At 40.5% G+C, this 60,948-nt stretch overlaps 1 protein-coding gene across 1 annotated transcript; it reads right to left on the bottom strand.

The window, feature by feature from the left end:
- Positions 1-614: 614 nt before the first annotated feature.
- Positions 615-39,074, bottom strand: dlg4a (discs, large homolog 4a (Drosophila)). Its single transcript, XM_029520266.1, has 21 exons — positions 38,973-39,074; positions 29,420-29,578; positions 16,203-16,256; positions 15,271-15,321; positions 15,007-15,131; positions 12,991-13,160; positions 12,723-12,859; positions 11,515-11,659; positions 10,947-11,082; positions 10,619-10,775; positions 10,392-10,494; positions 9,840-9,993; positions 6,891-7,067; positions 6,695-6,737; positions 6,576-6,606; positions 5,958-6,005; positions 5,748-5,849; positions 5,412-5,584; positions 5,090-5,199; positions 4,894-4,985; positions 615-4,097 (listed from the first exon to the last, which is right to left on the bottom strand). Exons 1-21 carry the CDS (start codon positions 39,072-39,074, stop codon positions 3,991-3,993), a joined length of 2,376 nt encoding a protein of 791 aa, XP_029376126.1. The 3' UTR covers positions 615-3,990.
- Positions 39,075-60,948: the final 21,874 nt, after the last annotated feature.

Genomic DNA, 60,948 nt, shown 5'->3' with positions numbered 1-60,948 from the left:
AACAGACTGTACAATAGCTAGTGAAATTCAAAATTGGATGCATCGATTTCTGGGCATCAAGCAGCAAGTCGGAGTTTCTGTTTCTGTCGTTGGAGTCCTTTTTTAGTTGGAATCAGAGACTGTGCCTTTACAAACTGTAGAGATGATTCAAATATGCCTGAAGTCTCAGGCAAGGCTCAGCGTACAGGATCATAGCAGCCATACACACAGTTACTGTCTTAACGCTCACACACACACACACACACACACACACTATAGCATAACACAAAATCAAATGAAAGGAACCTGCTTGTGTGCTTTTCTAAAGAGAAAATGGCTCCCCTGATGGGAGGGGGGGAAGTAGGGGTGTGACCAGCAACCAGAGCAAGTATGTGCAAATGCAACTCAGAGGAGCTTGTATCAGCAGCTGAGAACAGAAGAGAGTGAGCGCCCCCTCCTGGTTGTTCTGGCTACAGTCACCTGTGGAACTGGAGGGCATGAAATCACCAACAAGAGAAACAAACAAACAAGGCTGCTGAGTCAATTATCAGAAAGCATTTTTAAATTCATTTTATTATTTTATAGCTAATTTACAACAAGCGCTTCACTGAACTGGAACATTTTATTTTGCTTGATATTGTCAATGTTAAATATATTTTTCTGCATCAGTCGACTTTGTTGTAAGTTTGTAATCAGTCTTTTCTGTAAAAATTCATATACTTTATAAGGAATATCACACTATGATACGGATGGCTGAGAGCGATATTAAGAAATACATTGAACCCTCAAATAAAGAAATTGAAAACATATTATTCCATTCATGGTTGTGTTGCCATGTGTTGTTGTTTCTGAGATTCTCTCAACGTGTAAATGTAAATGGGAGTGCTGATATCTTTGTGTGTGTGTGTTTTGTATGTGTGTGCAGAAGTTGTTTCTGTGTTTGAACGGTTAAACTGGGCTGTGGCTCTGATGGATTCGAATCAGCAGTGTGCACGGCTAAATCTAAAGCCAACATGGCACGCCAACATCTGTATTATATTTACAACATTTCTGGCCAAACCCCAAAAGCTCTTTCAATGTGAAAAAAAAAACAAACCCCAAAAAGAAAAAATATACAGACTTGAAATTAAAACCAGTGACAGTTCTAAATAAATAATAAAATTTAAACAAAAACAGAAATCGATACTTGTCATTCACGGGCTTCAGCCGTTCCACCAGAGAAAAGCAAGTGAGCAAAAATAATCAAACAATAAATATGTATGGTCACTTCCAGCAATGCTTCCACCTTAACTCTTATAATTACTCTTATAATTCAGGACAAATTATAAGTAAATACAAACACATGCTCATAAAACCTTTGAATTGTTTTGCTTTTGCTCACCATCTCTTTCCTGCTGATACCTGAAGCATATAATGCCATCAGTGCAAACTTTATAAATACTCTTTTTTAAAATGTTAGACACATGTAAAACCTTCTTCATTGCATAAAATCAAATCAGTATTGCACTACATCTTCACGTGCGTGTCTCACTTGCTCACGTTGGCACACACACACACATACACACACGCAGATGCATTAGACACACACACACGCACACCACGCACACTATACCATTTATGTTTATATATTATAACCACCAGTAGTGTTATAAAGAATAGATGTTCTCACAATGTATTTTTAAGACACACTTTCTAGTCACCCGCACACACAAGCAGTAAACACACAAATGCACGCGTACAGTCACACACACACACACACGCACACAGCTGCATTGTACATGTGTCTCAATTCTTATACAAGAACAAGTCAAATCAGTCAGTTCAAAGCTCTAGTGTGAGGTCTGCTTTACATCAAATGGAACGGTTCAGTTATTCTTTTTGCTGCGTCTTACAACAATAAAATGGGAGTGTGAGTAAATTCAACAACCAAACAGCAATATTACCCAAAGAAGTCAATGGAATATTGTTTGCAGATGTTGATTTTTACAGACTTAGTCCCGTTAGAAATTGTCATAAAAAAGATATATATATATATGTATATATATTTATTTATTTATATTTATACTTATATATAGGCCATTTATCTGTTAAACATGACTTAGATTTAATTTGTGTGGACACAAATGGGAGAAAGAAGCAGAGAAAAAGTGGAAGAGAGAGAATAAAAGAAGACCTATTCCTCCCACAAAGAGGAGTTTCCACACGTGGATGTGCACAAAAGCGCACACACAGAGACACGCACGCACATACACACGCACACACAAGCTCACACAGACACACACACACAAATGCCATGGCTTTTACTAAGGCCACTGCAAACAGTGTGTACGTCTGTGGCTGAGGGATTCTTTTGGAAGAGTGATGGGTGAGTTGGCTGTGGTGTGATGAAGCTAACAGCTCTGCTGTTTGTGCCTAGAGAGATAACATTCATCCTGGATTCTGACTAACAGGCCAGAATAGCCAGTCCCTCTGTAGAGGAGTGTGCTAGGTTACAGCTGAGGTTACTCTACATGTGTGTGTGCGTGCGTGTGTGTTTGTGTGTGTGTGTGTGTGTGTGTGTGTGTGTGTGTGTGTGTGTGTGTGTGTGTGTGTGTGTGTGTGAAGGGGCTGTATAAGAGAGTAGAGGCTAAACTGGATGTCCAAGCATCTACTGTGCTCAAGACTTCAGGACTGGCCTCTCACGACCATGATGCCTCATGACCTTGTCTCTTCTGTTCTTCTTTCATGAGACATGCTAAAAAACTCCTCCAAATTAAGGAGTTTGCAAAGGATAACACACCCTACTTACTCACCTTTCTTTTTTTTGTTACATATTTTTCTTTTAGTATTGTATTTTTTTTTGTCAGATTTTACCATTGTTTTTGTCCCCTGTATCCATTGTTTTTGAGAATGCATGCACAAATTCAGCATATGAGTTTTATCTTTATAATTATTTGAACTGCCTTTAAATAATGCCTCACAATATTCAACATGGGTGATAGAACACATGTCAGTCTTGGTCACTGAGGTGTAATTCTGAGTTCACACCCAGAACCAAGAAAAGATTCACAAAAAAAGGACTCTTTACTATGAAAGAACTCCTGGTCAAGAGGGACTCAGCAGGATCTGGGCCCCCTGTTCTCAGTCTCCCCCCTTTCCTGCCTTTAACAAGGCAGAGCTGACAGCAGGAGGAGGAGGAGGCGAGAAAGCCAGGAGGCGGTATAAAAAAAGGGGGGGTCAGTGTCTTTTTGAGCACCTCCATCTCAGAAATAGGCGCATGAAGGTGTTCAGTGGGCGCAGGACACTTCCGAGGGATGGAGCGGATGAGGTTGTCTTAATACTACTTTGGGGTCCATCCCTGCTGGGTCACCCTCTACTCTCCTTTAAGCCCTGCCAATATATCCACACCGTGTCTACCTGAATGACATAGACTGTAGTTCACACCTGGCATCAAAATGCATCAGAAATTGCTTGAGTAATCCCTTATGATTAGATTTCGCCTCACATTTGAGTTTCTTTGTTCAACTGTTGGGAAGCTGCAACTGCATCTAAAGAGAAGAAACACACATAATGCACTAAGTTGTTTGGCATCGCTATCAGCTGTGTTTAGACGTTTATATCCCCAGTTTTGGGTGCAGTCACAGCTGGATTTAGAGCTGTCTACTTGTGGCCAAGATGCATTTTAATATTAAGTGTTGATTAGGGCTTCAATACTCAGTCCTGCGTCATTAAAGAGGAATACTGAAGTCTTTTCTCTCAAACTCTTTCTGTCTAATTACTTATCACTGTGTTCACATCAGTCTCAGAGTCTCTTTTTTGGTATCAATCTTTGTCTCGCTGTGTCACTTCCTGTGTTTGTCTGTTTCTGTGTTTGTCTTAGTATGCATTCGTCTCTCTGTGTCATTCTCAGTGATTGCCTAAGCACTGACTTTGCTGGAGGACAGACACGCAGGCGAGGCTGGCTTGACTGTGAGGGTGAAGGGTGGTGTTGGATGGTGGCTGTGAGGGAGGGGCGATTGGGTAGGTGCAGCATCACAGCCTCTCTCGAGTGGGGATCCAGATGTAAGGCCCTGATTGCTCCTCGATCACTGTCTTTACTTTGTGATAGACCTCTTCAAAGCTGTCCCCTTCCACGACAGCTAAAGCAGGACACAGCATGTGTGAGGAAAGGAGAGAAAACAGTGAGGGACAGAGAAAGAAATGGCACAAGCGGTGCCATGCCACAACAAAGAAGAACAATGGCCAGCAGGAAAAATGTAAATGTTTTGCAAGATGTGAGACACAACCCATTAATATAGATCATGACTAGTTTGATAATCCGTGTGTATCAATACTGTCACTCAAAACAAACAATGGCATATTTACATGATGTACGCATGTCTACAAAGCTCCCAAATGCTCATTCAGCCTCACACATATTCTCTCAGTAGTTCTCAGAATGTCACATATGACAGCTGTACATGATTTTTTATAAATTGCAGACAGCAGTGGTCTTGTCATGAAATCCAACATTCATATTCTGCCAACTGCTGGGATTTGCCCCAAATGTGTCTCTTAAATCTCAAATGTTAAAAATCCCCGAGTCCTCCAAAGGAGCATTCAATTTCTTGTAAGTCATTCAATAATGCCAATTTAAACACAGATATCTTAACCCCCTCAGTGCACATGAACGCCAGCACTGAGCTGAAAATATGCACAGCCTGGCGTTTATGACAACAAAACATTTTATTATGATCACTGCTTCCATCAAGTGGCTTATGGGTAAGCATACACTGGAGAGTAAACACAGGTGTATCATCTCATGTTGACTATCTGCTGCCATATTCCAAATCCAAATCCACTGGTATGTAGCATATGGCGATACCAGTTTTCTAGTTAGAAATCCCAGGCTCTGTGTTGTTACTGTGTGTGTATTTAATTTCTGTTCACGCTTACCTGAAAAACACTCTAGGAAGTCTTGTTCTAGTTTGAGGGCTCGGTCCATTCCTTTCCTGGCCTGCTCCTCTGTCAGGCGAGTGTTGATCTCTCTGTAAATATCACATGCAATTTATTCTAACATGCGGTCTTGATGTATAGAGCATTGTACAAGCTTCTGCCAACAAAAACACCCGAAAAGTTTGCATTTACATACAGGACATTCTCCAGTGACTTTGGCCGGACAAAGATGGCGATAGGATGAAGCTGGGCTGCTTGTAGTCTGCGCACGGCATTGGCTGATACATCCAGAATGCAGTGTTTCCCCTGCTGCTTGAACACGTGTGGGGAGGAGAGGTGACATATTAGTCAAAGATGTGTTAATTTTGAATATTTTGATCACCGGTAAATTAATTGGATTTTCAAATACCCCTGTTGTGCCTGACCTTCTGCTATGAATCATTATCTATCAACAATTGAAAAAGTGAAAATTTTATAATCACTTATTCTGTTTTACAGCACAACATCTGGCTTCTCACCTGCTCTGCCACCTCACGCACACTCTGGACGCTGGTGCCATACAGGTGACTGTTATACTGGCCAGCTTCGATGAACCGATGACTTTGGATGTCCTTCTCCATCTGTTCCCGTGATGACACAAAGTGATAGTCCCGTCCGTCCACCTCATATTCCCTTTTGGGCCGTGTGGTGTCTGTCAGACAAAAACAAAACAATCAAAACAGTGCAAACAAGCGGGACACTTATGAGAATCTCAAAATCAAAGCACTGTATTCTTCAGATGGGATGCATGATCCAGACATCTTTATAAAATGTCTGTAAGTCAAGTTTTTATGACTGACAGTATAATTACTTACGGGGTACACAAGAGCCAAACTTATCAGGGAACTCAGACAACAGGTCGTCATTTATCCTGTCCTTCACAGGGCCCAGGATGATGATGGGTCTTGCGTAATGAACTTAGCATGAGGAGAAAGAGAGTAAAAGCATCCATAAAGGGAGCTCAAGGCAGAAATGCAGTTTTACATGAAGGGCTTAAAAATTGACTTTCTTCTTTATGACCTCACCTTCTACTTGGGTGACTGTCTCATAACTGTGTGATGGTTTATCCCTCCCTGGAGACGGAGCAAAAAAGTATTCAGCCATTTTTATTATTTTTATTTTTTTTTACCTTTATAAAATGACATATAAGTTTATGATAATGCGCGCACGTTTGTTTCTGTACTTGTGTGTAATGAAAGTGATGTATTTTCAAATGCAAGAGCTAAAACATCAGATGTCATTATTGTCAAGCGCAGTTGTGGTGGAGGTGGAGAAGCTTTGGATCAAAGTCTGAAGGAAAATGTGAAGACTGCTTGGGTTTATATTTAGCAGTCTGGGTAATTTCAACAAACACACATTGGGCATTTAAAGATGCCAGCAATGCCAAAGAGTAGGGTGAAGACAGGGGAAGGCTGCTCTGAGCCTCCAGTTAGTGATCGCTTACACATTTATATAACACACTGCTACTTCCAGCTTCAATTAAGATACAGCAAACTATATCCTACACTGTGTGAACATGCATGTTAACTGTGAGCAAAAACTAAACAAAATGAAAAAACGCTGCAGTTGATCCTCCCTGCTTCAATAGTGTTAAATGTAATTCGAAAAAAAATCCATAACACTATAAACTTTATACTAATTACCTTGAGTGCCCAAGGTGTCTCGACCATGGTCCTGCATAAGAAAAGAGAACAGAAAGTTACACGGGGAGAGAGTCAGAGAAAAGCTGTGCCTGTCAAACATCTCTGGTGAATGTACTTACCCTCTCTTTGGTGTTAACACGAGACCACTCTTTTCTCTCCACCCTTTATAGAAGAGGATGAACAATGAAAAGATTGCATTTTGGCAATACAGAGTAGAAAAAGAAAAAGTTGTTGGGTTTATTGAAGGTGTTTGCTAACTGCTGTGGCATCATTAACAATCAGTCACTCTCATACACTCGCCTTGACGTGTCTGACCTGTGCTTGCTGGGGATGAAGCCGACCTCTTCCGCCTCATTTTGGAGGCTGACTTTACGGGCCTGCCACCACTCCTCATCTCCGCAGTCCAACACATGCAGGACATCTCCAAACCTGAAGCCGAGTGCCTGACTGAGGAAGCCACAGTCTGCAGTCTTGTCATAGTCAAACAGAGCCCTGAGTGATAAAACAATTTCAATCAGTTACTAAAAGCTCTTCTTTTTAACCTGCACTCCAATACTGTGATGTTTTGTATTTCAAGTAACTTGACTACATTTTGCCACAGATTGAAGATTAAAGCCAACGCATGCTTCGTATATTGTGATGACTTTTTAGCAAATATCCAAATTCTGTATGTAATTTTGCGAAGCCTGCACCAAAATGATAATGTTTTGCTGACATGCACACACGGCTTAAACTGTGAGCAAACAGTAGCTCAGTGTGAATGAAAAGCAACTGAAAATATCACTGTAAGAAACAGTAGAATCATCTAGACAAAAATTTACCTCAAATGAACAACAGAAAGAATTCAAAAATACAACAATTTGCTTTGTTGCAGTGAAATAAAAGCACTCTATTGGCTGATTTAGATAAAAAAAATAAAAAAGAATCGTGCTTTAACCTTGTTGAAAAGTTAACTTGCCCTTTCGTCTTTAAAAAAGATAAATCTATTTTAATGGCATTAACTTTGACTCAGACATCCTGGACAAGTCAACGTAATATATATATTACAGTGAAACAAAACAAAGGAAAATGTATCCCGGAACCAAATTGCGAAAACAATGATTAACGTCGGCAGGTTAATTGCAGCGGACCAATAAACAAACTTTCACCCGGACGGGCGGTAGGATGGTTTGGACTATAACAGCACAAAATGGGAGCACTTTGTGACACAAACCACAAAAGCTGGCGACAGATAGAACATGATGTTACTCGATGTCGATACATTAAATCTGAAAATTTGAAGCCAGGCCTCTCTCATTAACATCTGCCCCGCCTGCCTCCACCCAAGGAAGCAGGTGGGGCTCCTTTCGCACAAAGAGGGGCATGACTGAAACAGCCTGAGAATCGTTATATCATAACCTAACCACAGACAACAGGCTCTGAAGCAGTCTCCCGGACAATATCCAGAAGAAATGACCCAGAGCAGACTCCTGGAGCCAGGAGTCAGACCTGGACCAGGTGAGGACCACAGCAAACCAAGAATGAAGTTCATCTGCAGGTAAGACTTACAGCTCCTGTGCTCTGAGCGCTGTTTTCTGGTTGCAGAGTTCGTTATGAAGATGATTCATATTGTACTTTAGTCTTTCTGTTGTTGTTGTGTTGATGTTGATGTTGTTTTGTGGTGCTGGTTGGTCATTCGGCTTGATGTGATTGCTCTTTGAGGGCAGATGTGATGGAGGGATGTCCACGGTGCAGAAACAGTGGCGAGCTCTTGTCTCAGTTGTGTTTACACGTCTGATCTATGCAGCTCAATTTGCAGTGACTTGGCATATGGATATATGAAGTCTGAATTTGTGGAGACAGGGATACTAAGAGGTCAAGTAGATATTTTTTTCTATTATTTAAAAGTGGGTTTTAACGAAATTCCTATTCTCAAAGCAAATATTAAAATCTACACAGTAATGCATTTGTGTTTAATTGATAGGTTCACAGTATTTAGGGTGGGCAGTAAATAAACGATCAATGAAAGCCAAAGTTCAGTATATATAGTTCTATTGTACTGTGGTACAAGGTGTGTGTTAAAGTCTTTGGTGGTCTGTGTAGGATTTCCCTCTAAAATAAAGCTTAGTATACAATATTTCTTAACATGCATTTAATGCGGATGTTTTGTTAATTCAGGGATTGGAGAAGAGTTTATTCTAACTTGACTTTGTAAAAAAAAGAAAGTGAGTGAGTGATTTTGCCTTATTTCTGTTTGTGGACATTTTAGGAAAATCCAGATAATAAAATACATTAAGTGGTGGATCGAAGCAGTCTAAGTTAAGACTTGAACCATGTCCTAATCTTGTTTTGAAAAATAAAACAATAAAAGAGACCAAATATAAAAAAACTGTACTTACTGGCTCTTACTAAGGAGGAAACTGCTCAACTCATAAAACATTTAGCATATATTGGAGCCCTTCTCCTCACAGTTGCTACAACTCAGCCAATATTTACAATCTTACTGTATGTGTCGCTGTAGGTTGTAGGTTGTGTAGTATTTTGTGCTTTTTTTTAATCTGTCTCTTGAATTATTTATAATAACCATCACTCCAAATTAGGACTGCACAATTAATCTAATATAATCAAAAACTTTATGCAACCAAGTACCAGCACAAGTCAAAATATGCACAACATTGTTGTGCATTGTTAGTGCTGTAAGTGTTGTAGTGCTGCAGGGATGCTCAGACCTATAAATCATATTTTCCAGGTCTAAAGGAAGATTCTACGTAGTTTGGTACAAAAACACAAAAATTAATTCATTAAAAAATAAATAAATAGAATAAAATAAGATAAAGTTCTCTGAATATGAAATGTAAACACCATGATTCCAACTGAAACTACAACTCATAATAATTGATGATGTGTTTAGTTTTGTTTTTTTTACATATCATACCCCCCCCGTTATAAATGGAAAGAATCTAGAAAGAAATAATATAAAAATAAAGAAATTATACTGCTTATTGTTGCATTTATATTGCACATTTAGTTGTAATTTTGTTCTCAGTAGTTTTGTTGCCCATTTTTATCTTCATATTTATTTATTTTTTTATAGGTACAGCTGAACATATTTCTTTTTCACTAGTCTCTGGAGGAGCAACGCTGATGTAACTGTGATATTAAGATTACTGTCGCTCAAATGCTGTGAACCTCGGCGAATGGTGTATTAACCCAAAACTCTTGTCCCGTGGCCCCTTTTTCACTTGAGTCATATTGCACCCAAGGCATTACAAGTGTGGTATCTACCTGATATAGAAGCCTCTCTTTGGGTTGCTCCTTAGCGTTGTGGTCCCAGAGCCCATGCTGCTGTTCATTAGCTGTTCCCTCAAGTCATGGATTTTAGCCTCAAAACGGCTATACTCTGAAACAGAGAATACACAGGGCTGCATGGAAACTTGGCCTCCTAAATAAAAAGGACCATTTTTTTCTTTAATTTGAATATTTGTTAAATTGCGTATATGCGATGGCGTCAGGCCACACTTAACAAATGTAATTGATCATAAACTTCATTTTGTTCCCCAGATTATTTAAAATATTAATTACCCTCTATCCACTCACTGCCTGCATTTCTGTCTTTTTTGTAATCTGCCTGCTAACAACGAAACAAGCTCACAGTCTCTTTGCCAGAGCCAAAAAGAAAAAGCAGGTACATCACCCTATTGAATGACTTTCAGTGGGAAAAAAAAGCATGAAACAAGTAGAGCTGGGATTGTAACTTGTGAGTTGATTAAATAACTTGAAAATCAATACAAAGGTTTTTGTATGAAGGTATGATTTTGTGTATGGTGGCTGAAGTACCATCAGGTCGGTACTGAGCAATGATGGTCACTGTCTGGCCAGCATTCTTCAACGCCGCAGCTGCCTGTTCATGTGTGGCCATGCGCAGGTCCACGCCATTAACCTGGGATGGACACAGAATGACTATCTTAAGTGCTAAAACCAGAAAACATCAAAGTGCCTTTTATTGAATGAAGGAATGTGCATGACGGGTTAAAAATACGTCAAAATGAGTGCCATGTCTTTACACTGAGGATCTGATCGCCCTTGTGCAACTCTCCACTGAGGTCAGCTGGCCCGCCTGCTAAGATGAATGAGATAAATATTCCCTCTCCGTCCTCTCCTCCAACAATGTTGAATCCCAGGCCCGTGGAGCCTCGGTGGATCAAAACTCTGCGAGGCTCCCTGAAAAACAGACAGGAGATTAAATTACCGTAATATTTAACACAATGCAAACCCAAAGTAATATAACAATACTAGTGACATTAATACTGCTACTTGCACCACAGCTGCTAATACTACTACCATTAACAAATCAATATGCGGGAACTGTACAGCCGCAGGATCATTCCTCACCTTGGGATGTCATCATCTCCCATCATGCTGTGCAGAACAGGAGAAAACCTACTAGGTGAGGTGGGAGTGAGGGCTTGTGGGTAATCTGACCCAAGATAGTTGGGGTGGCTGAGTTCAGTATCCATATGGGAATATGCTGAAAAAAATACACGCACACAGCAAAAACAAAAGAGGTATAGTAAACCAGATGGGGAAAGCGCAGAGATGCAGCTTGAGGTGAAATAACAGCTCATACATATGGCGTTTGGAAAGCATTTGCAAGATGTGATATTTTGATTTGATGGGTAGCATGGGGAAAAAAAAAAGCTGTTATCATCTTGTGAAAGCCTATTGAAGACTTTAACCAAAAGGTCAATTGGTCAAAGGAAATGTTTCCCTTTGGGGGGGAAAAAAAAAAGAAGCAAAAAACAATCTTCACAACAGCTTTTCAATTTTTCCAGAAGTCCCACAGTCACCTCTAGTGGTATTGAAATAATGCAATGGAGGAAAAAAAAAAAAAAATCTATTCAAATGCAGGTAATGTGGTGACAGTTTTGTGGCTGGATGGCTGGCCACCAGAGGAGCTTACTGCTGGTGAGGTCTGGAGGGTTGTACGAATTGGTCAGGAACAGGTTGTTGGGCTTGGCCACCCTGAGGTACACCGTCTCGCCTGTGTTCTTCAGAGTCCCCACCGCATCCTCATGCATTACATCCTCCAGGCACACGCTGTTCACCTGATTGTTCACAACAAGCAGGGAAACACAGGATCACCAACAGCAAACTGCAGCTGTACAGAGTTGTGTGTGAAACAGAGCTTTCTAGCAGATGTGGCAGCTAAGATGAGAGAAGACACTGAATCCCATTCTGACACTTTTATATTTACATTTATGACAGTTGCTCTTGACAAGAGCAATCAGATTATTGCAGCAATGAACAGACTGTTCAGGAGGCACAATAATATGTTAATTCTTTTTTCTTTAAATCCTTTAGAACTTCACTTTAAGTGCTACACAAATTTGAATACTCTAAATTATGTATTACAGTTCCTTACTATACAAATTGTAAAAGAAATTGAAAACCGTTAAATAGATTAGACAGATGTCACAATTACAGTGAGAGCCCCAATTACCATTTAACACTGCTGGTATGGTGCTGGTGGCTTCTCGTAAGCAAAAAGTAAAGTGAAAAATATGTTATTGGTACCGCTATTGTCCTTCCCTCTCTGAAACCCATCTGTGTTGGAGAGCGCTATCAGTAATAGAAAACCACCCTTCACCAGCTCTGAATGTTAAGGCTGCAAAAAAAGCATCTTGGCTGATTAAAAAAAAAAATAGTTTGTTTTGCAATTACATATTTAATGAGGCTTAATGAGGTTCATAATGCACAGAATGTTGCCATATCCCATTCAGTGGTAAAGGATGAACTCAGACACCATTTAGCAAAAGCCAAGCACCATTTTGGAGTCAGCTGCTATGTCCCAGTCTCCCTGCCGTCCAGCAGATGGCAGTAATGCTACTTGTGTGTCACTGTGGCAGCATGACTGTCAAACATTTGTTACACACATCTACACATCTAGTCATATATTAATGAAAACAAATTCAGGCCATGAACATAATGCTACAATTTATTCAGGCTCTTGATACTTTAATGCTGCTAGTATAAAAAACATTGTGAATGTACATATGTGTACATATTTCCTTGTGGCTTAAAGACTTAGGATCTGGGGCTGTTAGTGATGTGTATCTGTGTGGGCATTTATCTCTGCCTGCTAGTAGTCATTATGAATGGGTGACTGACCGCTAAGATTTTGTCCCCAATCTGCAGCCGCCCATCTTTATGAGCTGCACCGCCCTCTATGATCTTGGTGACGTAGATACTGTTATCTCCTGGTATGTGCTGGTTTCCCACCCCTCCAGCAATGCTGAAACCCAATCCTGGGGAAAGGAAGCAAGAAGCAAAGGGTTAACCTTGCTAAATCCAGACGGCACTGCTTAGCCGCGTATAAAGCATCTTAAAGCCCACACAAAAGGATTGATGCCGTGCAGCAGTACACACTTCCACATACCTTTAGGCCCCTTGTTGAGTTTGATTTCAGTGACTTTCTCAGCTGCCGGTTTTCTGCGGAGAACGTAGAGACGGACGATAGCACCTGCCTCCTTAAGAGCCTCCACAGCTTGGCTGTGCGTCACCTCCCTCACATCAACATCATTCACAAATAAGATGCAGTCATTCACACTAAAAAATAGATAAAGGAAAAGATGGAGAGACAGTGGCAGAGAGAATGAAAATTCAATGAGTTTTTGTTTACAAAGTAATCATCTGTAATCCTCCATTAGACCAGTTCAGGAGCAGTTGGTCTCCACCTCTAACTTCTGGGTTGTTCACCAGGGTGGTTTGATCCTCGACTCTTCCAGGCCAAAGTGTCCCCTGGCAAGATTGCAAAACCGCTAATTGCCTTTATATAAGTGTGTATGATTATGAAAAAAGGCCTTCCTCAGTCCTCAGCATCTCATGTTAAAGAGAGTGAGAGCTCTTTTATTATTGACGTGTACAAGGGCTAGCTACAGTGTAGCTCTCTTTGTGTTCACCACTCGAAATGTATGAGTTCATACGTGATGTGAAGTGGCAGAAGTTTAAGTGCAGAAAAAAAGAGGCTGAATATTTTGATATAATACGCTGTTTTCAGAAGTACACATTCGTTCTGCTGGAATTTGAAACTCTAAATCGGGGTTTATGGGTATGCAAATTGCATTGTGAATAATTTTGTTTTATTGAAATTATTTGTGCAAGAGGTTCACTAAAGTCAAGTACTAAAATATTTTCAAAGCTGCAAACAATCAGAGAGCAACATGATAGGATAAAAAAAAAAACAACCCACATTCAGGCTAATATAAGCATTATCCTCAGGGCTGTTTAAACACTGAATCCATTCCAGATGAGCATTTATAGGTCAACTGTAAAAAGGAGGATGACAAGGATGCCTCTGTACATGGCTTCTTTATTGCAGAATAAAAAGAGATGTGGCTCACAAAATTTAGTTTTTTTTTTTTATCCAGAAAGGCCAATTCTACACTACATTTACTGATAAAAGTAAGAAAACAAATGATTTTGTTACATCTTTGTGTAATGGGCAACTTTTTAGAATGAGCCGTTTGCTACAGTTTATCAGTAACAACACTGCTTTAATGCAACACCACTTTTGAAGATTGCTCATGTCAGCATGTAAAAGTCGTGAAAGACATTCATTAAGTTGAGGTGTTAAGATATTGAACTAAAGAGGCAGCTCCGCTCTAATTTTGTGACAGTCAATACTGTGCTATGGTAAAATATTTGACAGAAATGTAGCAACAATGATAGAAATGATCACTGGAGGTAGGCTGAGGATAAGAGTGGCCATCCTTCCTCGTCTGTCTCTGCACTACTCCCTAATGCGTTTCCAGGCTGGTAGTGCTGCCCTGAACAGGTGTGACTCTTTGCTAAAGGTGTTTGTGTTGTACTGCAGGGAGGCTGATCAAGTGCGCTTCTTGGTATTTTGTAGTGGTAAGTGTCCCCTCTCTCTGTGTGACAGTCAGTTGCTAATGACGGCGGTCCCAGGTAAATCCTGATAGCTGCACAGGTTTAAAGCCCTGTTTCTCTTCTTCTGTGTGGTTGTGTGCGCGTGACTGTCACATGTGCATGGATGATTTATATTTTTGTTGACATTCTCCTCTCCTCATTAGCTCTTGTCCCACTAGCAGGCTGCAGTTTCTGATTAGGTTCTTCTTTGCCCCTTTCCTGTATAAATTGTGTTTTGTGTTTTTTAAAAGAACATAATTTTTTGTATTAAAGTATACACATTTTCCAACTGGGACTCAGTTTTCCTCCTGCGTATGAAGTATACAAACCTGTGTGGCTTACAAAAGGCAAACAATTGTTTGGGAAAAATTCCCAGGCAACTTGATAGGCTATTGCAGCTGTAATACCCACCTAACCTTAGGTGTGTATGTATGCGTGACAGCGCAGCGAAAGAGGAGTTGAGATTTTTCTTTCTTTTTTCTGGTCTGCCCATGGGCTTTGCATAAGGTAACCTGCAAAGGTTTACCTCAGCCGTCCGTCCTGAGCTGCAGCGCCACCGGGTATGATTTTGGTGATGAAGATGCTGGGGTCATCGCCCACGTGGGGATTGTCCGTTCCCCCTGCAATGCTGAAGCCCAGGCCTGAGTTACCCTGCAGGACCAAATACAAACACATATACATGCAGTCACTATTAATGACATGAGGCCTATTTGCTTGAGAATGTCCTTGCTTCTATCAAGCTGTAAATATGTCTCAGGTTAAATTTAGAAGATATTTCTCTCAGACTCACTCTTTCCAATGTGATCTCTTCATATTCGATTTCCCCTTCTGTCCCATTCACCTGTAAGAAAGGAATCATAGTTCTTAGTGTCAAATAGAGGCAATTATTTCAATTCATTTTGTTTGATTATTTAAACTATAATACTCATTTAGCAATTGAGGAAATGAAGAATAAGCAAAGCTAAGAGTCCAAATTCTAAAGTCAGCATATGTTGGTTCAGCAGTTGCCCTGTGGGCTTCATTTGTTGCTATTCATGAACTGACGCGGAAGTCCTGAATGAGGGATTTTACCATTAGCAGCATCATCATCAAAATTTAATTAAAGCATCCCTTGACCAGATGTTCTGTCCACTAAGTTTTACCAAGATCGCTGCTCCTCAAAGAGGTGTATGTGTGGACCAGCGTGTAGGATAGTAGCATATCTGTTCCCTCAGTCTAATTTACCTTCTGGCTGAAAAACTCAGCCACACCTCAGCTTTACCCCTGCAATTAAGGAAGTCCCTGAGGAAGAGTGAAGTTACTTCACACTTGGATGTTTTGATGCCTGACCTAGAAAACAACTTTTCTTAGCCATGTAACTGTGCAGGAATACTGTGATGGCAGACTTTTCACTGAGAGGCATTGCACTCTAATCCCTTCCAACTCATCACAATATGTTCACTGTTTTCATTCTCCAAACAGCTTCAGTAAAGAACTTTGAATCAAGTGAAGTAATATTTCTCCTCTGTCAAATCTGTATCAAACACAGAGACCTACTTACGTTAATTAAAAGGATTCAAATTAATTACTGTTATGATTTGGATTGAAACAATGAGCAAAACCTACCTGGATGCTGGGGAAGGAATGGCATTACTGATAATATAGACTGAAGGCAATGAGTCAGTGATGAGGTTGAGACTAACATAACATTACAATAAGGGGGAAATTAAATAAAATCCTTACATATGGGGAGCCGTCGAGTGTGTCAGTGTTCACAACCACCGGAGGAGTATTTCCCTGGAGGCAGAGATTGAAGAAACATCATTAAGAAATAATGACAGAAACTCAAAGATGACGAAGCTCCTGGAAGAGTTCTCAATATATCCTGAAACATACAGTCACAGCCAAGACTGATAGCCATTTTAGCTCTTAGTTGTGATAACACCACTCTCACTCTGCTATGGTTGTCACTCTGCTAAATGATAGAGAGTACTGCTCAAAAGCCATTTGTTACTACCCACCCATGATAGACACCCCATGTGTTTTTTCCAAACTCCTGTTCTTGGGTTTGTCTTAGCTCCTGGTTGAATTACAGTATATCTTGTATTACTGATGCGGTAAATGGCTATCAAGTATATACTCTGGACACAGACATCCGCCTCCCACCCACAAGTCTTTTCAAAAACAGACCACTCAGTCATTCATGTGCAGTTGTGGTGACAGCACATGGTGGCAATCTCCTAGCTCACATGGCAAATGATGGAAAAACAGTAACTTGTGGTAACAAGGCAGTGACAGACATCGCAGACAGTCCAATTATTCTCAATCAGTATAAAGCTGGCTGGCTCGAGAGTCGGTTATCTCATCAAAACTTTGTCCAGAACAGCACTGCACCCATTCCTGTCTGCTTAAAGTGTAAAGCTACACCAGAGCCTCAACCTTTCAGCAAGTTATGCATCAGGAACAAAGTGATACAGGAAAAGACAGCCAGTCAATGAAAGGAGAGGATTCTTTTGGCCTTGATGTGTTTTTGCTTTATCTATTTGAACTCGTCTGAAGTGTGAAAGTTTCTCTCTATGCACTATCCTTAGTCCTCCTCTTTCAATCCTGTCCCATTCACTCTCTCTTACTGTTTCTTTACATGAGTTATTCTCATCATCCAAGTATTTGATGTAATTGTATCATCATGAGCAGTACTCTGGAGAACACAGTCTGTCTCTGTGTCTGAGCTTCTGTATTTCATTGTATTTGTCTTTGTCCGGTACGATCCTTATTAGCATGGGAAAGACAGCGTGCATCTAAAGTTCTTACAGAACAGCAAACGGCAGCATAAAATCAGCTTGCTGACCTTCACAGACCTGACAGCTCTGACACACACAAACAACCACACAGCCTAACAGTTTCTCAGTTTTTAGGAAAAACCTTTGCACTGAGCTTACCCACTGATCTTTATGATACGAGAGAAAGTTATTTTTTCAGTTGTAATGGGAACTTCAGGAGCTGCTAACTGTGTTTAGCACAAGTGCATCAAAGTGTATAATTAGAGTTTATTTTCTTCCAAAACTTCAGAAGTGGATTCTATGCACTTAGCTACACATATACAAACTAATCCAACACACCAGCTCTGCCATAAAGTCACTTTTATAAGACCAGTAATTTTCAGCGCCCGTTTCAGTCAGTGTCCCAGCCAACATACAAAATAAAATTGATGTAATTGGCTTTAATAATAAGATCTGTGGTTTTTCTGTTGGCCCATAAGTGCTGTAGAGAACCATCTGATGCTCCAAGCACTTTCTCTCACTAGAAATCATCATTATCATTGTTGAATAATACAGATTATACCTCCCATCCTATAGAGGAAAAGCCTATAAGGTTGAGAAGTACAGGTTTCTCTGAGCCCTCCCCAAAATTCCAGAGCTCAGCTTTAGCTGAACGCTCTTCAATCCTAACATTCTCCGATGCAGAGCTTCATCATGTAGCTGTGTCCAACAGGCCGTGCTGCTGAACATTACGTCAAATTCATCCTTATCTAGAGACAGAAATAATGAGTATAGCCAGCAGAAATCTAAGCCCAGTGCAGGCAGTTTCCCTGCAGGGATTTCGACAGAGCCCCTCTCTCCCTCTCTTTGCTCTGTCAAGCCTTCCGACATCAGGGTTGTTAGGATTTACAGTGTTTGGCTGCTCTTGCCCACGTATATTTTAGCACAACGTCTTCAGTTAACCTGTCCTCTGCCATGTCTGAACAGGCAGCACCAAAAATATTCACCCACAGCCCAACCTTAAACCAATGGTGAGTTCATTTCCAGCAAGGGAGCTGCACGAAAATGCCAATTCAAAGACAAATTAAATGGAAAAGCATTCCAGGCATATAAAGTATTTTGTGCCACATGGTAATTTAATTTCTCAAGCAAAAGAATATATATCAATGTTTCATCACTCCCTGTACTGAAGCGAGAAAAAGAGCTGAAAAAGAGTGAAGATGTTTGTTTTGTTCAATTTTCTTTTCTCCATTATGAGTCGAATAAGTAGTTAGTTGGCAGTTTAACAGAGAATCCATAACTTTCATGCTACATTAAGACTTTAGCTGCATGTATGCTGTACTGTTGATGTTCCCTCCTGCTGTGATCACAAGACGTTCACATAATCTGATCAGTCTCTGCTGCTCTGTGCATGTGTACCTGAAAACGACGCATTATGTGCACACCCTCTACTTCCTTTCAGTCAAGTGGAAATTTTTGGTCAGAGGAGGTCAGATTAAGACTATGATGATTATGAGTATTTGTGATATTTGCTTTTCGTGGTGTGAATAATTTGAGAACCAGTAGCGGTGATGATGTCACGTGTGACTGGGTTCGGGACAAAAAGCAAAGGTTGCATTAGAGAGGCACTAATGCCGCATGTGCTGCACCTTGCCGCAGCTGGGAAGCCTTTAACAGGTAAAACCATCTAGTCAATAAGCAAGACATCGTCCTTTGCTGAAATACGCAATGTCAAACTATGAATTACAATTGTGTCTCTGAAAAAAAAGGCTGTGGTTGACAGAGACAATTAAGCTGCCAAGCATAATGGGTATTGCACAGCTTTAGTGTGTCTCTAAACTTATGATCCTCAGTTAAAAAAAAGAAAACTGCACAGACAGACAACAGCACCATACTGACCCTTACCTTAAGGCTGTGAAGGGCTGTTAATGAAATGGAAATGAGAAGACAAAACTTCTGTGAAATATTGTGTACAGTAATATGTAGCTGTTGTGTGGCAGGCTGGATAGCAGGTGTCTCTCCTCCTTCTGTGCTTGTGTGTGGGTATTGTTCAGGATGGGATGGGGGTTTGTTGTTGTGGTTCATTGTTAAATCTCACATACATGTGTGGTTTGAAGGAAAATGTGGCTGCGTGTGTGTGTTTGTGTGTGTTGTGGAGTTGGATTTGATTAGTGTACTACTAATCAAATCCAACTTTTGATTTGATTGCACAAGCCTACTGATTTAAAATATGTCAAGTGCAGTCACAGCCTTGATATGTACAGCTATTACAACACAATGCCTTGGAAAATAATAATAATGAGAACAGCATGTAATTGTGAGGGACCTTGCATTCAAGAAAAATAAATGGATAGTGTTTCACAATACAGAAACAACATGCACCAAGTACGAATAACATAATTAGTATTAATCTACATGCAGCACTTCTGTAAGCACAGTGGCATTTTTTGAAAGATTTCACAAGTACATTTTATCCAGAATCATAGCAAGAAAAAAAGGTCTCAACATGTTCAAAACATGCCTACCATCTTGCGATGTTGATGTTTCTTGGCTTTCCGCACATTGTTGAGGAATCGGCAGCCCATCTTTTTGGCGTACCACACGGACATAAACATCCTGCTTAGGTTGTCAAAATCAAAGTTGCTTTTGACACTGGCGAGTAAACCCTGCTCACATCCCACAATGACATGCACACCCACTGAGAGCGTCACTGGAAGGCTAAACTCTAGAACTGCCTACTCTCCACAAATGCATTGTTGAAAAAGTGAGTCATTAGGTTGAGGCCCTTCCATAGCAGTTGGTCAGATTGCCTCTGTTAAAACATTTATATATTTTAACTTTTGCATGCCCTCTGAGCTTTGCTTTTCACTCAGTCTAAATAAGACACAATTCTAAAGATAGCATGCTGTAAACACAGGGTACACCTTTATACTATTTCAAATCCAGTATCACAGAAATAGCACATCCCAATAAGCATCTTCCTCTTGCTGAGTAGGTGCAGGAGATTTAATTTGAGGAAGCCCAATATAGTCCACCAGAACGAGAATTCGATAAATTACTCATCACTGTTAAAGCATGTTATCATCTGAGAAGCGCTCATCCGATCTTCGGAAATCACCCATCCAAAGTAAAAAAATAAGCATCTACGAGCGGATCCTTCCATTCTCCGTCATCTGTGGCAGTGGACTGCGATAGCGGTGCCTCCCTGCCACTGGTCTGTGCTTGGCGAGAATGCAGTTCATATTTCCTGCTGCTACTGTACTGTACCCCTCCCATCCCCGCTGCTGAGGGAAAGACGAGCGAGCAGGAAAGTTTGATGGCAATTACTTAGCTGTCTCTCTGTATAATGTCGACGCTGGTGATGTGAGAGGGGGAGGAATTACACTTTGGCTGGACGTAGAAGGACAAGCCGCTCAAGCTGGCCTGCCTCATCAAAGGGAGCACTTGAAACCAGCCTCAGTGCTTCAGTCAGTTACTCAGATTAGTGACACCTTAACACGATGCTGATAACAATAGTGGAAGAATATAGTCTGAGATCAGATCATTTTAGTACATCACTTAATACTCATTTTGCTTACAGTATATATTTTTTCATTACTTGGAGGAAAACAACAAGGATTTACTGTGAAGGCCATAGAAATGTTTTCTTTTTTTAACATTTCCCTCAATGTTTATGAATGACAGATGGATGACAAGTGTGTTTTTATATATAAATATATACTGTGTATATATGCACGCAAACACACACACGCATGCACGCTAAAATGACTTACGTAAGGACGTGGTGAAGGACAAGCTGTTGGCTGACGTTCTCATTTTGTTAAATAAAATCCCTCCGTCTACCTATCTAATTTTCTCTCACCCTTCTAAATGAAAGGCCCTCTCTATCTGTCTTATTCCACCATTCAACATGAGCTGCTCTCTTCTTTCTCTCTACATGCATTTTTTTCTCCCTGCCTTGCTTCCTTCTCCTTCCCATAGGACCTGAGCTGCTACTGCACAGTAATTACACTGAAGCTGCAGGGACATATTTAAAGATTTATTAAAGAAAACTAAGGAGGACAGAGGGAATGAAGATAGAAGCCAGATACCAACCAGACAAGAGTTCAGAGCAGAAAGTGGAGGCTATAATGGCGAGCTCTTGGGGAAACACTACGGAAACAGCCACTGAGCTCTACATTTAGGTTGACTTGGTTTGTGTGAAAAGTATTGTATATAAGAACAGTTTTGTGTTGGGAGGAGAAAGCGCAATGTATTGTTACTCATTCAGAGAGATTGACTAACATAAACTGGGTGATGGGTGGTCTGTGCCTGCAGTTCTCCCTCCCAGCTCTTCATGTGAAAGCTAAATGGATAAATGGTGTGTAATGTTTTCATCCTGAGAACTTCAGTCTGTCCAGATAAATGGGCCATATGCACTGTTAAATAAAAAACAGCGACAGAGCTCTGTCTGTGACTGAAGTCTGAAATGTGAAGGCTACAGTGCCACCAGGGCACTTCAACTTATAGAAAAATGTTCAGGCTTTCCAATTCCAATGCTAGTATTGCAAAGGCCTCCCATTTTTGTAGTATGCAGATTCAACGCACACATCTGATACCATGTATTTGTAATTGTTGACATTTTGGTAACTGCTGAAGCTACACTTTTTATTGAAAACCATGAGAAATTACTGCCACTTTGAACAGCAAAGAGTTGTTTTCCAGTAAATAATGTAATCTTACTTTTTAAGGGAAGGTGCCACTGTGCCATTTTTAACAGCAGCATTTGTATATAGCTTTTGAAGACATAATTGGATAAAGCCCACGAAGATAGTAACACACTTTAAGTTTATACACAAGCTATTTATTCATGGGTTTATTTGCTTTGCAGTTGCAGCACTGCGTTATATTGTAATTACACTTTTAAAGTAACTCATTTCAAGTTAATCTTGCAGTTTAGGTTTCAGATGGATTGCTGTTTATCCTTTGTTTTATTATTATTATTGTTACTAGTATTATAATGCTAATCATTAAAATCAGCATTGGTATCGGAAAGGAATATGTTATTGCTGAAACCGACAATAAATACATGTCTATAGAACTGACTGCAGAGATAGAAATAGAATTCCTGCAACATTAAAAGTAAGATTTAATTTTGAAAAAACAACCCTTTACTCAAGTTTCGCTCTAATAATGAATATGCCTAATTCTCTAAAAGTTAGGTCAAATTGTCATGGCACAGCAGACATACCGGGTTACTGTATAAGCAGCAGGAAGATTCATTTATATGAGACCAGATTAGTATCAGAAGTTCTTTCAGTGTGAAATTTCTAATTACATTATGTCCTAAGTTAAAAAAGAAAAAAAGAAAAAGATAATTTGAAACTAGAGCACCTTTACGCTAAATCATGTTCATAACCCAGGGACCTCCTCTTACTTTGCCTAGCCATTGCAGTGCTTCCAGAGACAATCCTACCCATAAATCACTGGGTCCTGGAGTGGTACTGGCAAACCTCACACCATTAAAGCAATAAAGAGAGAGACTGACGACACCACCTACACATCAATGACAACCACACGGGCACTACACCAGCTGCAAAGACATCCACGCACACAGGCGTTACTGCAGTGCATCTTGGAGATAGCATGTACAAACTGAACTTTTTGCATGTACTTAGGCATGTCTGTCTATCTGTCTATCTGTCTGTCTGTATGACGTATGTATGTATGTCTATAAATACACTGAAACACTTCAGTGTTTTTGTGAGTTAATGTATCCAAACACATTTTCATTCCGATAATGCTCAAGGCTATAAAAGAAAGTCTGGTTAAATGGTTTAATATATGCAGACACAATTAAAGACAGGGTGTGTTCAAGGTCAATGCAAGCAGAAAAAGACAAGAAATGATGACAGAGGTAACTACTTGTTCACAACAGAGAGAGAGAGGGGCTGAAAACCAGATTTAAAAATCATATCCCTCCAATGATCCTGTATTGCCCTTTTTGAAGTAATTTAATTCATGTAAACCTAACACTAGCTAATGCTGCCATATATAACATTTTAATGTTATGAATTTATGTTTATAAATTAAAACTGACTTTCCCTATTTTTAGGAGGCAACTAATAACAATTGAGTATGTTTTTTTTTTTTAACTTGGTAGACAGACAAATTCATGTGAGCCATTCATGGCACATAGGGCTAATCCAACCTGTCTGATCATAAAAATGTTTTATTGAGAAAGCAGCAGAGCCATCTTTTCAAGGTTATGAAAGTCACTGCACAGTCTCACACTGACACCTGCAGGTTCCAGCCTGTCCTGCAGAAAGATCTCATGCATCTGACATTGGAAGCCTGCTACCTGCTCGTTTCATTGTTTTCCTTTGATACACATATTTCAGAATTGATTATTATGTGTGCAAAATCCAGCTCTGAGAGACTGATTCTGGAGTAATGTGCTTTCAAAGCCACTTCTTTGTCCCAAATCAGGATCTATGACCCTTATATTGCTTTGCTTTAGGTGAAGGAATGAGATAGTATCACTCTTTGATGTAGAACATAGACAGTAACAGGAATGAAACACAGATATATTATAGTGTGATGTAAGTACAACATATAAAAACTTTGCAGTGGCATGTGATTTAAAGCAACCCCCAAAATAGATAAAATAGGCATTCAATGCAAGTGGAAAAAATCTATCAGGCAAAGGCGATTTGAACAACAATGAGTGTAGACACACTGATATCATCAGAAAAAGACAGATGACCTTGTTCTCTTTGGCAGTTTGGATAAAGTGGTATCGAAGCTGCTGTGTGTCTTTAATCACAAAACCAAATGTTGAGTGACACCAAAACCAGCGAAGGCAAGAAATGAGGATACAAATCACATTGATGTTGGTGACTGATGATGATACTGGTAACTTTGGGGGGTGACGGAGCGGCACGGATCACTGTGCTCTTACCAGTGTGGAAACAGCAGAGGTGTACATTGGAGTGTGTCCCGTAGACATCAACACAGGCTGCAAAACAACAGAAGGGAGAGGGTAATTGTGCAGGGCAGTGGGGTAATGGACACAGGGGAGGGACAGTGGGCGCTGCTTTGTTCTCCTCTTTCTTTATTTATGCTGACAAGTACGTCTATGAGACACTAGGACCACGTTTACTTGGTTACTAGCACTGAAAGAAGTGACCAAGATTTTCTTAGATAAAAATTTAAACTGAAATATAGGACTTGTGAAATTTATACTCAGCTCCATTTTATTGGCTTTGCATATGATAGATATGAATATGAATTATACCATAATGTTCAATCAATAATAAAGCAGCAATGTACTGCAACGGAAGCATTGCAAATGCTGATTGTACTTACAGGCATTTTAAAAATTTTATCACATCATGACATGTCATCATATTATATTTAATAGCTCATATGTGTGTATTTATTAATGTGATCACATTGTGCACTGACACAGACCGAGAAAAGACATGACTTGAATTTTGATCGAGTATAAATTTCTCCCCTGCTAATCACTGATATTGACAAGTGACTAGCAGTTAATTCAGTAAAGGACAGTGGGATCATTATGCCTTTCCAAGTAGAATGGATTTTTTTTTCTGCACAGCTACTCAAAACAATACACCGTGTACCTATGAATTTTACAAATAGCAGCAGTGCAGCATTTTCACGTCAGGAGATGCTTTCTCTTCCCTCCCACTGGGAAGGTTTTACATCGCAGCAAAGCTCAAATATGGAAGTTGAGACAGCTTTCTGTATTGACCAAGTGGGAATGCCTGTTCATGCTGATCCTGATATTTTCACCGACTGTCTGAGCACCTCTCAGTCAAATACAGTCATGGCCTTTTATCAGCGCACTGCTCAGTGGCACATCAGCAGTACTTGCCATAGTTGTGGAGTAGTAGACCAAGTCATTTTCTCACACTACCCCCACCAAGACTTTACTAGCGGGTGAAGAGATTCAAACAGGCAACATTGTTCTTGCATGTCAACTTTCTTAACCTTCCTACTGCCAGCAGGGAGCAGGAAGGTCACAAGCAGGGAGAGAGATGCAGAACGGGGACTGTGTAACGTGAAGATAGGAAAATGAAAGTAAAGCAGGGGAAAATTTAAGGTCAAGTACATTACCTCATAACTTCAGTGTAACAAAAACCAAAAGGTCAAAACTGAACTGAACATGCGGTTATTATGCTCCTGTGAGGAAACAATAGTGGAAGGGGTTAACACTAAGAGCAGATAAATCAGCCACCATCATCATCATCATCATCATCATCACCATTATCATCACGGCCATCAGGATCATTGTCAGTTGCGCTCTTGTTGGCAACAGTCATCATCGTTGTTCATGATTAGTGCCTTGGAATTTGTCAGGCTTAAAATGTTAATATTTGCATATATTTTATGGCATAGTAGAATGAAACAGAATACACTATGGTCATGATCACTGACAGTGGGTAAAAAAATTGGTCCAGTCTTTGTCCTCAGTCATCAACGATCTGAATTTTATTTACATATAATTCCATTACTTCAAAAATGTTGACTGCTGGCATAAAATAATGTAAAATATTCACTTTGAACTAAGTGAGCCCAGACCTTTGTACTCCATAGTGTGTTCAGCTCCCCCTTAAGAGAAGCACATGACTTCATAAATAATGGCAGCATTCCAGAAATAGAAATAGGGCCAATCCTGATTCCCAAAACATAGTACAACAACATTAACATGCTGCTTTTTGTGAGATAGGAAAAAAATATCCTTAAAATGGAATTTTGCTGCAGTGTATCTGTCTTGACAACACTGGTATAGTTGCAGTAATTTTAACTTAACTTGCTTTTCCCCAACATTAGAGTTTTGCATTTCAAGTTTTAATTCAGTGAGCAGACTTTGGGGAAGGATAGGACATCCTCTCTCTCAGCTCCAAATTAAGATTTACACTAATGAAATTGGTGTACTATTTACTGTATGGTACATCAAGTACCATACAGTGCATATTACATGGTGTACTAAAAACTCTTGGCTGCCACAGTGCAGTAAATAAACACATCAATTATTCAACTGCATAGTTTAAGTTCTAAATATGGTTGTCATATTTTATTTGTTTTATTTCACATTATCTTATTCATTTTTAATGTCAACTATTATTGACAAGTTTGTAAATCAACACGTACACCCACAAAAGCCTGTCAGAAAACCATATGAATAATACTGAGCTTTATATGACAGAAAAGTGCGTCACACAAACACCCTCATTTATGATGAGGTGTCAAAAAGTCACTGTCACACTTTTCCAACTTTAGCAGCTTTAGTTCTTCTCTTTACCAAAGAATGGAAGAACTGGAATGAAAGCAGCAATCTAGTAGAGAAATCTTCTACTTGACTTAAGGGCGGACTTATAATACACGTATGAAGACTACCAGAGCATACTAGCAAACTGACCAATAAGAATTAGGCTCCAGATAGAACAATTGGACTCAAGTTGTTCAGATTTTGGTGGTTAAAGGTCAGAGTCACTCCACAAAATACATTTTTATCTTAACATTTTCTCTTGATTAATAGATCTTTAATTTCTTGTTCTAAAAAAAAAAAAAAAAACTCACATAAACCAAGACTGACAACTTTAATATTATTTCTAATGATATTTTTTGAAATCCCCTGTCCTATAAGCACTACGTTTTAAGAAGCATCACTTGACCAGATGTAAAATGTAGATTTGCCAGATATTTCTTTAGTTGCTGATTAATACGCATCGTTACACTGATTAGTATTTATTGCGGCTGGATAATTTAAAGTGGATTGACAGTGAATGACAATAAATTGCAGCACCCATAATCATGACAATCAAGAGGCATGATACAAGAGTGCAATGGTGTAGCTTACTTGTGCGTTTTTAATAGTAACAGGAGAAGTAGACTGTTGCAGAGAAGAGAAAGCTAACTCTAATTCTTGCTACAGACCATCCTTGCTGTTAGATAGGCCACATACATTGTGGTTGTTCATTGTTGCTTACTGTTTGATAATTGAACATGAAATGGTATTTACTGTGTGAGACCTTACAGATACTGGCTGAGTAATCAGTCGGAATTTCTGAGACCACGAGCCTCTGAGAAATGACTGAGTCAGTCACATAATAGATTTGAAATACCGGAGGGCACACACCACATTTTACATTTTCTCTGAAAGAAACTTTAATGACTCCATAACGGTGTATTTTAAGGGTAGAAGTAAGTCTCCCGTCACATCACCGTTGTAAATGGAGCACCGATCATCTGTGAATAATTACTAATCCCCTGGTATGTGCTGGTTAACAAATTCCACTGGGACAAAAGGAATTAATCAAACCAGCAAGAAAGGTCAGAGAGGGGCAGCAAATTGTCTGAGCAGTTTCATGTTCTTACACAGACTTATCTGCATCACTCTAAAGATATTCACAAAAAAGCGTAACCATTAGGGCTGAACCAACAAATGGCACGTTTCTGTTGTCACACTCCTCTGACTGAATCAGCTGCTGGACTGGCACTCTTGACTTGACAAAGCAGCTAACTGACAGTTTGATCGTTCAGAGACGTATGCCCAGCGACAGACAAAACAACCAAGTTTTGACCCAGCTTGGTTCTTTCTGTGTTTTTTGATATTGTGTGTGAAGTTCACCCAAAATCACCACAACAAATGTCATATTACTGAATTAATGCTCCATCCTGCATTTATAACGTAACCTCTGGGAGACTTGCTTAACCTGTAGGTGGCTTGGTTCTTGTTTTAAAGCAGATGACCAATGGCCACCCTCTAAGCAGCACCAGGGAAAATTTCTCCACAGCCATTGTAGCTCATGCTGAGAGGACTCCACATGTTTTAAATAGCAGCTGTAAAGCCCTATAACTCAGCCTCTCCTTTCTGCTCTTTAAAAGAAAGCGTTTTAGTGGACATATCTGTTCCCATCAGACTTCTCTTCAGTCCCATGTTGGAAATAGAAAGGCGCTTCCCCCTCAAGGCAAATAAATACAGGAACTCTTGTTTTAATGCTGTAGCAAGTGATGCTAACAAATAATGCATGGGCATGTGAGATGGATTATTATTAAATGAGTACTATAGCTTACACCTGCTTGGATTTGTATTTAAGTGTATAATCACTGTGCTCATGTTACCTACATTGGCTGTATATTTTAACAATGTGACCAGTAGCTCTTTTCAAAAGGAGCTCTTGTACAGATTAAAGTCTACATCTTTATGGCACTAGACTAGATACCGGTGTTAAACAGCGTCTCTGCTTAGAGCTGCTATGACCGTGTTTTGCATCAGCGCCCCCAAAGTTCTACATTATTCTTTATACTTAAAAATGTAATGTAATATGTTTTCAATGTCAAAATTTCTTTCAGTGAATGGAACACAATTTGTTTCATTGAATTGCAAAATGGATAATTTTAATTTCTCTCCAAATGAAAGAATACCACGTTAGTCAGATCAGATTTCTTCACCTGCAGACAGGCTAATTTGTCTCGGCAAAACTAATCATGGGAAATTGTATTTCAAGTTACATTGTTACTGTTACTGATATTACACATCAACATTTGTTTGGATAAAGTGATATCTGACCACGTTCTTTAACAGTAAAGGTGATCGTGTTACTCAGGCCTGGATACATCTCCTGTCCACCAACCTTTGGCTTTCATGCTTTTGAGCTATAGTATCAAATTCCCCAATATGCATCACGTAGGTGTAATGTTGATCTGACAGTAAAGGATGCCAAGGGCCAGATGTCTTCATAAATGTATCATATTCTACTTAAATGATCTGTGTTGAAGACACGCACCACTTATGTACAGAGGTATAAAAGATTATTGATCCTCGGATGATTCTACGAATGATGCTTAACAAGCTTCAAGCAGGTGATGCTTCTGAAATAACCGACATCACTGTGACTGTAAATGTGTTTGGTGATTGAATTTAGGATGTTCCAGCTAACTGTGTATATTATTCACAATGTAAGTAGTTCGGGTTATACTTTTAATGTTTTACTTAACTTTATTTTTAAATGTGTTGCCTTTATTGCTTTAAACTACACACTACCCAAACAGCAATATTTTCACTTGAGTGCTCAAATGAACAATGTCCCAATTCATGAAAAAATCCTGTACTCTGGGAGTACATTGTGTTGTTCTATTAGTGTTAAATTTAATGAGCAGGGGACATAAAGTTGTGGGTGTGTGACCTACCTTGACAGGAGAGATATGTGTGTGTGGGGTGTAGCCATGTATGGCCTCCATGGCGGCGAGGTTCTTGTCACTCATATGAAGCATCTCGGCACTTTTCCCTGGAGCCAGATGTGCTGGACTGTGCTCCAAGGGGGGCGTCTCCTCATCCTGGTACCTGTACTTCTACAGACACACACACAGATACAGACGAGTCTCTTAGTCCAAGCAGGTCTCACGCAAACCAAGCTGATGTGATTGTATTTTACTGAAAACAAATAACAGTCATCGTGTCAAAGGTTGATTATGTTTAAATCACAAACAGACTCTGTCAGCCTCATCACTGTACCCTCTCGCTGATGTCTCATCTCCTTTAAACATAATACCACAACAACAAATTCACAAAGCACACAGAGCCATGGATCCATCACAGATGGTTCCTCAGCCAAATCTGGACGATCTATTCATAGCTGGTATGTCACATGGGTGACACCTACAAGTGCAAAATGAGGGCATGACAGAAGCATGGGCTCAAAATGTTGCCATTGTGCATTGAGCAAAGTGATCGTCCTCCACAACCACATGGAGTAACTTGAGCCATGACTCATAGCTGCTCTACAGGAGCAGATCATGCAGCTTCTTCCTAGTAATCTTACTCCCCTACCGATATCCCACACCTGGGCATCGTGCCAGCAGCCCACTGTGTCAGCCACACATGGTAGGCTTCATTCTAGGCGTGATGACACAAACTCTGTACACAGCATTTTCCATCACAAACACATCAGAAGGTGGGCAGCATCACAGTGGAGACGTGCCACTCTGTCCTGTGGGTTAGTGCTCGAGTTCTTTGCTACAAATCTGTACTCCGCTGAAGCTCCTCAAGCTCACAGTTTGCCCTGCTGCACTGCAGATGTGAAACAGTCCATTCTGAAAATGGAGAAATTCAGTGGGATCATCTGAATTTTGGCGGATGGCCGGATGCCACTCTTGCTCTGCCAGTCTTGCCTCTCTTTATGCTTTTTGGAGGCAGACGGAGAGGGGGGTGCATCGCCGAGCCCAGTCTCAGACAGGCTGCCTAGCAACCAGAGCAGAGCAGAGATTGCAGTGCCACAGTTGGGGCTGCCAGCATCGGTCCTGGATCACATTACACTGAGACAGCAAGAAAGAGAAGGGGTGAAATAGAGAAGAAGACAGAGGAGAAAGTCAGGGGGGTGACTAAAAATGAAAAAGTGAGAGCATCAAAAAAAGGAAGCAGAGAACAGAAGCACTGAGGAAACTAGAGTGAGAGTGAATAATTCTTGGTAGTGAACTGGTTCATTCTTCTTCTTGGCCATTTCTACATCAATAAACTCTCCAAAGTAAAACTTTTATTAAATAACAGGATGCATTAGCTCAAAATGAGTAAATATCATGAATCACTGCTCAAAGTGGCCTGAGCTTTTTGGTTTTACCCCATCGCTCCACAACCAACATTCATACGGCTGTGCTGCCTTCTGTCCCAGTGGAGGGACATGTGGTAGTGTGTCTTTAGCAACATTTCCTCTCACCAGTACGTCATATGATTGTTGTCAGTAGTCAAAACCCCGACGTTCAAACGTACTGACATCTTTAAAGAGTGATATATTCTGTGTTGTGTAAAAAGCTGCTTTTTGAACTGTTTGATATGATGAGCTGAATCCTAACAAATGCAAATACTGGATTAATGTGATGTAGAAGAACTTTTTACACTGAGAGTTTAATTCTGGTCAGATATTACAGGGACACTGAGCAACACAGCGTTCATTTCCCAGCAGTCATTACTGCCTTCAGCTGGGTTGTGTCCGAGATCATGCTTTCATTCACTTCTCACTATCTAAATAGGGGTATGTAGAGGCTTAAACTGTGAGCTCAGCAGTAAAACAAAAAACACTTTCAGACACTACTAGTTTTTCTACTAGTTCTTAGTATAATTCATGCCTGCTTTGTTAGGGAGCATCAGTTGTTGCGTGACGACACGCTCTATGATACCATGAGTTCATTATATTAGGTATCTTAGTTCTTGCTATACATTCAGCCAACAGTGCAAAATTGTTGCTATATAAAGCCTATTATATAATAAGCTATGTAAAGAGCATGGGGGAATTTTAGACACATCTGTGGTGTTCCAGTTGTCTCTGATTCTGTGGCAATGATGAGGAGGAGGAGAAGCTCTGAGCTGTACGACTCAAAGCAGTGGATGTCTGATGGTCCCATTCATGGTATGCCTGTCAGAAACTCCTGCCCCACACTGTTTGATTTTGTATTTTTTTTTTCCTTTCCCATGTCTACTCACTCTAATGGCTGGCTTTTCCCTCTGCCACTGAGCATGAACCTGTAACAGTTCTTTTTCTGGTGATGTATTTTTCCTGTCAATACATTTTTACAGAGCTTCATACTAGTCTAAGGAGGAGACCGATAATATCCAATAATAATTATTATTTCTTACCAAAATGTTCCATTGTCTTAATACATTTTACACACTTATTCACGCTTCCTGTTACCATGGTCACAAATATATTAACATATGTCTGGGTAAATACATGCAAAACTGACATAATATCATATCATCTGTTTGATAAACATCATTGGACATTAGTCCAATTGGACATTTGTTTTCTAGGGATCCTTTTCTCACCAGCAGGAGGCTTGTACAAGCCTAGAGCTATTCAAATCTGCTTGTAACTGTACAAACAGCCTCCTAAATGATCTCTGCAGCAAAATACCTCAGGGTTTCATGGGAATGTCAGGCATTCATGGTGGAGGGCAACTGGTACATCTTTAAGGCCCTACTCTGTTGTAAATGTCAGTGGAGGGGTTTCTTCACAGTCATGTTGTTATTCAGTACTGTAGGAAGAACTAGACACGGTGTGGCTCAATAAGCTTTTCCTTTCATGGTTAAATGAGGTAACTTAATGTAGAGCAAATGTCAAATGCTACACACCGTCATCTCAGTTTGTATTTCAAGGACCAACCTTAAGCTTTTAAATTAAGGTGCATTAAGCAAAGGAATGAAAGCTAACCTCACCGCTCAGGCATATCATTTCAGAGATATTTTGCCTGCAAATGCACTTGACGTGCTCCGTGTTACATGAACCATGAGAAGCTCTTCAGGTGCAAATTAAAGGTGGCAAATCCCCACTTCATCTTCAGAGAATTTAAGCTTTTTCAGGTTCATTTATTTGCATTTCCTGTAATGATAACGAGTTTTTTTTCTGTATTTGGATTAATTTTAAGATTTCCTGCTCATTTGAACTCAGGGGGATTTTCGTCTGGTCGCTAAGTCTGTGTGACGTGTCACAGTGTGGTAAAAATGAACTACATGCTGGAATTTAGTTTAATATAGCACAGTACATTTCAGTTCTAAGTATATCTGGAAGTAAATGTGTATCATAAAATCTTTAAATGATGTGTTTCAATTTAACTCTGCCAAAGACTATCCATATTTTTTCTATCTACAGGAAACTATAAATGGAGGTACATTGTGTGAAACGATTCTTTGATTCTACATCTTGCTTTTAGTTTAATATATTAGTCGTTTGCATATCTCACTGCAGATTTTAAATGTACAGTTACTCTTCTGTCACCCGGCTTTGAGCTTTGGTTCAACTACCATAGAAATGAATGCAAGAACACCTGCAGGGTGGTGGCAGACCAACCATTCCCACTTACAGTATCAACCTGCAAACTGGCAACTCAAAGGCAGAAGCCATTTAGTATTGTAGTGTATTTTTGAGGTCATGAGGTTTGAGTTGGGATAGGAGCTGGTCTCTGCTCGGCGTGAAGCTCTATCTAAACATCCATACCTTTGCTCTTTTAAGGAAAGTAACGTATAGCCTGCCTTATTCAGTCCACCCTAATCGGGCAGTTGATATAAATATTGTATAGCTTTTGCCCGGTAAGGAAGAGAAGTTAGCAGCCAATGCCTGTGTTTCACATTCTTAGAGCAATAGCAGCTGAGCTGATGCTCTATATGGGAAATAGGGTCAGCTGACAGCTTAACATACAAAGATGCCTCAACACACGGACCCTCTTTGAATTCCTCCCTGGACACCTCGCTATATGGTTCCTCTTTTTCTAAGCTGGAGTCTTTGTTTGAGACAAGGGAATTCCAGAAAGTGACTGTACTGCAGATTTGTATTTTCTTGTGATGGGCTGTGATGTGATTTTAGCAACATATCACCGGCATCCTGAAACTCTTCTCCCACACCTCAAAATATACATTAGTATCTTTAAAACATCACTGCCAAAAAGGAAAATGACACATCCGTCGCACAGCAGATAGTCATTGTTGCTTCATTATGAGAGAGAAATGTTTGTCTCTCATGGTCATATGAACTTCTCTATTGCAATCCATCAAAATACAGTCATTGTTGCCATCTCAGTTGATTTTCACTGTTGTGTGCCAAACCCCAAACACAGCTCATTTGCATCATCACAATTGCTGCTGCCAGCCAACACCTACTGTACCATTGCAACTGTTTTTTTTTTTTTTTTTCCTCTCATGTATATAAGCCTCAGAAAACAGGAAATTAACTTATCTCCTGCCAGTGATAGCTTAGGCCTTTTCACAACAAAACTGACACAAGTGTTTGTGTCCCGGTGCTGTGAATACTACAACTACAACAGACTTTACATTTACCATGGGGCGTAATGCTTCAAGCTGCACCAAGGAAGCCTTTAAAGGCAAGAATCCATCCAGTCTAGATCAAAAAGTGGAGAAGCGTCTTATCCCCCTGTGGAGGTGTTCCAAATTCACCCTCTTCACCTAAATTTTAGACTGCTTTTAGTTTTCTCACTTGAATCTGTTTGTAATGCTGGAATGGCTGTTGAAATATAAAGCTTATACCAGGAAATATATTTATACATCAGTGAATTTTGATTTATTTATTAATTGAGCTGCATTTTTACCTCTGTTTGTGATAAGAAGGTGCAGAATAGTCTTGTGTATGTGGGCTGAAGGTATTTCATACTGAGTAGCACCTAGACTCGGCTGCTTCAGTAGGTACATTGTCCCACAGGGAGATATTCTAGGTACTCAAGCAGCACTATTTAGACCATCCAACCAAACCTTTGACCAAACGTAAAAAAATTTCTTCTCATGCATTTTTCGAGGCTCATTACTGGCGAAGACTTTCTGTAAAATGTAAAAATATAATCCCTAAAGTGCTGTTGGGCTTTCTTCACCACCAGAAGGCTTATGTTACTAGAAGAAACAGGAAAAGTCATAAAAAATAAATAAAGAAAACGTCTTTTTTTTTTCCTCTTACTCCTGAGATATGTGCTCACTACTGTTTCAGAAACTCAGTTGTTAATTCGTCCTTTACATTTCAGCCTGTTGTACTAATTTATGTTCATCTAACCCAAATTAATAAGATTCTGAGTATAAATTTCAAGGAATGAATCATCATTGATAAGACCCACATAAATGTAAAATCCTGAAATTTAATCATCAGATTCAAGCCACAGATACAGTAAATTGTGCCACAGTGTGTGCTTGGCTGTCGTCCTTCTGGTGAGGGTTGTGTGTGGGGTGGGGGTGGCTGCCATCTTGTCGATCTTTTTTCACAGAAACTTTATGCTTATTCCCGTAAGAAACAGTATTTATATCACGTGTAAAGAAAACATGCATATTATGAAGTTCTAATATTATATATGTTTAACTAGATTAAAGCATCTTAACCTGAACATGCAAAATTATTTATTTGGACTTAGAATTAGCAAAACTGACCAAAGACGTAACTGTTGTATTAAAAAAATCTATGAATAATTTTTTGTTTATAGCTCAGGTGCAGCCTAGTCTGCTAACACAGAGTTGAGTTGTCGTGATTATTTCTTGCCCTCCCCCTCTGTCCACGCGAGCATGCACAGACCATTTTTATGCTGAGTACATACATTTTTATGAATGTTGCACTTGTAATGGGGGATCGCAGCATTAACCATCCCCCAGCCTAGTGTTTGGTCCTCAAGCAGGCAAGTGGACGCCATTTAAACACAGCACCGAACTGCTAATGGTATCACTAGAAACAAACATGCAATAATAGCACCAGTGGGTATTTCCTTTTATCCTATGATCATCAACATTGCTAGAAAAAATAGGTCTAACACAGCTCTTTGATGCAGTATTGTCCTCAGAGCTGTTAGCAAACATATTAAAAGACAAAAGTGTTTTTTTTTTAATTGGGTATCAATGTAGAGGTGCATTTATCTCTTATCTTACAAAATACAGATGCAGGCCATTCATTATCCAAATTTAAGATAAAAACACAACCACAACTGGCAAAAAAAGATTTGAGATTTCATGAACAAGTTTAAGAAATGTTTTCTGTTGGCTGTGATATTAGGGGTTATTTTATGCTTTTGGGGAGAAATGTGGTCTTTGAGGTTGTCTATGAGGTTTGTTTTCTATGAAAGCTCATGACCTTAAGGGGAAGTTGTTTTGATCCCGTCTGTGCAATACACTGAGACTGAATTTCATTTTAAAGGTCGATAATGCATATCTGTACCAGATGGTTACTGAAATTGTGTTTTTTACACATATAGTCTATTTTTGTCCGCCCAGCGTCTGACAAATTAAAATGATCTGTGATGTTCGCTGCCAGTTCTTATCACTGGCTATAAAACAGGCCTCTGTTGCCTATTTAAGAGGTCATCAACCATTTCTGCAGGTCTAATGTCTCTCACCTCCTAGTGTTCAGTTGCGAACCGCGTAACATTGCATCGTATCTTACGAGTTTGGTTTCCTTGTGTGTATTTTCTTGTGTGGCTTTTGTAGATGCAATGGGTCTATTTCTGTAAAGTGGTAGTTTTTTACACTGGGAGTGTGCTACTTACTGCAGCCTACATGTTCATTGCTCATACAACACCAGCTGCACTATTTGATAACAGATAAGATGAGAGGAGCAAGTTAGCAAGGTAGGAATGAAGCGGCAGCAAATGGCTCAATTGTTGTCCTGTACAGAGCATTAGTAAATATCTGCCACTGCACATTATTGCTGCAGCATTTCTTTGAGCAGGTAAAATAGGCCAGATCCATAGGAAGGGACATATGTTAGCAAAGCTGTAAAAACAGTAAGGATGTTTTATATCAAGTGGTGCGACCAGTATTTTGACATTACCAAAGAAAGCCACATTCTGATATTTTATAAATCATTACTCTCTGTCATTTGATCAGCAAACAGGTAATGAGTGACAGCAGGTTGTTTCCAGTAAAGATGTCTTAGAATCGATTCTCAGGGTGAGGTAATCATTGATCCTGATATTGAGATGAGGGCACACTGACTCCTAAGAAGTAAATCATTTATTACCTTAATACCCCTTCTACCATTTGTGTTCAATCCTTTGGTTAGTTTATATTGATCGGCCATGAATGCACGCACTGTCACAAAATATGAAAGTTCAAACTCCAGCGACAGTCTTTCCTGATTAAATGTGAGACCATCAATGAGCAGTCAGCATAAAAAAACACATTCAAGCACTGTTGAAAGTTTCCAGTGAAGGCTCCTAATTAAGGCCCTGAAATTAAGATGACAAATAGCCTCTGTGTTGGGCTTTATTTAAGCTAACAAATGACCTTGGAAATGAGCAGTCATGTGGCAGCTATTGTAACACAGATGATTAGAAAACATATGGTGGTCCTGGAGAATACAGGATATAAACCCAAGACCAAAGGATGGAAATATAGGACCAAGAGAGTTAAAAAACAAAAAACAAAACATATTCCTGCAATATACTGTGCATCCTCAAAAGATCTGGCCAAAAGAAAAAAAAAAAAAACACCATGCGACTGCTGCAACAGACTGAACACAAGCTGTTTATGGGCTTCTCAACCTGCAGGACATATGTGAACAGACAGACTATTTGGGAATTACAGAACAACGCAGAGGTTAATCTTGAGTCTCAGGGATGATAAACATGTTTCAGTAGGCTGCACGCACTGGACAGAGTTAACCGTGGCACAATAGAGGCACACGCTGAAGAAGTAAGGCATCTACTTGCAATGTGTGCTTGAAATGAGCTGAGCCCCAGTGTTACGAGATAGATGTGTTTTTAAACGCATTACACACAGAAAAACAAGCAAAATTCATTTTAATTTAGTTTTTAATCCCATTTTGAAATCTGCTCCTATTGCAGAGTAAATGTGTACTGTGGAGCTACATTTCTCTGGTTGGTCATGGTGTCTGTAGAGGCAAGTCTGTGGGAGGAGAGTTTTAATATGTTTTCCACAAGGAAGGCACAGTGTCTCAGATGGAGATGGAGAGATAGGAGGCAGGAGGGAACCCGGCGAAGGGACACTTGGGATCATCTGTGATACTTGTAACATTCAAAAACGAGCACAGAGCACAGCAGGGCCACCAATTCAGAAACTCACAAAGGAAACACCCTCATTAATTTTACCAGCAGCATATTTCAAATATTGAAATTAATCCCATCAAGCAAAAGTCTAAAAGTAAAAGATTATTAACGAAATGTAACAAGACCCTCCTCCTAATTAGCATTGGATAATCAGTAACTAATTAAATGCACAAAGTGGAACAGACATCGACCAAAACGTCAGAGCTGAATCCACAAACAAATTATTTGCAGCTTTGTACACATGTACACATCATTTTTGGCAAGTGTCGGTACAAATCCTGGCTTGGGTGGACCAGCGTAGTCGGATTTGGCTTTGTAAGGGTAACAGACGAGGGCCATGTGGAGGGGAACTCTGAGCTGGCTGCCACACTGGAAACACCTGAAGCCTGGAGGGAGGGAGGGCAATGTGGGACGTGATGGACAATGAATGAATGGATGACCAGGCTCCCTCTTTGGATCACACATTTGCATCGTGACACACAATAGCCAAAACCATACTGCAAACACAGCTAAACACAATTGTTTTTTGTTTGTTTGTTTGTTTTTTCGCTGTTAATAAGGAGCAGAGACAAACTGCCTGGTTGTGATTCATCTTAGGAAACAGCAGGGCCACTGTTACCTGGTTTTCGAGCAGGAATTCAGGTGCTCTTGCAGTGCACTGTTTCTTCGGAGCGGGATTTAAATGGCCCTGAGCAATAAAATGCATTCCCCAAGGTCAAAAGCATGCCATGCCGTTTGCTTTGCTGTGGTGAAAAGCAAACAGTGAACCCACCAGCGTGTTGGATCATATGGTTAAAACCCCAACATGGCCTCCCTCACGGATGAGGAGGAAACATCTGATCCGTGTTTCGTTCATTCCATTTAAACGCTGAGAATAAAGGGTGACTCCACCAAAAACATCCAGGCCATCTACACATGAATCCCGCGGTGATGTGTAGGTATTATGGGCTGCTGTGAATAAGCCCGTACCTGGAGTGGAAGCCGTGGGTGAGTGTGATCCCTCTGGCGGCTGTTGCAATAGGGAAAGACGTTTCTGTTGTGGCAGCGGGCAACAAACACGATGAAGGCGCTGCGATCACAACATAAACGCGCTTTTCTTTCCACGGGCCTCCACTTCTTTTTCCTCCCCCCCCCCCCCCCCCCCACACACACCTTTGCACAGAATCACACCGTCCACCCTCAGCTTGTAGAGGAGCCCGAGGCTTACCTTGCAGCCGAACATGAGGGAGAGGGTCCGGTTGCTGCAGATGACCTTACACTGGCACATGACCGGCGAGAGACACTTTAAATTCCTGACAGGCAGAGACATCAGTCCACAGACAGACAGACAGACAGACAGCACACAGCAGCCAGAGCCCGTCAGTCCGCCGACACTCACTCTGAGCCACGGTACGATCAGACCAGATCCGAGGGAGCTGAGAGGGGAGGGGGTGGTTGGGGTGGTTGGGGTGGGTAAGGAGTTCGGTGGGGGGCGGTGATGCCGGCTAATAGGCGGGCTACCCGACGAAGCGCCGCTCCGGTACAGTAAACGGGGTTTTCTATAACTTCAGATCAGGCATGTTTGTCACGTCTCCGTCGCCGTTCATTGCCATGTTGTGTAAATGTTCAACACTGGCAGCACCGCTCATCATTTCATACCTCTCTGTCTCTCTCGCCTTCTCTTTCTCCCTCTCTGTCTTTGATTGACCGTAAAGTTTGCATTCAGTGCGCAGCTGGACTCACGAGGCAGAGCAAGTGAGAGGGTTAGGGTCATCACCGATTGCCTAAGACTGCATAGAAATATTATTATTTTTGTTATTTGTGTTTTGAATGAAAGGCAGCAGCGGAGCCAACAGGCTTCAGTGTCTTCACTGCGCCTCCTGTTGGCCCGACAGGGAAACACCGCAGGAGCTGTCCGCCGTGCTGAAAGCACCGACTCGGAGCGCAGCAGATGAAGGATCCAACATGTTCCTCATGCGTCTGCCTTCCTGCTTGAGCCAAAACAAAGTGTCATTTGTCAGCACCAGCACACGGGGGTTTGTCTCTGTTAACTTGCAGCATTTTAACAACAAGTCCAAATATCACGAGTGCCACATGTTTTTATTTCATTCATGCAGAACTCATTTACAACAACAAACTGGGATGACAGTAAGTGATCCGCAAGTGTCTCCATGCGAAGCGATCAAATTAAGTAAATAATGCGAAAATAAAGAGTTATTTGTGGGACCACTTATCATATTGGAAATAGTTGAAATTGAGAATGTACAGTGAGTAAAGTTTACATTTTCATTACATTGCAGCCGTTTGCTAAAATCATTTAAGTTCATTTTCTTTCCTCAATGTACACACAGCACCCCATATTGACAAAAAACAAAACACAAAATGAAAGACATTATACAAACTTATTAACAAAAACTGAAATTTCACACGGCCGTGAGTTTTCAGACGATTTGCTCAGTATTGAGTAGAAGCACCCTTTTGAGCTAACCCAGCCACGAGTCTTCTTGGGAATGATGCAACATGTTTTTCACACATGGATTTGGGGATCCCCTGCCATTCCTCCTTCTCCAGATCTGTCAGGTTGGATGGTGAATGTAGGTGGACAGCAATTTTCAGGTCTCTCCAGAGATGCTCAGTGGACGTTAAGTCAGGACTCTGGCTGGGTCATTCAGTAACAGTCACAGACTTGTTCCGAAGCCACTCCTTTGTTATTTTTGCTGTGTGCTTAGCCTTGTTGGAAGGTGAACCTTTGGCCCAGTCTGAAGTCCAGAGCACTCTGGAAAAGGTTTTCGTTCAGGATAGCTTGCTACTTTGCTGCTTTTATCTTTCCTTCAGTTGCAATCAGTGGTCCTGTCCCTGCAGCTGTAAACACCCCCACAGCATGATGCTGCAACCACCATGCTTCACTGTTGGGATTGTATTGACAGGTGATGACCAGTGCCTGGTTTTCTCTGTGAGGCCAAAAAGTTCAATCTTGGCCTCATCAGACCAGAGAATTTTATTTCTCATAGTCTGGGAATCCTTCATGTGTGCTGGCCCGCTGTAGGAAGAGTTCTGGCCATCCCAAACGTCTTCCATTTAAGGATTATGGAGGCCACTGTGCTCTTAGTGCAGCAGAAATTCTTTTGTAACCTTGGCCAGACCTAACCCTAACCCTGTGCCAATGAAGGTGTAGAACCATCTCAAGGAGGATCAGTTAAATATGAGTGTCACAAAAAAGGGCCTGAATACTTATGGCCATGTGATATTTCAGTTTTTGGTTCTTAAGAAATGTCTACATTTCTGTGTTTTTCTGTCAAAATGGGGTTCTGTGTGTACATTAAATACTTAAGAAAATACTTTCTGTACCCACTGTATGGTTAAAATGAATTAAAATGTGATTTAGTTTTCAGAAATTATAGAATTACAATTCAGAAAAGTCACCATATTGATATTAGATATAAGAAAATCAAAAATAAAAAAAATCAAGATGATTACTGATTTGTAAAATATATTTGGTTTAAGAGAATTCATAATTGAAAACAATAGTGTTGGTTACAGAACTGCACCTAGCTGCATAAAAGCTCCCTCCCATATTATATTATCTAATGTATGTAAAAACAGTTAGTTTATAAAGCAGTGATTTTAAAGGAAAGTACCCAAGGTAGCCAGCTCTGTCTCCAACAGTTTTTCTTTTCTTTCCATGTCATTATTATTATTCAGTATTATTGTGATTATTGTGTCTGAACAGACCTTTTTGTCTTTTCCAAGATTAACGTCTCATGTAGTTTTCGTTTGTTTCTTGTTTATTCTCCACTCCTGTGTGTGATTGTGCTGACATGGAGAGCCCACAGGGTGGAGTGAGAGAACCAGGTAGGTTAGATTTAAATATTGTGCATTCATCTCAGGACTGACTGCGGCGCAGGGCTCAACGCTCCCGGGTGACGTCAGCGTTAAATCGAACACATAGACCATTCCACACACACACACACACACACACACACACCAGTGTGCAGCTGATAGGAGCTCTCTCTTTTTTATTCCCCTTTTAAACCTTATCACTTTCTCAGTGAGCTGGGGATAACCTGGGAAATCTGCAATGTGCTAAAAACTTCAGCAATGAGAGAGGTCATGAATTCCAAAACAGTGAGAAGTAGACTTCTGCCACTTTCTTTGGAAAAGCTGTCTTTGCATTTACCTCAGTCTTTAAGCTGAGTGCTCGATCATATAATAGTTTAGATATTTTGTATGTGAGTCTGTGAGTGTATGCTTCAATGTGTGGGCAAAGCCTACACACTGTTTTCTTTGTACTCTCGATGTGTGACATGCTTAATCACCGTCGGTCTAACTTAATACTTTGACGCTCATCTCTGATCACATAACACTGAGCAGACTTTTCCAACCCACAATAGTTTCTATGGATATTACTTCTGGAAAAAGAAAGCTCTGTCTTTCATTGCAGCACTGAATGGAATTTAATATTGCACTTGAGTCTATACTGATCAAGGTTTCAATGGTGAGTAACAGACATGAATAGGCCACCTCTTCTGCTTTCCCTTAAAATAACTGAACAAGGAAAACCTTTTCGTTGCTCACTCCACCAAGCTGTGACGTGTAGGAATGGTAGGACGGAAGTTGTGCTACCTCATGCCTGGACGGACCCATAGTCATTTAAAGGCCCTTTATGTAGAACCAATCTGCATTAAAGAAAGCAGCACACTAGAAGAATCTATACAAATCAGATTTTACATGTTTCAGCTGAAACCTCATTTTCCTCTGGCTCCGACAAAGATAAGAGATGTGACTAACTATTTAATCACCATAGGTACAGTATAATTTCTATGTTGATTATATACTGTAAGTGGCTTCCCTCTTCCACTACGGCATTATGTAAGTGTGGGAGTCACATGGAAACCTGAACTGTGGTGTCCCAGTATTGAGTATAGCATTAACCACCTTAATGCTGCATTGTGTGAAACACAGAGAGAGAGAGAGAGAGAGAGAGAGAGAGAGACCCAAAAGAAGGTGTTTCCATGACAACATCTGCAGGGGGTGGCAGATCCCTAACAAATAGTCCACTTGCCAGCAGCGCTTTAGCCACCACATGTATACGTTGTTTTTGCTGTTACATGTGAATGGGTACGTAAAAGCATGTCAGGCTACTACTGCATGTGACACTAGTAAGACACATGCCAGTTATTATTTTTTTTCCAAACACACAGAGAATATAAAGAAGCAGCACTACAAGAGTAGGTTGCTAGTGTTGGCATTGTTCACCACTGGCTGTTACAGCAGCTTATCCAGCCTGCAAGTGCCTGAAATTGTGCTAAGCTTAATGCACTGTAGGTGTAGATGTGTCATGCTTAACATTTCTCATCTTTCCTATTTTTGTCTCATCTTACCATGATCAGTTCTTTCGGAAAGGACATTAATAGTTCATCTCCATCTGAGCACTCTCTCTCTCACTCACTCACTCATCTTCTACCGTTTATCCAATTTTCGGGTTGTGGGGGGGTGCTGGAGCCAATCCCAGCTCACACTGGGTGAGGGCGGGGTCACCTTGGACAGGTCACCAGTCCATCACAGAGACAGACAGAGACAGACAGAGACCAACAACCACTCACACTCACACTCGGATCTACAGACAATTTAGAGTCACCAGTTAACCCAAACATGATGTCTTTGGAAGTTGGGGGAAACCCACGAAGACACGGGGAGAACATGCAAACTCTGCACAGAAAGGCCACAGCCCTGGGAGCCAAACCCACAACCTTCTTGTTGTGGGGCTGTGCTGCCCCAGTGCCTCAACAGACCAAAACAAATATATCAGCAGGGATAGACTCATCTCAAACATCCCATCACATACACCAAACTTAATGTAGATATCCCTTAATGTCCTGTTCGAAATGTTGCTGTGCTTCCTTTTTCTTTTTTTCTTTTTTTCTTTTTTTAATTTGATTGATTATTACAAAGCGCATGTTTTTCCAAAGCTTCATTGAGTGATTCATTCCAATTCTGTGATAATAAATAAAGCAGAAGAGTTTATTTCAGCTCACTGGATGACAACATTTGTTTGTTCTCTCTGACTCTAACCAATCAATGAACAATCATGACTGTGACGTTACCACTGAGTTTCCACCATATAATCGGTTTCATGTGCAGCACATTCAACCCTCCCTCAGAAAAATCATCCTTAGTTCTAGTTTCCTGTGCCCTTCAGCCATATTCAGGTAAGCCCACACTGCTTTGATAGAAAGTAAAATCCTGAAGTGACTACGTTCACCGGCATTCATAACTTCTGTCACATAAAGACAGTGAAGACTCTATAACCCAAATTGGGAGGGGAAAAATGTGGATCACAACAAGCCTCAAGTCTTCAGCCCTCTATAATCTCCAGCACTCAGCAGCTTTGACAATGAAACAGTCTAACTAAAGTGCAAACACAACCTGGAATCTCCCGAGGCTCTGCCTCAGCGCTACTGACTAGGAAAATACCCAAGGTTTGAATTATAGTATTTACACCTACACAGACCCTGTTGTATCCAATTTCTCCACGCTTGCATATCTGATTTCCCCAGTTCTTGGAACAAAATCATTTTGTGTCAAACAGGCAACGGTTGGCTGAAACAGTTAGATGTAAAATAGAGGGGGCAAAATAAAATGCATCTCAACAAAGTAATGCATCCTCAGAAATGTCATGGAAGATAGCTTGGGCCAGCCTAACTGGTCCCTCTTTACAGCCCCTTCCTCATTCATCCCAGACTGCTCACTGAGTAAAATGTGAGCACCTTTGATCCTGTATGTAGCCTAGAGGACAGATCAGCTTTAGGTCCGACAGCAGCACTTAAACATGACTCTGTTTAACGGTAATGTTTCTGTTCTGTCTTGTTCGAAACCACCCAGATGTGTAAATTCAGACAGCAGTGATGACTTGAAGCAAAGCATTATGCATGAAGTAACGTGTTCATGTTACACCTTTAGCATACTTCAAAAGCCAAGCCGCAGTTATTAAATGGTTAAATTGAACTCTAAGGAGTAACTATCTGTCCCACCCTCACATGGGAACACAGTGGTCAGGAAAGCCGAACAGATGATCTTCTCCCTGTGAAAGATCCTTCACGGCAACTGCTTGTCTAATTCTATACAGCCATCACCTCACTTCCTCTATCACAGTCTGGATCTGGTGGGCCTCCTCCCACACTTAGGACAACAGCCGTGTACTGTCCAAAGCACCGACACCGTCCTCTGCCAGCTGTCTCCCATCTGAGACTTTGACATATGCGATGTGAAAAAATGTCAGCTCAAGCTCCTACTGGTACCAAAATCTGGCCATTATAAACCAGAACCACCCACAAGCTAAAAGGCTTTCTGTCAGCCAGTCTACACTTTAAAGCAGCCACCATGTGTCATCGTTTCTAACCTTATGAACGCAGTGGCTGGCTCTGTTTCATTACTGTACTGTACAATACTACACTAGACTCTGAATTATAGGGGTAAGTCATTTTTCATTTGCATCGTGTTTTGCTTATTTCAAGTCTTTCTAGCTCTTCACCAAGTCCAAACAATTGTTATGAAAAACACTTGAATCATTGTAATTTGAATTCACGCTCTTGATGGTCCCTCTAGTTTTATATTATGAATGTAGTGGTGAGTACGCTCTGTACAATAGAATAAATAAATAATAATTAAAAAATAGATCTTCAAATAGCACCTTTTTAATAAACACAGCTAGATGACAATAAAACAAACTGCTGCTAAACATGTATTTTTCCTCTCTGATGGAAAACAAAACACTAAATAGAGTATTATGAATAGAGGTGAGGCAGCTTTTCATACAAATAGAATTCAGATTTTTTGATTGATGGGGAAATTTGAAATGCAAAACAGTTGATCACTTTTAGCTCTTTAATTTACATATAAACAGTTTAACCATGGCATTCTGTGTAAAGTAGATGCTGACAGATGTTTTATGTCTGTTTGCATGCAACACACTCATAGTCAGACGATGTTTTCTGAAGCAGTGCAGCAGCCTGATTCATTTCTCTCATTCCCTGAAATACTCTAATGATGGTGGGAAGACAACAGTTTGGTTTGGACAAGTTTAATTTTCTTTGCCCCTGAGGTTGTCACTACTGCTCAGTCTAAAATTAGATAGGGAAATTGCAGAACTGTGTAAATTTTCTAGCATGACCACAGTCAGGACTTCATTCACCTAACATTGCTATTTGTTATATAATATTTGCCAGTGGGTGCTAGCCACACCAAGTTAAAGCTTCAAGATGATGTTTCCTCCATTAGGGCAAAACTGCAGGTATCATAAAGTGCCAGCTCTTTGCCTGGTCACAGAGGTGCCACACATTTTCAACAAAATAGAACAATGACCCATGTCAGAATTGTTAGAGTTGTTTCAAGTCAAGTCAAATCAAGCATTTATTTATATAGCAATGTTTAAAAAAACAATCTCAGTCGCCCAAAGTACTGTACCATTGCAAGGATAAAAAGTGTAAGGCGTTAGGGTTCTGCGGTTGTCTGCTCTGTCTCTCAAGCGTGGTATAAATATAAATAAGCAGTTGTAATTGTAATTGCGGGTCACCTCCGTGGTGAAGGTATAGGGCCAAAAAAATGTAGTGAATAAAGAATTGTTTGCTGAAATGTTTTAACTGAAGCTCAAACTGGACTGCACCTTAGTGTGGTGCGCTGTTTTTTGTTTTTTGTTTTTTTAAGTTACCTCTGATGAAATGCAACAAAGAGGCTCAGGCTACTGGTGATAGCTTTGGCTCGGCATGTAGAGAGCACAGCAGGGTGCTAGTCTGGTCAGCCTGGCACCACTTCGAGCCAAGATGATAAAAATGGAGTCAGCAGGTGCCAACAGGTAGAGCTGAGGGGCAATTTTTATGCCCAGTTCCCCCACGCAGCTATCTGAAAGTGAGTCGTGTCGCTCTGAGTTTTGCACATGGACTGTTTTCATCAAATTCTCTTGCTAGCAAAACTGAGTACGAGCATGTGTGACTTTGGGGGGGTTTGAAACTGGGGACTAGTGAGTTCCACTGCCTGCCTCTCTAACACAACTGTTTTATCGTCTTTGTTAAATATAGTAAGCAAAGCCAGTGAAGTCTTTAGGTGTTGAGCTTGAGAAGCTTATGTGCATGAAAGTACATGAAGGGAAAGCCCCTAAAAATAATGATATAAATGTTGCTGTAGTATAGTTTTGATTGACAGCAGTTAGGATGTTAGTATGCTCTCTGCAGTGTGGCTAAGAACACACAGTCATTGCAGCTTACTATAACAACCTGGTGTGCCGACAAGTAAGGAGTGTTTCGTTGAATATTTGTTGCTATCACAGTTAAAGAAAAAAGGACACAATAAATGAATCGGTCCTTTTTAAACTTACAACTAACCACAATTCAATAATGAGCACCTTTTACACAACATAATGATGGCCTTAAATGGGAATTACATCAGGTCTGATGAATGCTGTGCCATGTCAAAGCTTTGGCTCTATTTCTCCATGTTAGCTTGTCACACATAATATGAATGACATGAAGCTCATATCTGTTACTCAGGTGGTCGGTTTTACTTTGAAAAGTAAGACACTGTTATGAAAGTGTTTCATATTTCACATTCAATTTTTAAAAAGTGCTAAAATGTGACTTTAGATTTTCTATCCAGGTGTTGACGGATGCAGATAACTCGTTGGATGTGAAGTCATCATAAGGCTGTGAGGCAACTGGTTTAAATGCACGTAAGGTGAAGAGGAATTATAGCCCAGTTTCCTTTTTCTCTTGAGGCAAAACATCTCTTTTTAGAGATCTCTTTGTCCAGCAAAATTACCAATGAACACCATAGACTCCTTTGTCAGGCCTTTTTCTCCCAGGCCATTAGATCGCCATGTTTGAGTGAGTAGCCAATATGCTTTGGATTAGGATTTGTTAATATTTGTGTTATCTAGCTTTATCTTTCCATCACTGCCAAAAGGTCAGTGTGTGTCTCATGTGACCACAACACTTTGATGCAGCTGTTTGCAGGTTTCCTGCCGTGCTTGCTGTGAACTGTAACCTGGCCTTTTGGAGCTGACAGCTGCCTGGTCTTGTCTTGATGGTCGTCTTTATCACATTTGAACATATTGAACAACCTGAAGGACATCTGTTGCACTACTTGACATGTTATTCTTCAACTTCCCAATTGTTCTAATGCCAACTTCCCTGGTCTGGCATGTTGTTTACAATATGTGAGCTCATTAACAAACACATATTTATTCTCCGTTTACTGTTTCATGTTGGCCTGCTTTACTGTTATCAATGCAACCTGGGTTATCATGGTGACAACAGATCTAAAATGCAATGTAGTAACAAGGATGACAGCCAGCATTAAAAAAATTTCCTGCATGTTCGATCTGATGTAGATGCAAATACCTTTAAATTACAGCAGGACAGAGTCAGGACCTGCTGGGGCTCAGAGGTGAAACAGCAAAAATGTCTCAATGTCTTACAAATTATTAAGTAAACTATCCAAAGAAAAAAAATGATCACCGGTGACTCCAATTCATCGGAGCAGCTCACATTATAAATCTGTCGCACTATAAATTTCACCTGCTTGTGTTTGTGCTCACATTTGCAATGACACCTCTAACAAATAACCAGCTCTGTTAGTGCACAAGCGTTCACAATCACACAGACACACACTCACACACAGTGACCGTAGAACTGCATTAAATGGCAACTTGGTGCCATAACAGTCAACCAGCCCCATCGTGTCTACTTAGCTAATTAAGACCTGAAGAGCTCTGGACCTCTCTGGCCTGTTCACTGTTTTTATGTTCACAAACCTGCATAACTGCATATGTATACTGGAGTAAACACGACAGGACTTGTGCCATCCTGGGTGTATGATGGAAAGCCATTCTTTCACCTCTAACCCTAACGTCTGATCCTAAGCCTTCAACCATACAACAGACATGACTTCGTTTCCAGTGATGGAGGATGTTTTCCCTTTTTTGTCAGTTGGAGGATTTTCCTAATCTGAGGAGGACACAGGGCTGATGTCCTAGTGTCCTCACAAGGAGAAAGATGGACAAAAATCTGAATTACAACCAGATTTGTATAGACAACGTCTATCCAAAAGGCAGAATAAAACCACAACATGGATCATTCTGTAACGCTTCATTCAACAAGTCTGCTCGAGTTTTACTCCTTCTGCATGTCTAAACATGGCACATACACACCCACATGTGTCAGGCCACATTCATACGTAATAACCGAAATGCATGATTAAACCTATTGAGAGCAAACGCAGAGGGTTAGCAAAATATTCCTCATACACATATTACTGATGAATCTATGACAGTGCAGGAGACTGCAAGCATGTTCGATGTAATATTCACAGATACAGACAGAGACCTCCTCCAGCCTGCCAGAACGACTAGCAGACTTTAAGCTAACATGCAAAACAGAGAGGCAGCAACAGAGAGATGGAGAAGGACAAGAACAACACAAAAGGAGAGGTGAATTTACCTACCACACACGGGCAGAGAGAAGGGAGCTTAGTGCGGCCCTTCATGAGCGAGAGACAGAGGAAAAACAGCCTCCCAGACACCCGCAGTAGAGGAGGAGAGGGATGGGGAGAAAAAGAGAGAGAGGTGGGAGGCTGGGGAAGGGTAAGGGGAAATAAAAAAGAGGGAGGGGGAGAGAGGGAAGGGGAAGGGGGGGGTGTCGTAGCAGACGAGGAGAGAGAGTTTTCCTGGAAGCCAGAGTTGTTGGTGTTTGGTATATCTTGATGTTAAAGGAAAGGGTCTGGATAAAGAGAACTGGCAGTCTGCTCCATCCGTGACTCATAAAATATGTTTGTCACTGCTGGTGAGTGAGGGAGGGGAGAGAAGAGGACGTAGCAACAGAGAGTAAACCTTCCATTATGTTTTATCTTTCTGCTTTCTTTATGAAATAAACGTGACGCCACACTGCCATCCACACTGGCTTTTCCACCCTCTCCCTTTTTAGCTTAATCACACACACACATGCATTATGAAAACACACATGCATCAAAAAACACTAAATATAATGATGATGATTTAAAATGAGGGCACTTTTGACACTGGTTGCGTATCTCTGTTCTGCAACCATTAAATCTTTATACATTTATTTTTTTCCAACCTGTTTTTAAACAAAGCGTCTAATTCGAGGTTGTAGTTCTCTGCTAACATCGACGTCAATTGACATCAATTGATCTTATCACAGATTTTAGTTTTACAAATCTCTTTTTTTTTTTGCTTCCTTTCTATTTTTCATATTCACCGATGAATTTGTGTTATGGGCTCTGGGAACTTGTGCAGTGATTTTCTTTATTAAATGTTTTGTGATTATATTGGTTAAACGTTTATTAGATAATACGTTGTTCTAATTAAATAATAGTAATCTGTTGCCTTTCCATGAATTCCAATTAAATCCTTTTTGGTGATAGATATTGCGATGTGACTGTCGGAAGTGGTGTCAGCTCACAGAAAAAGCAGAAACATTGAAGAGAAGCAGTTCTCATGGAAGCATTGCGTGTTTGTTAATTTAAACTGTTCTGGCAGTTTGACTGTGCTCTGTCATTCAGAAGGAGAGAGAGAAACTCAATAAGATATCAGTAGAAAATCATCGTTCAATTTAGTTGATTTAATTGTTCTGGTCGATACAACTGTGGCATTTTCCACAATCTGAGTTAAATGTGACTCCTGACTTTATATTCTATGATGAAGTAAAGTTTAAAACCCCCTCAAATGGCCTTGACTTCGCAAATTACTTACAATAGCCTTATAATTTATAGGCTTATAAAGACAAGTCAGCCATGCATCATCATGAATCATTGCTGTCTGTCAAAGCATGAATCATTTGTTCAGTCGTTCCGGCATAAATTCACCTTTCTGTTAAATGTATAAACTGATATAACTGGTCTTGGTTTAGTTTCTGATGAGATTTACTGAGTCTTACTATCCCCGTCGAACTTGGTGGGGGAATTCAGATCTATTTTAGCAGTGAGGGCACTATATTCCTTTTACAGCAATAAAACATCTGTCTTCTTGAGGTTGGGATACATAACATGAAAGTTAATGGAAGCCCTGTTAGTCTCAAAAAGGATGACAATACTTACACATCACATTTTCGCTTTTTTATAATTCACGTTTTAATATATGATATTTGTCAGTATCATTGGCTGGATATTCCAAAATCTATTTCTGTTATTTTATCTATTACGCTTTTTAAGAACAGATGTGCTACAGAAAGGAAGGCTAACTCTGCAAAATGAGAAGAATAGAGGTCCTCTACATCATGACAACCCTTAACTGAATTTCATCTTTAGCTTTTCAGTAGTTTCACAATGGGTAACTATTTTCAAAGAAAGCTGAGAAACCACACTTTTGCTTGTTCTTTTTTTTTACACCAAACAGCTCATATCATTCATCATTTTTTCTCATTAAATAAGATATTAAATAAGATAACATATCTAGATGAAGTAGATCATTCTTAAAAAGCTATAGTAATAAATTGCACTTCTGTTATCTCTGATTTCTGTAGTTCACATAAATCCCTGCCTTGGAGTTGGAGCAATTAATTTTAGACCATCTATTTATTCTTTGTTTTGCAGTAGCTCTTCAGTCAGAGCAGTTGAGTTGACTCTCGTGCTCCTGCAGCGAAGCAAAATAGTTCCTGACTGGACTGTGAACATCAATTTGTCCATAAAGTTTTAATGCCATCAGGTGTGAGAGCATGACTTCAAATTTGAACTGTCACATATTTTTCTGAAATATACAAAGATGGATTTTCACAATACAATAAAGAATGTGCTGTTTTGATTTTTCTCATGATAAATCAGTAACCTATCAGCAGCGTTTAGACAAGAAGAATCACGGGGCTTTGTGTCGCAACTATGATGAATCGTGGTGAGCTTTCCTTAATGGCTCGTCTTTCTAGCTGATGCACACTCAACCAATTGCTCTGATTCAGTCAATGTAGTGAGGATTTTGATGCTAACATGAATTCTGCTGTGTCTATTCTGGTTTATTCAGTAGCTGAATTGGCATCATAATTGGTTTATTTATGTGTAGTTCCTGTTCTTTGCCTCTCCAGCTTTCTCTCTCTCTGATACACAGCTGTGTTAGGCGCAGAGACAAGTGAGGGAATAAGCAGAGTAAATGCACCATGACCCCATTGGACTGTTTTACAGTGGACTGCTGTTGGGTGATGGATGGGTTATGACACCTGCAGAGGTTAGGCCTAAAGCCCTCTGGACCCCAGCGACACACTGAGCAGCGGCTTCTGCATCAGCTTCACTGTCTGTGACGAAAGACAACTGGAGCACATCGTGACATTTCCATCTGGAATGAAGCCTGCGCTGTTACAGCAGCGTCAAACGCCGTGTAACCCGCCGAGCCAGCCGCATAAGACCAAACATTAATTTTCTTTTCTCCGCATTCATGAGCATTCTCTGCTGCCACCTACACAGAGGTCATCCTCCTACCTGCACACTGTGGGCTCCACATTATCAGCACCCCTCAATGGCAGGGCTCTCTCTCTATCGCTCCCTATCTCTCTTTTCCTCTCCTCTCTCCCTCCCTTCCTCCTTTCATCTCTATTCTCTCCGTGATGATACCCCTGCCATGTTGTCATGGCAACAATCGGGCCCTGATTGCTTGGTTGCTAGGCAACTGACATCACCTATAAGAGGAACATGAAGATACAAAGCCAGAGACAAACAAATCACACAAAATATGTGCGCTTGTACATTACTGTGTCGAGTGTGAGTCCGTATGTGTTCGAGCTCTCACTGTGTCATTAGCTGGTGTCATGTTTTTCATTGAAATGTTTATGTTTCATCGCAGAAAGGTGTAACATTTGGGTTAGAAAGTATACAATTCAAATGTGACTGGTACTCAGGGCAGTCTTGTGCTCTCTGCAAACAGCAGGATAAAAACCTCTGTATCCGTGCCCTGAATTTCCGATGACAGCCTTACTGTGGTCTGTGACAAGAGACTGCTCATGAATAACTGATTCAAGATCCAGCAATTTCCTATTAATCATGAGGAAAAACAGAAGGCCTTGACCTCCGTGGAGACTGGCCATGTATGGACTGTAAGGCTCAGGCTAACGTAGCATTACGTAGCATCTGAGCATCAAGCTGATTTCATGAACGACATTCGGCGGTTGAGAATAGACAATATCTGTGAGCCAGATTGTCATGGACTCCTTTACTGTAGTTTATCAATGGTGCCACCAGGTGTCATTGTGTGCTATATTGAACAGTATGATCACAGCACTGCAAGAAAAGCTGATCCCATTTGCAAGGCTAATGCAAGAACTATTCATATCAATGATTTCAGCACTACCTTTCCTGTCATTCTTGCTTCTGTTATTTATTTATTTATTTATTTATTTATTTTTATGCTACATTCCTCAATGCTACACAAGCTCACAATGGCACAGCATCTCTTAATGGTACATTGACAAACACAGTATAATTACTCAACAAATGCTAATTTGGACGACTCCCTTATTTAAAAATGCGTATAATATGTGGTCAGTTTAGAGTACAATCTGATTAGATGGTGACCAGGGTGCACTAAGACCTCCTCTATGCAATCCGATGGCATCACTACATAGAATATGTAACCACTTGTATTGTTGGTTGTTTAAACAGTCTTGTTTACAGAATTGTCACACCAGTGTTGTGTTTCTTGTCCAGTTGATTAGCATCAGTTACTAAAGTGTAGGAGCAGAATAGAACAACAGCCAGCCATTGTCCTGGTTAGCCTTTTTAGTCAACGTGAGACGACAAAGTCTCCAGCTCAAACAACCTATGATGGATCTAATCTGTCACCTGTCATATGGGCAATTTTAGGACAGACAGCGATACTGACAGCCAAACCGCTGAAATTAAGTGGCGGCGCGTCTCAGCAGGGTCAGCTGGTAGACAGCATTTAAGCCAGAAAAAAAAAGGGGGCGAGATGAAGAGAAACAAAATTTTTGATTTGATATTATTTCATGTTGGTTTTTACTAAAGAGGCGACTGACATTTCCAATAAACATAGTCATATTTCATTCCCGCCACGTTGGATCAGCAAAATAATGATCTCTCCTTGTCACCAGAGACAAGGATTTTAAAGCCCTCCACAATGAAAGCCTACATGTCCAAGGGGACTGTATAGCTCTAAGAGGAATAAATTAGCATTTACATTGCAGAAATGTATAGATGTATAAAAACACCAAAATGCAATAAAGATACTGAATAAGGCTATGGTCCGTTCACGCTGTGAAATAGCACCAATTATAACTAAACATTCTCAGCAAGAAATTAAGGCATGAAAAGCTGTGGCATTGCTCATACTCTCTGTCAATGAGTCTGTAGAGCAGAGTGAAACAAAAGACAGTGGAGCACAGATTGTGTTGTGTGTATCTGACGGCCTCCTTCCTGGCTACGGTTCCTGATGGGGGTGGTGGGCATTAGAAGGTATTTGGGAGGCTGGATGTTCGTATTGCATTGTCAACATCTAGACAGGTGATAAAGTGTCTTGGTAAGGCATTACATGTGCCACCAGAATGGCTTCAGTGTGCCTTGGCATTGATTTTCCCTGATACCAAACTCCACTGGAGAGAAGAACATTACAAACATCCCCCACAGCAGAGGAGAGAGTGAATCCTCACACTGTTGTGGTCAAACATCCAGGCCTGTACTGTCCTCTTGGTCTATGCTGCTCATTTACTCACCCACTTGTTGAGAATATGGTAAAGGGTGAGTCATCTGATCATATCGCTCTTTTCCACATCTCAGAGGATCAGTGACTATGATTTTTGCATCGCTGAACTCTCAAATGTACTTTCATCTTTGTAACGATGCACTGCATCCCCACATTAACATCCCTCTCTGTGCAACTCTGGCTCGACCTTTCTTACTCACACAATCTCAGCGCATTGCATTCATATCATTAATCACCTGCTCCTCTTTTTTCTCATCATTTCTATCATGTTATTGCAGAAGAATCAGATTCATAAAATACACTCCACTGACCAGAGAGATCCAAATGTAGGAGTCACTTTAATCACTGTGAGAAACCAGCCAGTGAAGCAGTTTTTGTGATGCCTTGCATGTCCCAACAATGAGCCCCTTTTCTAAGTCACCAAAGTGACTTGGTACAAAATCGGAATCAACAAGGCCTGCTCATCATTTTTATACCTGTCACTGGGTGTGACTTGATGTTAAATTATTATGCACCGCGCATGTAGGAGCAACCGCATTCTTTGTGTTTTCTCATTTATTCAGTTTTGTCCTTTAAAGGCAGAGTAAGTAAATTCTTAGTTGCAGTGTATGTGTCCCAATAAAGCAGTCAGTAAGTACCAATAATGATTCTCATTCATCAGAGACACTCAGTATAAATCTGTCCGTCTACATTTCACCAGCTAAAACTGATATCCTTCCTGCTTCATAGCAACCCTTAAACACATATATTAAGTGACAGGGGTAATTTTTTCCAAAAGGTGGACTCAGATTGAGTATACAGCCTCTTATTGTCTGCTACCTGTTCATTCTGAGTCCATGGTCTGCCTCGTTTTTGCGGTCAGGTTGTGGTGGCCAGTCCAGCAAAGTAATCCAGACATCCCTCTCTCCAGCAGCATTTTCAGCTACTCCAGAGGGGTCCTGAGGCAATCCCAAGCCAGGTTATATATTTAATTTCTCCAGCGTGTTTTTGGTCTTTCCCAAGGCCTCCTTCAGGCCTCCAAGCAGCTGTCAAGCAGACCTCTAATGGAAGGCACCTAGGAGGCATCCTAACCAGATGCTTGACCCACCTCATCTGTCTCCTTTTGACGCAAAGGAGTAGCAGCTTTTCTGAGCTTTCTCCAAATGTCAGAACTCCTCACCCTACTGCTAAGGCTGAGCTGTTCTGCAAAGGAAACTCAATTCAGCTGTTTGTATCCAGGATCTCATTCTATTGGTCACTACTGAAAGTTCCCGATCAACGGCGAGGGTCAGAAAGTCCATTAACTGTTGAATTAAGGGTTTCGCCTTATGGCTCAGCTCTCCCCTCACGATAATACTCCCTGTACAATGCTGGCTTTATTTGCTGTCACTATCCATCCTACCCTCACTTTTGAACAAATGGCTGAGATATCTAAGTACCTTCACTTGAGGCAGAAAAGACCAAGAGGCCAAAACAACCACATCATCTCCAAATTGGACCATTGCTCTTCGGCTCTGTCAGAATATCATGAGGTCTGGTGTTAAAGTCACAGTTGGGGTCTTTCCATTGCATTCATGTTGTGTCTAATGGGCAGATTTTCTTTGTTTGTATTAATTCCATCACATATTTTATGTTTAGGATCATTTGCATCACACAGCTTCTACTGAGCTTCAGCAGATGGACAGCTTGTTAAATTTGGGAATTAATTTTCTCCTTAATGATGGTGAGCAGGTCTAAATCCTGATGTCCCTTTAACTGTGCTGCACCCTTGGGATGATACTTTCATACTGGCATGCAGTGCCCTTTCTGCACCATGTATGGCTACGTTTTCCTCTGAGTGGTTGAACCTAGGTTTCGCTGCTCCATGAGGTATTTTTGCAGTGTCGAAGTACTCTTTGGAAAATTTCCGGTGCAGTGATGATTTTATTTGAAGGGCAATTTCCTCTATCATATGCTGTCATGGACAAAATGCTCAGTTTGTACATGCACTATGATTTGTGTATGGTAGATGTTCAGTTCAATGATTTTAGTTGATTATTTGACAGATGGTTTTAGGCTTTAGACTCTGGGTTTGTAGTTGTGATATAAATGAAGCTCAAATCATCAGAATACATAACTGAAAATAAATCCTTTTTCATTCTTTTAATAATTTTTCTAACCCTTGCCTTCATCCAGACTTGTCCCTGGACATTCATATTATGTTTTTTGCTTGCAAACGTGGTGACAGTTTACTGTCTCAGATTTTGCACTATATATTATAGGATTTGTGTGTGAAATTCACAAATTTGTTTAATAGAACTCTGTAGCCACAAAGCATCGGAACGGTTTGCTGCACCGTGGATTGATTTGGTTGGATTCCAGGCAACCTTACATTCTGTGTTAACTTACCTACCAACCTGTGCTTCTCTCCACTGACTTTGTGGTTTTGTAAAACAACTACACCTTGATAGTTTTGCATGTTATGTTCACCTGCATGTTGTTTGTTTGATGATATTTTATATTATAAGGTTTGCTTTGACTCAGCTGCGAGGAAAAGTATCCACTTCGCTGCCATATGAGATGCTCTGGTTTCTGCCATTGTGTTGTTGCCTTGGCAATGCACATCCATGAGTGTTGAGAGCAGAGCTTCTGAAGAAGCACTAAAGGATGGGGTGTATTTGTTTTGCTTTTGAGTTCAAATAGAAACAGTCGTTATCCAGAATCCTTTTATCCGTCTTTAATTTGCCACCCATCTGTATAGATGAGAGGAACTGATGAGTTTGGATGAACTGAAATATCAAGTAAGCTATCACTGGTATTGACTATGCAAGCTGAAGTAGATGAAGCAAGTTGCTAGATGAGCATGTAGGTAAAAAAGAAAAAAAAGATTCAGCTACACTATTCACAATCACTGCAGCTGCTTGAATTTTGCACCAAGAAAATAGTCCCACTCAGCAGGCCTCTACCTCCTGTTTAAGTTTTGTAGGACTTGAACCAGCACCAGTTTCCAAACTTGAGCAAGGCTGCAGTTACAAATGACATTGCAGAAGCCTCTTGTGCTGGAGCAGGATGCTCTGTGGTTTGTGTGAGTTCTGTCTGATCATGTAGGTGTGTGCCTTTCTGGAAAGTGTGGGTGAGTATTCCAATGTGTGCTTAAAGAAGAAACGAAATGATGACCACGGAATTCATCATTATTTCTTCATGAGCTCAAGTGCAAGCTGCCATTTGAGCAGAAATGATGATGGAGATGAAAACATCTGACTCTAAATAAATACACCTCAACTTTCCTGTTTTTTCTTTTGTTGTTGTTGTTGTTTTTAATTAGACAATAGAGAACCTGAGCACTGTGCAGTTATGGCATCAGACTTGAGCCAGGGCAAGCCCTGCTTCACTTACTGTGCCCTGGGAGCGACTTGGCAGGATCAGTGTCTCTCTGGCGGCATACAAAGGCCTCATGGACGCTTGTGTCCTTGAGCGGAGATCATATGAGCTGTCCACTGGATCACTAATCCTAACCCACAGCACAGTGTACTGCATGACACACTTGAACAGGCACACGCCACACAGCGTGGTGAATGGTTACTTGTTAAGGTGGACAAGCTGAATGAATACTGAGGATTTCTATGATTTGATTTGAGAACAAACGGCTTCGGTCAACTCTATTTTGGAGACTCTTGGGGACCAGAGCAAGATGCAGCAGCCATAAGCCTCTCATTCGTGACACATGCGCAAACACACACAAGATTTAAATATTCATATATAGTCAACCACAGGAACCGCGGACTACACAAAATAAATACAAATGTGTGTCCAAACACATTTTCAAATTCCAGGGAAGAGGATGTTCATGTTAGAGCATGAAGCCATACATGAAGCCATATGTGAAGCCAATACTGTGCACATGGAGCTGCTGACGTTGTCTGCATCTTATCAAATATATAATTTATTTGAAAAAGCACTAACTAGGGAAGCCTCAAGTGCTGAGGAGGAGGGCAGAAGGTAAGCTAGAGAGGCAGGATTGGGGAGAGCAGAGGATGGGATAAGGTGGTATAAGGAGATAAAGTAAAGTATTGAGTTAGGTATTGCTAAGGTGAAGGAACCAAACGGGCAAAAAAAATAAAAAAATTGTACAGTTGGAAACGAAGCGCAGATGTGGAACGAGGGTGACAACAGGGAGAGGGGTGATAATCAAAGGAGAGTATCACAAGAAAAGCAGGAGAGAAGCAGTAGGACTGAGCAGAAATATACACAGATCCAGATATATAGTTGATAGCCTTAATGTAAGTTGCTTAAAGAGCTTTAATTCCTCCTTCCTTCTTTGCACACCATCTTTGTTTTCGCCCTGTGCACATCAAACCATTCTTCTCGAGAGTTAAAGGTATTGTCAGGCTTGCAACCAAATATAAATCCTATGACGTCTGTTTGAGCTGATATGGCCTAATATTCCAGTTCCAACTGTTATGTAATGACACTTCTGTATGATGCACAGCCATCATATGTTGCAATTTATTCTTTCTTTCCCAGAGATTTTCGTGTAGGAAGTAGTAGAAAATTACATAAGCTGTTAACATGTCCAGGAGGGGAAAAAATGTGAGTCCACTACTTGTTGGAAGTGAAATACCTAGTGTTGATCTTAGTGGTCATCTGTTTTCTAAATTTGACGAAGAGACAATCTTTCTTTAATTCATTGAACTTGTCAGCATGCATAAAGACAAAAGTAGCAAAATTATTTTTTTTTTCCAATTTTACTGTAGATGCCCAAATGACTGAACTCCCAGTCAAATAATAGAAACTTCCTTATTGGTAAAGGCTCCTGTTTTAGGTGTCCTTTACTGTATCTCACAGAATTGCACACATAATTATTTTCAAGGTCCATTTCTTTCTCAGTGGGGAAGCCACTGAGCTCTTCGAGACGGCTGGGAACAGCTTGCTTTGTGTCACATTGCTTGTTCTGCTATTGCTCAAACCAAAAGCATCATTGTGGACTGTGCTGCTTAAATTCAACATAGCATGCCGTGCATAGAGTTACCTGATATTTGTCACTCACTGTGGCTTCACCCACACAGCAAAACTTTGTGCATGGACCTGCACAAGAAAGCAACATTGTTTACATAACCTGCTCTACAGAATGTGGGTGTCAGGGAACAGCTCACCCAGGGAGCTGCTCACCCATCATCTGCTACTTGATGGCAAGCCACACTCCCCACCTGCATTGCAGCCAGCCTCCATTAAAATTTAATAACTTGCATTTAAAGGAATACACCAAGTTTTGGGCAAGCTGACCTGTGATCCAGGTAAAGACTGGTTAATAAACTCTCATGGGACTCTCTAAGTTAATATCTGATTTCAATTAGTTGACAATGCTGGTTCCTAGAAAACCGAAAGAGTGGTTGATGATCATTTAGTGAAATAGTTGTTGGAGCTATAAGTTTTCAGGAGTCTCATTGGTCAATCAAAGACCTACTTCGGCACTCAGTACATTGTTTCACACACTTTTGTGCTATAACTTTCCCCATTATAAACTGACCATCTGTCCCATAATCTCTTGGCAATACTCAGCTTGTCGTTGCCAGCTTTACAGTAAATCTTTTCTCACTTTGATAGCGATGCAGGATTCTGGACCGAGTTTGGTGAAATATCCACTGTTACCAACTGTGGTCTTTCACTTAAGGTGGTGTTTCTTTTCTTTTTTTCAGGCTAGCTCAGTGACTCACAGTAAAAGCAAATAAGATGCATGAGAGACTAATATTCCACGCTTACAGAGCAATACCTTGACATTTTCATTTGCCTTTTTTCTCACAAAGAATTTGTCACACTGCATCATGTTGAGAAACAAAAATAGTCTTGTTGAATAGACATGCAGTTATCAGCTTGAAAGTTAGCTCATTAAATGAAGATGTGGAAGAAAGCACTTGGTTTTTTCCCTGTATTTCGGTCGCATAAACAACATGTATTAAATGTAAACTGCCACAGTGTAAAATGTGGTCTTCCTGCTCATCTGTCTGCACCTACTTATCTATGTTTAACTGACCAATAATCTCTGTTGCCAAGGAAACTGAGAGGTTGATAAGCAATTGAATGTAATGTGCCACAGTTAAGCACAAATTTACGTAATATATCTAAAAGGGCCAGCTGCACTCACTATCACACACACTGACATCAAGCAAAGATTTCAAATGATCAACACCTTTATACAGCTTTAAGAGCTGCTGTGTGTGTGTGTGTATGTGTTTCCCACTTTTGTCATCACTTCCTGCAAGAAACTGCATTCAGGTGTAGCTGTTACAGTATATTTTTCACCTGTTTGTGAATAACTATGTCCACTGGGATTTTTGGAGGTCCAGGGCAGATAATAGACATCTGAGCAAACAGAGTCTGACCCCAGTGTGCGTCTAGAAGTTGGACCACATTAGTTTTATTTCATATTTCATTTTATTGTCAGATTTCATGACTCCCTTTGTGGAGCGGTTGGCCAAGTGCTGATGCTGCGCACATGTATGTAACACGTCACTAATATCCTGTGTGTGAGAGGCAGGTGTGT

Source organism: Echeneis naucrates, chromosome 14, assembly GCF_900963305.1.
Source record: "Echeneis naucrates chromosome 14, fEcheNa1.1, whole genome shotgun sequence".
Lineage (NCBI taxonomy): Eukaryota > Metazoa > Chordata > Actinopteri > Carangiformes > Echeneidae > Echeneis > Echeneis naucrates.
Note: the sequence above shows the minus strand (reverse complement) of the source record. Positions and strands in the feature narration are given on the sequence as shown.

Coding starts and splice junctions, on each gene's coding strand:
- dlg4a (XM_029520266.1), bottom strand. CDS start 39,074: ATGTCTCTGCCTGTCAGGAATTTAAAGTGTCTCTCGCCGGTCATGTGC. Junction 11,660..12,722: donor TTGGGGACAAAATCTTAGCG/GTCAGTCACCCA, acceptor GTGAACAATCAG/GTGAACAGCGTGTGCCTGGA. Junction 6,607..6,694: donor GTGTTAACACCAAAGAGAGG/GTAAGTACATTC, acceptor TTTCTTATGCAG/GACCATGGTCGAGACACCTT.